The sequence below is a fragment of the Perissodus microlepis genome, chromosome 8 (genome assembly GCF_051167445.1).
Source record: "Perissodus microlepis isolate ML-2025 ecotype Zambia chromosome 8, ASM5116744v1, whole genome shotgun sequence".
NCBI lineage: Eukaryota > Metazoa > Chordata > Actinopteri > Cichliformes > Cichlidae > Perissodus > Perissodus microlepis.
Window position 1 is genome coordinate 8,800,331 of NC_140468.1, and position 61,825 is coordinate 8,862,155.

Sequence of the window (61,825 nt, forward strand, 5' to 3'; positions counted from 1 at the left end):
ATAAACTCCACACAGAAATACCCCAGTCAGGTGGTGGATTCACATCCAGAACCTTCATGCTGAGAGGTGACGAAATTTTGTGCTATTTTATCATATTAGCCCCCTGATTTCAATTTTTTTATTTGCATACTACAATAAAAAATAAAATTCTGAAAGCTGTATTAAAAAAATAGTTTAAAAGGCCAGTCCACCCAGATTTCAGGTGAACCTTTTTGCAAAGACAATCTTTTATTGAGGCACTTGACACAAGCCATGGAATGTACATATCAAATACAACAAATTTAAGGTCTTTTTCACATTCTTGCATCTGTAAACATGATAAAGATAATACATTCAGACAGTAAGTCCATGTTGTCCCTCATACAGGAGAGACTTGTGAGGGGAAAAATATCAACACCTCACTCAGAGTAGTGTACAGTACACAACAGCTACACAAAGTGTACAAAACAGCAGTGGAGTCAAATACAAAAACTACTGACCGACTCCCTTTAAAGTAACCCTTCATGCATGAAGAGCGTACGTCTCACAGGAGTGGATCAGCAAAAATAGTAGCATGTAGACAAGCTGCTCATGTGCTCTCATTTGACCTGAAACGCATCTATTTGGTCATTTCACATGTGCGTAAGAGGTAAGTAAACTAGGGTTCAGGCATCTAAGTCTATTTCGCATCACAAGAACACATCTCGACTTTAATAGATATATAGGTACATTATCAGTTAGCAGGCATGTGTGGAAGCAAAGTCTACAGATGTCTGCTTTGGATTATCACACTCTAGGATGTAAACATGTACTTCTTGAGAACTACTGGTGGTACTTATGGTCCTTGGCAATCACAAAAATACTTCAGTTTATCTCTTTTTATTCGTGCTGTTTTGTTTTCCCGTCCACTTGGCTCTAAGGAAGTATGCGTAGATGCCTGCTTAGTAAAAACTTCCAACAACAAACCAAACATAGCAAAATATCTCCAGTGTGTGGAGGCGGATAAGGCTGCTGTTGGGCTACAGTTTATCAGCAGGTACAGAATGAGGCTTGGGTATGAAAGCTACGGCTCATGTTTTGAAAGCGCTCACCCTGTTCTCCATGTGGAGCAGCCTCTGCCAAAACTACACCTCTATCCTAAATACAGGGCTCAGCTGGTGCTCACATTAGTAAGGGTTGGTGAATATAAGGCTGTAGTTAAAGGAATACTCCAGCAAAATCTAGATTTTGAGTGTTAAGACATTTTCTGCCTGTTGGCTTGGACTCGTGTTTTGTATCCACAGTGTTTTCTGTGCAAATATATAACAAATACTAAGGATTTCTTTTTACTTTTTATAGGTTTTGTTATTTTCCAGAATGTGTAATGGCTCAGTCATACTTGAGTATAAAATAGGATGACAACCTCCTTGCTGCTAAAAAAAATCTGTGATTGCACAATGAATTCTTTTCACATTTAGTAACCGATTGCACCTGGTTACCCAGAGGCTGCGCGTGTAACACTTTCAGCCTGTGGGAGACTACTGGGAATTGCAAGACAGCTGCACAAGTCACCTGATGGGAGGCAACCTGTCTCCAAACAATCACCGTCCAACTCGGACTGATTGCAATCACTCTCAGACAGATTTCTAACACACTGCAATCAATCTGAGTACGTCTGAGTCAATGAGCACAAGTTCTCTGTGGACTTGAACAAACTCATTGCCAGATCTATTCTGGTCATTTCCTCCTGAGACTCAACTCATTTATTTATGTCCTCTGTAGTGAACACGCAAATCACAAAACATATTAAACTGAAAGATTCCATTCTCAGGACAATATTCCCATACAAAAAGGAAGGTCGCCAAGCAACAGTGTTATTTTGCAGTTAAATAACCGTCCTGCTGCAACTACGGGACTTTTTGTTGAAGAATTTCAGTTTCAAATCTATGAGGTTCTGGGTGGAGTCAGAATGTATGTAGTAAATGTGAATTTCTGATTAATGTGAGTTTCTGTTTATGCAGATGGCAACAAATTTGTAACAGAGGGCAACAGTTACAATTTCTGCCAATTTATCAGAGTTAATTACCATATCATCACAAACAGCTTTTTTGCTGTCATTAAACTTATTCAGTCACAGATAGCAGATAGACAACAGTCTGACCCATCATGTTGCTGTTTAATCATTGCCTTGATGTACCAAAGTTGGTTTGAAGGTGAAACCTGACTGTAAGATGTGGTCTCGGTCTTTGAAGCAACCATTTCAGTGACAACAAGGTTGCAAGTTTTGCTTTTCTTGATGTGACGCTAGCATAAAGAAGGCTTTAAAACACTCTTCAGACCATTATTTGCTATATATGGACATAACCACGCCTGCATAAACTCTTTGTACTGAGCCATATTGTTGAAAACAAAATGTTTTGAAAGTTCTGAGCATGGACTGAAATTAGGATTGTGCTGCAACATGTGTGACAATGGGGCATTTCAAGCCAACAGGCAGGCAGGTTCAGCAAGTTAATGTTTGGTCCACTCTAGACAGCCATTTTTAGAGTATTCCAGAAAGAGTACTGTCAGTCTGTCCTCTTGTTGATTGAATTTATGTTATACATTATGGTCTGGTCCCACCATTTTATACCTGTGTAATTCCAGTGTATTAGCCTGTCCCATTCTGTGGAGTGAGGCTCTCCCAAGGGCAGATGATCTCTTTGGTTCCCACTCTTTCTCGAGAGACAGCTCTGTTCTCCTCATCCTCATCCTCAGACTCAATGGGGTAGATGCGGCACTCCGGAGGAATATCCACTTTGATCTGAAAAAAGCTGAGAAATGTTTCAGAAAAAGACGAGGTCATCAGGGGCTGATCTGATATTATTTGTCACGTTAGCAACATAAACTTTTACTTTGTGTACCTTAGTAGCCAAACTAGATACAAAGTCTGCATACACAGCCATGACTAAAATACATACATTGTATGTAATATAACAATATTTACATGTGCTGTGTCAGTTAAATAAATAACTGAATATGAGATGACAGTTTTGACTTCCAGCTTTTATGCAAAGATGTTCCCATCATATTGGTTTTGTAGGAACTGTAGCTCCAATATTGCATATGTATGAATTTTTGCAATAAAAACAAAAATAAATAATTGTATTAAAAATTGAATAATTTTTCTTTTTCCTTTCTTGCAGTTAACAAATAGTCCTAGTGTCCAAGTTACAGATAACAGCCTCTTCCTCAGGCCTGTTCTACAACTGTTTCACTTCTTGTTTCAGCGCTTCCACCTAAATTTAAAGTAAAATAAGACTCCTGGATTGGAGCGAAAATGATGGAAAACATATGACTTTCAAAGTAAAAGTCCTGCATGACTGTCACGTACTTGCCAATCCGTCTGGGCGGAGCCTGACTAGGTTCATCTGGGCTGATTGGCTGTATGCGGCTGCTTGTCCCGGCAGCTGGATTACATTTAGGTGACAAGCTAGCAAACATAGAGGAGGGAGTGCAGCCACGCTTGAGTAGACGACGCAGGGATAGAGCCATGCGAGACTTGGACACGTTCCCTCCTGCAGATGCTCGGGCCTCAGGGTTCCCTTCACTTCCCCCCTCACTGGCTTCCGCTCGCCGCTCAGAGGCAGAGGTGCTGTCTAAGGCCACGCTGATGGGGGACGGACAGGCTGGGGTGTGGGCCAAAAAGGGAAGAGAGGGCGAGGCGTTGGCAGAGGGGGGGTCAGTCATGCCAGAATAGACAGCGAGGTGGGGCACAGGAGTGGTAAAGCGGCACAGCTGTGAGGTCAAAGGGCAAGAGACACAAGTCAGAGGGCATCCAGACAGATAAATACATGTCTGTGTTTGGAAATTTTTTAGCAGATGCTGCCCTGAATACATCACTATTCTGTTTACAGACCTAACAAGAGACATAACACGCAAAAGGTTTCATAACATCAACTTCATTATAACAATATAGAGTGGGCAAGACATAGGTATGGAGAAGTATCACTTTCTGTAACCACAGGAAATTAATATTTAGCCTCCAAGACAATCTCACTGTCCACTCAAAGTAAAGAAAGGTCTGACCAGCATTCAGCTTTGCTGATTCATGATAGTAAAGCTCACATTAGAGCACCACACTTTCATCTCAGAGAGCACAGCACTTTAAAAAACATAACATCTGTAACTGAGTAGGGAAAATGGGCTTTGATAGCGTATCCTGATTTTCCAGCTGTTTTTTGTCCTCAGGCTGACATACCCCTGGGACAAATGCCTCAGTGCCTATGATGTCATAACAGTGAGTCCTGCTCCAGATGGAAAAACAATAACAACTTTTTTGTTTTAAGTGATGACGATAACAGTCATCACTTTTATCATCAACCCATGATATCAGTGTTGGTCTCAAAACCCCACAGTGCTGCGATGATTACCCGAGATCTTCATAATGTGTTATCCCATATGCCTATGATGCCGTTTCTTGTCTGTCGACTTCTAAGTATTTTAAAATATGTTCTCCCCACTCTGCACAATTGTTTGCAGGTGCCTCGGCTGAGGCACATAAATCTGCTTTTGCAATACTGATAAAAATTTTCCAGAATATTCTTACGAGCTATCACAGGGTCGGCAGTAGCCCAGGAGATTTTTGATTCTAGCTCTCACTGTTGCTTGTTGCCTGCAGCATTTTAATTTTACTTTAAATGGATATCCAACCTAAGCATCACAGGCATTGTGAATGGAGGCATGTTGCTGTTTTATTAGCTAAATCCAGAATTTTTTTTCTTGCCAAATAAATTTGTAGTACACTCCTTTTAACTTGTTTTGCCCTTAGCTTCGGTTTCCTATTGTTTAACTCTGCTTTTTAGCAAAGGTTAATGTAAGCTATAAAAATATAACGGCAATGCTCATCAGTTTTGATAGGTGGAGAACCATACCTCACTCTATGGTGGAAAAATGCTGTTTTAATAAGTTAATATGCATTTTAATATCATCTCAATGATCAAGCTGTAGAAACAAGCGTATGTTTACAACAAGTGCAAATGGTTAAGTAAATTTGCAAACTTATGTTGGTCTTAACTTTGCACTTTCGCGTCACAAAAAAGCAGGTTTTGAAAGAAAGAAACAATGGAAGGGAGGAAGGAAGGAAGGAAGGAATTGGAATGCATTGCGCTACAATCGAATTAAATGGAAAAATGAAAACGTGAATAAATGACGGCTTAAGTCCAAACACATAAGTATGAGGTGGTTTTATGAATGTTTTATTACCTTATGACTGATAACAAAGACAACTCAAAACATACTAAACAACAGTGAATGCACAGAGATGGACAGCACAGTAAATGTATCATGACAAACAAAAAAACAGACAACACTTACAGCTTACATGGACGTAAATGTCAGCGATGACAATAGATGGCTATTTGTCTTCTTCTTGTAGTAATTTATTAACATGAGTTGCAAAAAAAGGTTGGTTCAGATTTTGAAACATGCATTTCCAAAGACGTCAAACATGTGACTCACACAGAAATATAAAGTATGTTTACATAGAGCCTGATCAATATACGATTTTTAAGACCGATATGTGTTGATTTGAAGATCTAATATTTTGACACATATCCTAAAAGCTATCTATCTACGAAAGTGCTCTCTGGTGAAAAAAACTATGCAGCATCAATGCACAAACATGATTAAAGTTGTTATGAGGCACAACAACTTCAATTCTTTAAATTTCAAAGATTTTATTTATCAGTCATTACCAATATTGATACCAATAGATCAGCAAACAGCTAATTTCAGCAGATATATCAGCACGCTGATAAATTATCTGGGCTCTTGTCTATGACTCTTCACTGAAAGGTCTAATAGCAACATATTATAGATGTTTTCTAATTTATTATATAACATTATATCCTGTCTAAACATATAATGTATTACATGTATTATATGTAACTATTATACCAATTAGACAAATAAAATTAGTCATTTTTAACTGAGGTGCGACGAGGAGGCGCCTCTTTGCCCTGTTGGCTGAGTTTGCTCATGACCTGTGTGATGTCAACAGGGGCACTGGCGGCCATCTTGGCCTTTTGCTCCTGCTCCTGTTGCCGGATGATGATGGGACTGAGACTGGGCCGTCTGTTTCTTGCATTTTGCTCCAACTGGTTGTCACTGGGATGATGTATGGGGAGGGGAAAAGAAACAGGAACAAGGTAAGAGTTGAAAGTGGAAAATTCAGGATTGTCTTTAAGAGTACAGAGGAGAGAAGAGAAAATTTGAGTTTTATGTTATATATTTGTTAGGGTTGTTTAGACTGCAACATTCCTCTTTGCTGTGACTAAGACGTATTTTCTGTTAGTCAAACTAAAACCTTCAAATAAATCTTCCAACAATGTCTGAGAAAAGCTCCACAAATTCAATGCAAAAAGTGCCTCTTACCTGAACTTGTGTTCCTCGGGACATACGGCCTTCTTCGTTGTTTCCTTAAACACTGGAGATTTTAGGTATCGGCCATATGAGTCCTGCAAAATGCAAAATGCTATCAGTTGGTCCAGTGAGTTGGTCTCTTACAGGTACAGATACAACGCCACCGTTCCCTTCTGATTTAATCATAGACATCCAGGTCTGAAAAGTGAAGCCAATGCAGAAATGCCTTAAACTTCCTTTCTTTACAGTGGCCAGCAGGGGGCACCTCATCTGGTCACAAAGTTCATATTGTATAAAGGTCAATGAGAACATTATCCTGCTACTTAATCATTTATGACACCAGTTAACAATTTTTTGTGAGTTTATGGTCTCAATAAAAATCTAATCTGATACTTTGTGATGTTTAGTTTCAAATCATGCTCCCATTTAGAGCAAATTACACACGTTGCTATAGCATGGGCATGCATAGCGCCATCAGCTCCACAGTCAGCTCAAACCAAAATCCAAAAAGGTATTTTAATTTATGCAGTCTCTGCACTGATCACACCTACTGACATGTTTACTGACCTTCTTCATGAGCATGTAGATGTGAGTCTGGGCTGCATCCAGGACGTATCTGTGTGGGTGTTTCAGACCTTTCACTGTGATTTCCATCGTCTTTCCATCGATGTTGATCCATCGTGGAGCACCGCGTGCCAGGAAAGTCCTGAGATCAATGAAAGTGGGAGGAATGAAGAGGAAATGCTTTGACACTTACATGGAAAAACCTCAAAAGCCACATAAAAACTTCTTCTTCAGTAAAGATGTGAGAAAAAATATCCACTGCATTGTTTTCATCATTTAATCATCAGTTAAAGTAACACTATACTTGCAGGTAAAGTTCACTACATGCAAAGTTTAGATTTAAACTGTAATTAATCTAAGGCGTATTATTTCTGGCTGATGGCAACCAAAATTTGTATTCATTCTCAGTTTTATTTTAAGTTTTAATCTCTATTAATTAAAATAATTGAGTGAATTTAATGTTAAAAATAAAAAATAAAAACACTGAATGTCCAACATGTATTTGTGTCACTATTAAACTAATAAATATAACTATTAAAGAGTCATAAATCACTGTCAGTAAACATAGCTGGCGATTTTTAAATCAAATAATACTTTCTTCTCCACTGTCTTCAATATTTACCAGAAGACTAATATATTCTTCAAGAAGTTCTTACTTGTAGATCTGCTCTGCTTTCTCTTTCATTGTCGCAGCAGTGCCCCACTTCAGATCCTCACAACCTTCCCAGAATGCCAAGTTCTCACCTGAGTAGGTTTAGAGAAAATAACCAGATATAAACTCAGATTATTCCTAACCCCTTCTACTGAAGGAAAGCTTAACATCAGGACCAACAGTGACTTTAAATTGCACCAGACTATCATACCGCTGAACTCTTTCTTTAGGAACAGTCTGAAGTCATCTCGTCCTCGAGGGTCTGAAAGGAGCTCTCCAAAGCTGAACGTCCACCTCTCCACACGCATTTTAGTGGGTATTTCCACACTGTGCCACACAGATAACAAAAACAAGATATTCTTAATTATTGTCCAAAATCAGTGACTTCTATAAGTATAATCATCTTACGCACTTGGGCATGTTCAAAGCCCAGTATGTGACGTCATCAGTGAGCCAGGGGTTGCTGGGAAGACACTTGGACAGAAAAGGGTCGTGGCCTTTATAAGTGGCACAGTATTTCACCAACCTGCAGTGGAGGGAAAAACACGTCACCATCGACCACACTGAAGGAAAATAACGTCTTTAACCATTAATGATGCAGCCACACAGAAACAGTAAAGCAAGTGCAGCCAAGCCCACAGGAGGCATAAGTCACATTATCTAATCCCTCATCAGTCAGAGAACAGCAAATACACTTGACAATACATGTTTGTCTATGGTGAAGATTTTCATTTTCTTTTTATTTGCTGGAAAGACACGTGGGAAATATGTCACAGTAAAAGATTCAAGTGAACTTTCTACTAGCTAGCCACTGAGCTAGCTACTTATCATCTAATCAGGGCCAGTATTTTTCTTTTTTTTACTGAGAAACTGAGACTGTTGTGGAGGGCTACACCAATAAGCTTAAGCAGCCCTCCACAACGGTCCCACTTTCTCAACTGCCTATCCCTGAAATCTTTTCTAAGACTAGCTTTAACCTGTGTGACCTTTACAGATCACTCAGTGGGGTTATGCTGAAACTAATGTGCATGTGTTACTTTAAGGCATACAGCTAACGGAGCAGCCAGGGTATAGGAGGGGTACTGGTTTGCTACAGATAGTAGCGAGCTTGTTATATGAGGGACTGTCTTACGCGCCAATGGACACTGATGATTTCACTCTGGGGCGCATGATGGACTGCTGGGTGAAAATCATCTACAGGGAGAGAAATGACAGCCAGAATAACACAGAGCTGCCACTATACTTGATCAATAAAACATCCGAGTGAGAAGAAAAAAACTTACGATCCTCTCGTAGTCATCGGGTGTTTTTGCCTGAAGAAAAGGGTATTAAAAGTATGAGTACAGATAATAAGCCATATACTTTATGACTTCACAGTTAGGACACTGTGTATGTATTTCTGCACAGAAAAAAGCACTGTTTTATACATCACTTCTTTATCATTGTTGGACTCATGATGAGCACTTGTGAACACTAACCTTCAACATCATTTCACAACCTGAGCTGAGATTCAGGTACTTTTTTTTGTTAGCAAGTATTATAACAAGTGCATTCATGAGGTGATGTGAGTGTGTGCAGATGTGTTCACAACCAGCTTAAAAGTCTGGGTTTTGAAAACATAGCCGTAGGAAATGCCTGCAGAGAAGAAGAAAGGAAAAGAGAAGGCCTTAATTTTAATAAAAGAAAACAGCATACATATCATTTACTGTACCTGCATTAATGCATTAAAGCTTCTTATGGGATATAAGCTGATTGAAAGGAATTATGTTCATGCGGGTCAGGCAGAGACTCACCTGTTACCTCGTGTGCATTTGGATCTATTAGTCTTTCCAGTCCATAGTCCATGGCACTCACTGTCCCTGGCTACATACACATCAACAAAAGAGAATTACACAGTGTTTACCAAAGGACTAATTAATTAAAGCAGATGGCTGTTTTATAATGCTAATCATCAGCGGATAATGTGTCGTACTTCACATGGCCATCTCAAACAAGAAGAGGCCAATCACCAAATTCACTCTTGGTCATTACGAATACATCTTCAAGTACTTTATTTGTTTCCCACGGGGGGCTTTAAAATGCATTAACTTTAAATCACATTTAGCAGTCATTACGATCAATCTGAATCTGTAAGATGAAGTTTTAAGGACAGCATATGTTATTTACATCAAGGTGTCATTATATTTATTTTTAAACATGAAACATCTGTTTCTGCTTTTATTGAATACTGATTTTTTTTAGAAAAGGTCAAAAGTTTCTTCCTTTTTAAATTGTGCATCTTAAATCAAGAGTGTGCATATCTGATTTAGTATTTAGAAGGAATGAAATGCTTGAAGGCTGGAAGACGGAAGAAATATCTATCCTTTTTGTCTGAAAAGCTTTAAAATACACAAACCAACAAATGCAAAGCAGTTAATACTCTGATTTTGTAAGTATCAATCGGCCACAGCATTTAAACTTCCTGTCTAATACTGTGTCAGCAGACACAGGAGCCCCTTTTGTGTCTGACAGCAGGACGTTTGATCGAACTGGGATTTAGGAACTTCGGATGGGTTAGTTGTAGTTGTACCTCAAAATTCCTGGCAGAACTTGACCTATCAGCTTTTAATGTTGGTAGCTGATTAGTATATAATAAAAGCAGCTGTTTGCTTTATTTTACAGTATGCATATGGAAATCTCAACTGAAGGATTGACAACAGAGCACCCTTGCAGCAATAACTCATGTGCCATGAAACACAAATTAGTGCCAGTGCCAGTGACCCTCATTAGGTCAAAGTCTTCTGTGTATACACTATATTGCCAAAGGATTCACTCACCCATCCAAATTATTTAATTTCAGGTGTTCCAATCACGTCTGTGGCCACAGACATAAAATCAAGCACCTGGCGTGTAGACTGCTTCTGCAAACACTCACAGATCTTAGGACCTCAGTGAATTCCAGCGTGGTACTGTGATAGGATGCCACCTGTACAACAAGTCAAGGCATGAGCAGGCAGAGTGGGGTCAGCAGATACTGAGGTGCATAGTGTACAGAGGTCATGAACTTTCTGCAGAGTCGAGCACTACAGACCTCGAAACTTCACGTGTGCCTTCAGATTTGCTCAAGAACAGCATGTAGAGAGCTTCATGGAATGGATTTCCAATGCTGAGAAGCTGCATTCAAGCCTTACGTTACCAAGTACAATAGAAAAGCGTCATATGCAGTGGTGTGAAGCATGCCCAACCTAGACGTGCTCTCTGGAATGATGAATCATGCTTCTCTGTCTGGCAATACAATGGATAAGTAGTTCCAGTGAAAGGAACTGTTAATGCTTCAGCATACCAAGACAATTTTGGACAATTTCATGCTCTCAAGTTTGGCAATAGTCCCTTCCTGTTCCAACATGACTGTGCACCAGGGCACAAAACAAGATCCATAAAGACATTAAAGAGCGATTCTGGTGTGGAAGAACTTGACTGGCCTGCAGAGTCCTAATCCAATAGAACACCTTTGTAGCAGAGACCAGGAGCTAGGCCTTCTGATCCAACATCAGTGTCTGACCTCACAAATGGGATTCTGGAAGAATGGTCAAAGGTTCCCATAGACACACTCATAAACTTTATAGAAAACCTTCCAAGAAGAGTTGAAACTGTTATAGCTTCAGAGGATGGGCCGACATCATAATAAACCCTGTGGCTTAAGAATGGGATGTCACTCTAGTTCATACGCATGTGAATGCAGACAAGCAAATACTTTTGGCAATATAGTGTACCTCACTTCTGAAAGGACACAACACAAGTCACAGGCTACAATGTGCTACATTACTGAACAGGTCACCAGTAATCAACACAATATTCTTCCTAAAGGCTGAAGTCATAAACAATGAAAAGCACAACTGTTTAACATTATGCATTTAACTGTGTTTTTATTATGGTCCTACTTTATATGATGTGACCATATAGTTTATGGTGACATATATTATGCAACCAAAACTTTAGAAAGACATATTTCTGCAATATGAGAGATGTTTGTGCAGGAAAATCCCAGTAGATCAGCAGTTTCTGAAGTGAGAATATCCTCAAACATCTTTGCACTTAATCAAATGACTGCAAACCAATTAACTCATGGGAAACACATGGGTCTTTGGTTGGGAGCTGTCACTGTCTTTGGTAACTGTTCTAGCTGTAATCCAGCATCACAGCACAAGAAGCTCGATGTGCACAAGGTGCAAACCACTGTACCACTTTCTCCCATGCAGTGTGAAATATTAATCAGTTGTGCCCTTTTCCTCTGACTGGACATGCAGTGGTAATGAGACATCATGGGTAGCGATAATGAGATACCCTGGGAAGTATTGCAGTGTGGTGCAATTTACTTTCTTACTTCTCTGTTTACCTGCAATGTACCAATATCTGCTGTTTACTGTTCAGGCTTGATAACTATATCTGTGCGTATATGCTTATATTATCTCATATTGTGGGGACATAAATGTGTTTATATAATCACATAGTGAGACCCAGCTCCTTTTGGTGGCAAAAAGCCATTCTCATTCACGCAAATCATAAAGGACTTGGTTGAGTGACGGCTAGTCTAAATCTTCAAATATAAATTCACAAATGTCTTCTGTAGTGATGGAAACATGCCTGTGTGTGTTCTCACCGGAGGTCTATGAACCACCCAGTAGGCTCTCTCCTGACAGTCAAACACCACACGGTCCGGTTTCTTTCTCTCCTTCGCAGCTCTAAAGCCCAACCCAAACACAGAGAGTCGTAACACATTGTTACCCTTAACGCTTCCCGACATCACTGAGCTTCCTGCACACCCACCTATACTGCTCTTTAGCTTGCATCACTATAAAATCCCATTTATGATTCATCCACTTGTGAAGATGGTTGTACTGCTCCTGAGGACATAAAACAACACCTCAGTAAATGCCAACAGAGAAAATTAATTTCCGTGGGATTCGTGTCCAATTCTCACCTGCTCGTGCAGCTCCAGGATTCCTTTCTTACGTATGTTTCTTTTTGCCAGGTAGATTGCTTCAGTAACAAAAACATAGACGGATGTTAACGGTAAGTGATTCTTGGTAACAGGATGCATTCAGATACACTCACCATAATCTGTATCCTCAACAGGCCACTGCTGTGTGGGCCAGAAATATGGTGTCTGCAAACAGTGGAGGGCAGAGGTGATGATTAGCAGTAAGCGTTTTTGTGAGTGGGATTCATTTCTTGCAGATTTAAGGGTGTTTTTTGTTGGTTGTTTTCAATTTGGAGTCATTCAGGAAACTAAAGCCAGACTAATTTGGGGTTTCACATCATAAAATAAATACGAAGGAAATTGGTTTTACCTCGCTTTAGTGGTTTTGTGTCTTGTAATGGTAAACTCTTTTATTATCTAATCATTGCATGTTACAGCAGAGATGCTAAACCCATTACAGAAAATCTGGCACATGCCGCTTTCTGGAACCAATTTACCAATGGGAAATTACCATGGTCAGTAATGTTGATAAAATGAATCAGCTAATATATTAAAAATAATGACTGAATGCAGAATTAAATATGTATATCACACTGAAAAAAATTCTTTCAAAAAACTAAAAATATCCCCAAAATTTTCTGACAGTAATTCTAATTTTTACCAAAATGTACGGGCATTTCTATGTATTGTAAAAATGCAATGCATAGTGAAAAACATCCATAAAAAGTAATATGGAAAATTCCTTTATTTTAAAAATGGTGAATGTTTTTACAAAGATGTTTTTTTTATTTCAGTGTAGGGCCTTTCTGTCTTTTTTATGAAGAACAAAAAAAGTATTAAAAAAAAAAACAATATTCTGCACTGAAAAAAATGCAGCACTGTTTTAAACTGAAGGAATTTTACATTTAATTTTTACACATTTTTGAAAATAAAGGTTTCTCACATTTTTACATTTCTGGATGGACAAACATCCAGGAAGTGCATGATTTTACTTCACAAGGCTCGATCAACCTTTTTTTTTTAACCTTCCATGGCTCCGCATTTTATTTTGAACTTACATGATATACCGACATAATTATTCTTAGAAGTTGCTATGTGCTCAGGCTAAGAGACACAGCAACTTTCTAACCTTTACATCAAATGAATTTGATGTACTGATGTGTTTTTATCACAATCTTTTAGGCTTTGCACCTAATAAATTAGCAACTGCTCTGTCGTTTTCTGTTTTCTTGTAAATAAACAACAGTCACACTTAAATGACTTTTGCAAGCATTTCAGTTTACATTGCATTTTTGCATGAGTTGTGGAGACACTAGATAGCAGGAACAGGACTGCACACTATGTGTGTTTCTGCATGACTATGTGCATCCCTTTTTGCATGTTAACAACACGCAAAAACACTGTTCAGTGTGCAGCAATGAAAACTAAATCTTCCCATAGCCAGAAATACTGTTTTGGAAGATCGTTTGGCTTTGCTGCAGCTGAGATTTTAGCTAAGCTTTAAAATGTGGTGTGTTTACCTGGAAGCGATACAGGGATGCATCTGGTTTGACCACTAAACGCTTGTGGTCTTGTATAGGGTAGATGTATCCTAACGCCACCAGCATGGAGCCAAAACTCCTCGCCTCTGAATAAAAAAGACAGATTTGCTATAAATGAGGTTCTATCACCAATTTTCACTGTCAGCTAACATGATAACATCCTAAAACTGTCTTCTTTTTATCAAAACACACACTTTGAACTGGGATGGCATCAGCTGCCTGATCTCTCACCTTGTGCATCGATTTGGAATCTGTCTGCTAACCACACAACTATGTCTTCACCTGAGGAAAAAGGACTCAAGGTCAGAAGTAACAAAGAATCTATGGAAATAAACAACACTAGTCAAAAGGGCAGCTTGAACAGCAAACAACTTTAAATATACTGTATGTTGTTTATGTCCATCAGTGCATGCCTGTAAATGCCAGACAGCTAATGTCAAAGAGAGACATGGAAGGAGAAAAGGGAGGAGGAGAAGGATGACAAGTGAAGAAGAGAGAAAATGACAGAAAGGCAAAGGAAAGAAACAAGAGGAAGAAAGAAACTAAGAAAGGAAAGGAAAGCTTGTGAGATGAAAGAAAGGGGGAAAGGGGGAGGAAAAGGAAACAGGAAAAGCCAAGGAATCAGAGATGGAGAGAAAACAAAACAGCAAAGAAAGTGAGAGAGGGAAGTGGAGAGAGCAGCAGAGAAGCCTTTGGTATGTTTTCATTCATTCAGCTGCGGGCATTCAAAGCTTGCAGGTGACGTAGAAGTCTGGGTTCCCTCTCTTCTCCTCCTCCACCACCTACTGCCTGCATTCCTCTTGCTTCGGGCTCTACATGTTTGTTTCCTCTCGCCTGCTCAATCATCATCCTCCTCCTTCACCTCCTACTTTTTCCCTCTCTCTGTCTCTGAGACCATGGGGTTGTCATGGAGATGAAATCTGTAGCTCCAACACCGTGGTATCCTCTGGCGAGGTTGTGCAGGTACAGTCACTCAACGAGCCGCTGGATAAAAATCAAGCCACTGTAGTGTATGTGAGAGTGTTTGTGTCCACTTTACCAGTAATAGCATGTGGTATTGTGGTGATAACCAGTCTCTGAGGCTGTAGCTTCACTCCCGTTGTGGGGTCCTGCATCTCGAGGACCACCTTCTCTGCCTGCACAAAAAAAGGTTGTGAGGAGGTGTCACATCAGAGCTCACAGTGTAGGTTTTTGGGGCAGCAGATTTGATTGTAAATCCTAAATTTTGATCAGTGAAATTCACATGACGGTGATGATGATCATTAGTGTAATCTCGAGCATGCACAGCATTACCATTAACCTCTTTTCTACTTAATGAAAGGCAGAGAAAGCTGCATTAAACTGTGTCTCACGGATTAAAAAAGGACAAATTTCCCCCCCTGGGATGTTAAGGCTCGATGTGTAAGCTTGTAATTAATACTTCCTATCAGACAAATGCCGAATGATTCGGTTTCTGTGTCTCTCCAAACAACTGTTCAGCTTTTTAGTCCAATGACTGGATTACAGTTTTAATGCTGCATTAGAAAGTGGTGAGAAGCGAGATGACGGGATTGTTTCAAGCCCTGATCTCATGGCTTTTGTTTGGCTTGTGTGGGAGGTTTGTGATGACTCACTGCCCTCTAAACAGTTTTTCAGCTATCATACCATCTGATCCCAGAGCTCCCCCACAACTTAGGTGTGTACGGCAGAGGAAGAAATCCTGTAGTACATTAATTCACTTTATGTGTGTGTGTGTGTGTGTGTGTGTTTGTGAGAGAGAGAGAGAGAGAGAGAGAGAGAGAGAGAGAGAGAGAGAGAGAGAGAGAGAAAGAGAGAGAGAGTGTGTTTGTAGCTGACTCCTGGGTCTTTTTGAAGTGGCTTTGTGCTTTGAAGTCAACCTGGAGAGGCTATAAGCCCCAGACTGAGCTGGACCAAAGTGGGCTTTCATTGACCAAAACACAAAGTTCTCCAGGAAATGGATTCTGTGTGCATTCCCCTGGAGAGAGGGGGACACTGTGTGAGTGCTACATGTGAAAGCTCATGTCTTGATTTTTTCCTTCCATTTATTTATTTATTTTTTCTAATGTTAAAACATTCTCTTTGGTGACCATCCAACTGAATTTTAAATATGAGATGATGAATGAAGGACTGCTCTGGCTGGCCTCACACCCACCCACACACACACACACACACAATTCACACAGCGCCTGGATTAACTTCTTTCCAGCAGCTGGTTGGTGTAGATGGAGGTATTGATACTGATCCAGGCCTAATGCTTATTAAACAGAACGACCTTATCACAGTGAAAAGGTTGAAACAGAACACAGTCTGACAGCTATATAGAGTGTAAGGGGGAAGCTGACATGACATCTGATTTACAGTATGTTGACATCATTCTGAAACATGAGTATATGAATAACATCTCTAATAACCCTTAATAACTAAAGTCCATATTATTAAAGAAATGCATGTTTGCTATTGGGTTTCCCTAAAGCTTGTTGTAGTCCAAATGGTACCTGTGGGTTTTAATCCTTAACGGAATGACCATCCTTAATAAATCTAATCAATGAAAGCATTGGGATTTCCAGAGAATATTATAGATTATTATAGTGCAAATGCCAGCAACAGCCTGGGTTTGTGAGGTTCCTGTAAGCCAATACAGTCCAAGCATTGCGTTAGAGAATTTATACAAGTCACTAATGATGCGTCTGCAGCAGGTATAATCTATAAGCCTGTGCTCTGGTTTACATCATCTAATGTAAGCTGTGCAGCCCACCTTTTTGAGACAAGCCATCCGTGGTCGGTACCTCTGTCCATGATCCCGGAGAACGTTTCGGATGGTCATGTTGTCTGATGCTTTGCACCGCTCTCTCTCTCTCTCTCACACACACACACACACATACAACACTGCTGCCGCCTGTGAGAGCCCTGTGTGTCGTGTGGGGATGCTTGAGGGGAAGTGCAACACTGATCGATGGTGATGTTGCCTTCAAATGTCCCCCCTAAACCTCTCACTTGGAAAAACGGAAACTGTTAATGTGTCAATATTTTATCTTTTTAAAATTGAATTAGGATTAAATTACCCGTATGGCACTTCAGGCATGTAATAAAAAGTTGACAGTTCCAATAAGAGTAACAAAGAATTGTCTAAAATAGGTTTAAGTAATTGCAATGTGAACCCGTTTTAGTTAAATATAGGCAATAATTTAGTGCTCTTTATCTCATCAATGCTATAAACGCAAAGACAGAAGGTCAAATACATCCACTTTCACAAAACCAAGTTTTTTTCCGTAAAGATTTCAAATTTTATTGATCTTCAGCAGAGCGTTCAACTGCAGATAGCAATATTTCCTGCAGTCTCTGAAAGCAGCATGTCTAAAAGTGTGAAACGAATCAACCAATCGGAGCGCGTCTTTTTTTTTTCAACGTGTTTCTATACTGCACCAGTAGAGGGCGACATGCCACCACCGGTCAACTCTCCTTTTTCACTTCATATTTATTTTAATGTTAATTATGAAAACTTTATGTATTTATTTTTTACTTTAATTATAGCCGTTAACGCCTATTAATTCTTTTTATAGTGTATCATGCAATTAGACCTCTGAAACTTGAAAATGTATTCGCGTGTAAATTTCAGTATGCTGCTTATAAAGTTATTTTTGTGTGTTTCCATTCAAACGTAGCTACGGACAATATTACGTGTTTATGTGAGGCATATCCGCGTAAATAGCACAGTAGGCTGTGCCTTAAGATTGATGGTAAACAGTCAGCAGCGGTACTTCCTGAGTTTAGGGAAGGGGCTTGGTCCCGTGCCTGCGCCCGAGAACGCGCATCAAATTAGCATCGATGAAGTTTGTGCGAACATGGCGGATTTCCTGCCGACCAGGTCCGTGTTAAAAGTTTGTCTACCCGTCTGCCTGCTTAACAGCGGCGAGGTGGAACAGCTGAGAAAGTCCAAAGAGATCGACAGATGTCTCTCCAAGGAGAAAACGTATGTAAAACGGCTGGTGAAGATCCTTCTCCTCGGCGCTGGCGAGAGCGGCAAGTCGACTTTCCTCAAACAAATGCGGATCATCCACGGCCAGGACTTCGACCAGCACGCCCGAGAGGAGTTCAGAGCAACGATTTACAGCAATGTTATCAAAGGTAACCTCGCTACCGAGGGCTGGAAAGTTAAAGGGCGTGAAAATCGCCCTTTTTACTCGGTTAAAAGGCACTGGAAAGTTTCCACATCTGTTTAGCAGCGCTGGGCTGGGTGAGAGGACACATAAACAGTCTACATCTGCTCTCGGCACACCCATAGGAGCCTCGTTTGTCCTAAAAGCTGAACATTTTTAGGGGTTTAGCATAGCTATACCAAATACAGCGAATCAAGTTTTTTGTGATATCTTTAACCAACACAACCCGCGGTTTTAAATCAGCTACAGGCAAGTTTTGTTGCTCAATAACTAAGCTCGGGATGAAGCTAATGGAGGGCAACCCGCCAGTGTAGTGTGCTGTAAGGTGTTCCTCTTTGTCCACGGACTGAATGAAAGAGAAATCTTTACGTTGGTGTTGTCCACGTTAAACAAAATCGTCTGTAAATACCAACAAGGCTCAAGCGTCGCTTTTTAATAGTCACGAAATTGTATATAACCCGACAGTTATTTCGGCCATTTTCAAAGTAAGGTGTTGGTGTGACCAGCACATCCTGTACATTTTTTTTAATGAATAAACAGTTTGAAATAAACGTAAATAATAGCTGTGAATACAGGGATTTCCCCGGCTTATAATGTGGTTTTCGAAGCACATTTTCTTGTTATTTCTGGTCATTAAATCAGCAAAATGTGCTTTATTCTTGACTGAATGAAAGTTCAGTTAAAGAAAAATTGGGTAGAGTGATGGTTAGCACAAGGTGGTGATTTTTTTTTCCTTTGAGGGGAGGCTAAGACCGCTTTGGTGGAAATTTTGTGTAAGCAGGAAAAACCCTGAAATCTGTCTAGTAACAGGGTTATGTTAATCATGTGCTACCTTAAAATCAACTCCACTTTTTCTTGCCCTATCATAATTTTTTTTGTATTTTATTTATTTTTTTAGACACGGCAGGCCTCCAAAGGACACAGGTGTTGGGTTACTTTTGTTTCACCTGCCCTTCTCACTACCCTTTTCCACTATTAAGTTGCCATCTGACTTCCTTTTCCAGGTATACGTGTGCTGGTTGACGCCCGTGAGAAGCTGCACATTCCGTGGGGTGATGAAGACAACCAGCCGCATGGCGACAACCTGATGGCGTTCGACACCCGCTCAGCCAAGATGACCAGTGGGCAGCTTGAGACTTCGGTTTTCCTGGAGTACCTGCCCGCCATTAAGGCCCTGTGGGCAGACTCGGGCATACAGAACGCCTACGATAGGCGCAGGGAGTTTCAGCTGGTGGGTTAGAGCGTGCACACACACACACACACACACACACACACGCTGAAATGGCATAACTGACAGATAATGGTGGCCTAGTTTTGTCTGATAAAACGTTCTCAATCTCAGCTCTCTATCACCAGGTGCAATAAGGGTTTTCTGGTGTTTCTGAATGGGTTTTTCCAAAAAGTCATATTGATGAAAATGGCAGTGAAAACAGAAAGTGAAACTGACTTTTCAATTCATCCTCCCTTTCCTCTCTCCCTGCATCTAATTCTTTAGTCTCTGGTGCTCTCTCTGTGCCGAGTGGTCAGACATGTGATTCAATAGGCTTCCTGTTTACACCTCTCCCAGCTGCGTATATCTTTTGGCTGTCAGTGTGCACGTCTTAACTCTGTGACGTTTACCCCAGAAGAGCAGATGTGGTCGGGAGTGCGTTCACATGTCCTTTCTGGGCTGTTGATATGCTCTTATTTTATCTTTTTTTACCGTAGTTTAGGCTTCTTTTTAAAAATGACCAGCTGTCAGGGATTTTCCTGACTCAAAATAAGCCCCTTTCTCCCATGAGTGTAGCTTTACAGTTAAGGCACTGATTACTTTACCTGATTTGACAGAAATCTGTGTATTCTGGCTATTTAATAAGCCAAAGAAATGCCAATTTTATCCAAGTAAATAATCCCCAATTAAGAAAACAGTGTGTTTATCAAAAGGCTGGTGATTTTCCTGTGGCTCTTGCCAAAATGTTGTCTATGTAAGAATAACCCTGATTGCCCTGCCTTCATGTGACAAACTTAAACACTTCAGCAGTTAAGTGGCCCCCAACTGAAGACAGAATAAGGGCTGCGCTTCTCCAAGTGGCTTTCAGTAATGAAAAGCAGAAAATTACAATTTGCCAGTGGGTTGCATAAAACCAAACTTTCGTCAATGGCGTTTTGTTGCTCTGGCACACACACACTCAGCTTGTTGGTGCAAACCTTTCCAGACAGACAAGGGGAATAAGTGTGATCAGAGCAGGAATGTTGATCTGTAGTTAAACAGCTTTATGCTTACAAACAGATCCCTGGCTCTCCCACTCAGTGTTATTTGCACACAAACACTAAGAGTGTCACACACCTCGAGTTACACAAGGTCACACACACACTAACGTGCATAACCTATCTGTGTAAGAGTGTAAGTATTCATTTTGCAAATTGTCAAGTTCCTTTATTCCACCCGCCCACCCCCGAAATCTTCAAAAGCGTTAATTATCATGGAAAACATCGCACCTTTTAGACTTTTTTGAAGCTGGAGCTGTGCATTTAATAATGGAAGTGAGCTGTCACTTGGACTGATCATTCATATAAACACACAAATGTGACTCATTCGGTGACAGTAGTAAACGGAACAATGTAAGCAGCCTGCTATGGAAACAGCCTGTAACTGAAGAGCGGCAGGATCGCTAAAAGCCTGACTAGCTGTTCAGTTACTGGACGCTAGGTGTTGGTATCACAGGATCACTGTAGCCTAAGTGTGCTGCGAGGCGATCATTTGCGATACATCACAATATCTGTGAAAACGAAACAAGTAAAAACGCCCACGAAAAAGCAGGAGTCATACATTTATATTCTCCACTGTGGCATTAGGATATGTGTATCATCATTATCAGTTCACTTCAGACCATTATGTAGCTTATAATGGACCATGTGGGGATGACTAGCTATGTAAGTACATATAGATATGGCAGTGAGTCTGTGTGAACTTGCGTAAAACAGGTCATAAGCACTGCGGCAGCTGAAAGTGGTGAGGGAATCCGGGTGAAATCGCCTACGTGTGTTGATAAAGATATTGATACCACAGATGGAAGCCATACAAAATATATTGTCCCATCCTTATTTCACATGTGCACATGTTTACAGATTAAAGCTCTTTGAATTTTGGCGGATTGGTTGAACAAACTAAATAGTTGGTCACCTGTCACTTCGTCCCACTCTGGAAACTGAGGTGACATTTAATAGACTAAACAATTGATCAGAAATAGCTTTGAGCCTTTATTTGTTGTGTAATATCAGTGGAGGGTCAATGGAACACAGACACAGGGCTAAACACACACACACACACACACACACACACACACACACAATTACATATTACTGTACAGCCAAGACAGTTAGTTTATAAAACAGATAACATTTTTAATTCATATGTGACGATTAATTCATTGTTCTAGGGTACAAAGTGAAACAATATTTGACTTTAATTAGGAAAAAAAGCATTATTTTAGGGTCAAAAAAGTCTCTGTATATGTATTAAAATCAATGTATGTACAGAACAGTGTAGTTTTTGTCAAATGTCCATCTTTTATAAAACCAACCACACATTTTGAAAAGTGTTTGGGATGTTTTGGGTTCTTTTTGCCTTTTCTCTTATATTAAAATAAACTTATTATTGTTAGATGTCTTGAAATGAAACTGAATATCAATTGCAAGCTTACAGTGTACAAAACCTTAATATTAAGTTTTAATGGTGAGTACACTGTAAACCCTGAGGGCAAAAGTAATTCTGTTGGGAGCTGTTAAAATTTTTTTCCTTCTCTAAGAAGAGATTTGTGTCATTTCCAGCAGATTACCCAGAATCCCCTCATGTTGACCGTGCCCCATTTAAGCATTTGCATCACAAATCGCACGTGCCTTCAGGCTTGGTTGTAATTATCATGTTTAAAAAAGCACACACACACGTAGCGCTGTGAGTATGCACATGGCTTCTCTCACTTCCTGCAGTGCAGACGTCAGTGTTGCTCGTTACAATAGTCTTAATCTTTTCATGTGAGATTCATAGCATTAGAATTATTTAGTCATATCTTCCTTTAATGTAAGTGTCGGTTCAGATGACATATTGCTGAGTTTCAGTTTTGCTTCTGCAGGCGTTGTCATGCCTCAGCAGGGAGAACGCAGAGTGATTGCGCTTCTTGTTTCTCTTCTCCTTTTTAAAAAAAAACGGGAAAAAAAATCTGACTTGATTTTTGATTATTTCAAAACCAACCAAACCCTTCTTAGTTATGAGCTCCTTTTACTCGGGCGGAGTCGGATGTGAAATCAGAAAAGTAGCTTTTTCTTCATTTAACTCTAGTAGAGCGCCACACCATTGGGCTCCTCCCTTGGGTAATCCTAGCCGTGCACATACACACACACAGACATGCACACACAATCACAGGTTTTTCAGGTCAGGTTAGTTTTTTTTTTTTCCACTAAAGATCAAAAGGTGACCAGAAGAAGAAGCTGGGGTGGGTAATGCTGGTACATGGTGGTAAGAGAGAAATACAACCCGATCGCTGCAACTGGGAACATTTAAATGCCTATCCTGTCATTAATGCAAAATACATGCAAAAAACAAAACAAAAATCCCCTGTGCAAGTGTAGTGCGTTGCAGTAGAGGCGCTGCAGGTCACAGGAAAGACGATGGGTTAAATCTGTTTTTCTTTTTGCACACGGTGTTTTGGTTTATGTCGAGTGCAGGACCCGCACCAGCTCACAGATAAAGGAATGCATCTCAGTCCTGGCAGCCCCGTGTCTGGTCTTGCACTGCCTGCACAAAAGCAGTGTCGAAAAAGTCTTGGGAAAAAACTCAAATAAAACACTTCTAACCACACACACACACACTAACCAACACTTCTGAATACATCAAAGACACACTTAGAAACACGTGTCACAGTCTTACTAAATAATGCGCATCCTGCCTCAGTACCTCAGAACAGACTCTGCTCTGGGGCGGACACGGGAGAAAGAAAAAAAGTCAGGTTACCTCTGTCTGTGTGGCAGCTAAACACTCTCCCCACTAGTATCTCAGCGCCTTTTCCACTTGCAAACATATTGCTGCAAAATGTTTTCTGCTGATTGTGGTAAAAATGACAGAACCTAATTAATTGTGTAGAATTAACAGAAATTCCTCCTCTGTCCTGTCGCAGGGTGAGTCAGTGAAGTATTTCTTGGATAATCTGGATAAGCTCGGCGAGCCGGTAAGTTGTTTCTGCTTGTACTCTTTGTGATAATCAGACTTGTGCATGTTATAGTTAATACTGCAACATGTCCAGACAATTAAAAGTTACCTTAGAAATGACTAAGGCGGTTGTTTGCCGCAGATAATGCTGGCATTTTGTGAAAGAAGCTCCTTATATTTAATTAAGCTCAATTTTTTCAGGTGTTTAAAAGTTTAGTTAAAAAAAAAACATCAAGATGAACACAGTGAGTTCAAACAGTTTATAAACCCTTAATATTAAGTCTAAAGTCCAAAACTTGAGGGTGTTATTGAGAGTAAATCAGGGTTTTTCCTTTATTAACATGAGAGATATTTTAACCGCTCCCAACTGAGTTTTAACAATACTTCCTTTTTTCTGACATCAGCATGCTTGAAGTTGAATTGTTTTTCAGATTTCTGTGCATCATAAACACATCCTTTTTACATTGAGGACATTAAGTGTTTATACTTGTACTATTATTTATAAACACACATGCGCATGCTAGCATCTATAATCTTACTGTCTTCATGAGGTTTGTATGCGTATGTTTGTTTTGTAAATTTAATGACACTTTTATTACCAAGGTTGTGCTTACAGGTGGTGTAAGCACAAAGGCTGCTGTATTCTTTTAGATGCGTCTTTCATGTTGTGCTCTTCAATACAGCCACCTTTAGTATGAACTCGATACATAAAGTGCAGCCTTTTCTGCTCATTTCCAGCACCACCTTTTTAGACTCTACTAGAGTAGCTTTGCATGATTCATATTAAAAATAATCCTTATACTGTGCTCACTCAGATCTGTATGTCTGGGATGACAAGATTAAGGAGGTGTCACATCTTGGTGATGTCAACCAGAGCTAGGAGAAGAAAAAAATGCCATGCCATTGTCATGTTTACTGCAAGCTTCCATCATATCAGTATACATATCACAGAAAAGGGACAGAGGCTTAGCAGGTTCACCTTATATGTGTTTGAATGAATATAATGTTGCATGCACACACATCCTCATAGCTTTTGTAAATGCTATGAAGCTCAAAAGCTAGTTTTGTTTCTGTGGGTGTGTGTATGTTAACTTCACTCCTGTGGCTGACCTCAGGCTTTTTTTTGTTTATTATAGAAATACACGCACACACAGTTGCAAACCACAGTGTTCTCATTACAAATGAGCACATTTTGAATGGGCGCTACTAACATGAATGAAATCCCCCCCCTAAATGTATAATCAAACTCATAATGACTGTTTTCATAATGGCGTTGCTATGTTTTCTTTCATCACCATTTTACAAACAGCATCCATTTGTGGGTGTTTGTGTTTAGTTTATGAACATAATATTCATTTCAACTCTTTGTGCTGTCAATTGTAGCTGTGCTAGTTTCTCTCCTCCCTGTTTCACTCTGTGTATGAGTCTTTTTTATTTGGTAAGACACGTTTGAAATGCTCAAGTTATTTTTTTAACAGAACACACCTAGCCTGCATCTGGAGCCGTCCCCTCTATTAAGCAGTGAATCTGAACCTGCTAAAGCCAGTTTAACAATGATTACAAAGATGATTGGCTTGTATACAGAGCCTTTATCCAAGCTTCCTGGTGATTTTCAGTTGAAATATCCACCTTTAGATTCAGCTCCTCCACAGAGCCACAGAGGTTACAGCAGAAGCAGATGTTAAACTTATTATGTCAAACCTTTACTTTCATTTTCTACAAAATGCCGACCTTCCCATCGATTGCTTTCTGTGGGAAATCCCCATATTTGTGAATATTTACGGAACCATTTTTGTGTAGTCTTAAACTCTGCTGTGATTTCCTCAGAGCTCATAAATGTGTCATTTCCAGTCTTGCTTTTGCAGGACCCAAAGTTAGAGCTGAAGAATAAAACACATTTCTAGTATTTACAGATGAATTGGCTGCTAGTTTGAACTTTATTATGTGTCTGGTGTTTCTTCTTCAGTCTGCAAACAAATCATGGTTTGGAAAGGATTTTATATCAAACGGTTAGGTGGAAATGAGGACAAATGGTATTTTTGTCTCAATAATTAAAAGTTTGTCTTTCTGCCTCTCCTGCTAGGATTATCTTCCCACTCAACAGGACATCCTGCTGGCTCGTAAACCCACTAAGGGCATCCATGAGTATGACTTTGAGATCAAGAATGTTCCCTTCAAGATGGTGGACGTGGGAGGGCAGCGATCCGAGCGGAGACGCTGGTTTGAGTGTTTCGACTCAGTCACCTCGATCCTCTTCCTCGTCTCCTCCTCCGAATATGACCAGGTAAAAAAATGAAAGTAAACACCGCTGCTGCATCAGATGCAGAAAGAAACCATGGCATCTCATTTCCTGCCACTCACGGGCAAGCACGCTCAATACAGATAGGATGATAAGAAGCACATTAACCAGTTTGTTCTTGACAATAATGTGTGGTAACTTTTGATAACGTTTCATTGATGCTTCTGCATGTGCAGCTGCAAGACTTTCCTTAAGACGAATTAATCATTTGAGTTTCTAACTAAAGCTCTGATTTGACCACCACTTAGATGTGCAAGTGACAACTTTTGTGTACAGTTTTGAATTTCATATTTTGAGGGCACCATGGTTCATTTATTTGCTAGTCATGCTGTATTTATTTACCATGTTTCCCCTTCCATCTTCAGTATTCTAGCGACAGGCTGATGTGAATCCCCAAAATGTGACTGATATGTTTAAATGGGCACCAACAGCATGAATCGGTCTGTTCTTCATCACATTTACAAGGCTCAGTTCGGGGGGTTGTGGTTTGGTACTTTTTCAGAGCGGTGGGAAAACAGTGAGAAGACTTGCAAGACAACATTTTACAAGTACACATTAAATTGTGATGGATTGAAGTATTTACACAAACGAGAGGCTGAAATGTCCAGCAGAAACTTGATTCGAAGCTCAGAGCAGATGTAAGGATATTGCTTTGCTGCTAACTTTACACAAACTGAAATTATCTCAAGCATTAATGGAGCCAACTAACTTCTGATTGGTTGCCCCTCATATACAAAAGGCTTGAATGTCAGGCAGGTATGGCTTCTTTGACAGAACCATTTAGGAGATTTTTCACATGAAAAGACCCAAGATTAGGAAAAAACCTGTCTGAAACTGAGTGTTTACAGCAGTCTGAAGCCGGATTCCTTGACAATATTTAATATGAGTGAGTTTTATGAGTGTCCACCATTATAACAGTATATAAATGGCTGAAAATAAGAAAAAGAATGGGTCCCCTTTAAGGATTCCAATGGCATTGTTTTCTTAATGGTTGAATGTGGAATCAAGCTGCTTGAACGCAGAATTATTTGCCTCTGATTGAACCATCTCAAGTGTTTTGCCATCATAAATATGTTTTCTGGGACTTAACCAACTTCATTTTAGCTATGCTGGCCCCTAGTTTTTAATTCAAATCCCTCACTGTTTTCCTCATTTTGCTGTAACTGACTCAAAAAACAAGCTCTTGTTTGATTTGCCCTGTGCAACATACCAACTGTTGCTGTAAGAGCCATGTAATAGCAGGCTAACCCAAATAGCCTATTTTTTGGGGGGGGGGGGTTTCGTTTTGTTTTTTTTTGTTTTTTTAAACCTATTGCGCACCATAAAACTGGTTTTATGGTGCGCAATCCAAATTGACTTTGGTTAATAGGAAATGCTATTAAAAGGAAGCTTATGAATACCTGACAGGATGTAACATGTACAGGTTAAAGGATTTACACCATCCGTACTGGCAGTAGTATTTAATTCTTCCGTCATCTGTTACAGGTGCTGATGGAGGACAGGCAGACCAACCGGCTCCGTGAATCACTCGACATCTTCGAGACCATCGTCAACAACCGTGTCTTCAACAACGTTTCGATCATCCTATTCCTCAACAAGATGGATTTGCTGGAGGAGAAAGTGAAAAACGTTCCCCTCAAGGACTACTTTCCCGAGTACAACGGACCGGAGCACAGCCTGCCGGACGTCCAGGCGTTCATGGTGGACTGCTTCCGGGCCAAGAGGCGCGACTGTACTCAGAAGCCCCTGTACCACCACTTCACCACCGCCATCAACACGGAGAACATCAGGCTGGTGTTTCGGGACGTCAAGGACACCATCCTGCACGACAACCTCAAACAGCTCATGCTCCAATGACCTCTGACAACCTGTGAAAATGGAGGACCTGAACAGGGACAGACCACCCCCTCGCTCATGAAGAGGACTTGGGAGAGAGAGCAGCATCAGAAGAATCCGATGAGACGTCAGCATTCTTCTTCAGACATTTTATATTAGTTTTTACTCTCCTCTTTGAAGAGTTGGCCCTCTTGTAAGTTCAGGATTTGTTTGAGGAACGAGTAAGCCGTGCACGCCGTGGTAATATAAATGGAGAAGAAGCCTCGTTTGGATCTTGGATGACATCTGAAACCTGCTGCTTCACCTCCTCTGTCCTGAGCTCTGCATTCACAGCACGAGTTACTGGGGCTTTTTTCTCACAAGGTGTCATTGCTGGCGCCAGCAAAAGGTTTTCCAAAATGAGACGCACGGCTTCCAAACAAACGCAGGAATTAATCTAAGTAACGTTTAATTACCAATACTGTGTGTGAGAGTTGATTTGCCGAGCACTGATTCATCTACTCCAAATTTACTGTTATGTCTGTTGAAAGTTGTTGCTAAGTCATTTTAGTTCATAGGCGTGTTTGTTACACCATTCGTGTCACATTTGGCGGTCATCAGCTTTTCTTTTTTTTCCATTTCAGATCAGCAGGTTTAACGCCCGCGATCAGAAGTGAAGACGTAGTAGAATTACAGTTAAAGATTTGAGGAGTGAACTGGCTCCAGCACTGGCACCTTGTTTTGCAGAAAACTGCTTGACGAGGGCACAACCACAACAGACTGAACCTTTTATTTCCTTTGATATAATTTCTTAAGACTTAATCACTATTTAAATGTTGCTTTATTATTAAATCTTTAATCAGATAATTAAGATGCCAGTTTCCGTATAAATTGTCCCTTATTTCTGGGTGTTCAGAGGGTAAAAAGATTACCTTCTTAGGCAGGTGTGCCACTTAGTGAACATGCAGTCCACTGTTTTCTCAGGGTTGAATCAAAACCGGTGTTGATGCTGATGTAATTGTTGATGAGCTAACTGAATATTCTGATTATTATTATTTTTTTTTTTTATTTTTTAATTCTGAGTGGTGCGACTCAGCCAGGCCTCCCTGCCGTTAGCTGGGTGGTGTTTAGCACCGTATCCTCCTGGCTTTGACCACTGACATTGACCCAGAACCCCCAGCTCCTCCCTTTCTTTGTTTTCATCTGTGATTAGATGCCTTGTAAAGGGACAGTCCTCCCCTGTTTGCCTGAATCATGAATGTGTGTTAATAAATGTACAGAGATTTGCTCTAGATTGCTTGAATATACTATAACCAATATTAATGTGGTAAGATATAACCCATCATGTGAGAATATCTGTGTTGGCACTGACTCCAGGCATCTCTGAAAACCCCTTGAACATTTTTTTTCCTTGTGTTGTTTAGATTTCCCTCAAAACTACATTTTGAATTATATGTGACCAAAAAAAAAAAAAACGACAAACGAAAAGACAAAAGCTTGAATACTTTTGTTGGTGACCGTATTCTGGTCTGGGCCAATCTTTGTTAGAGCACCATTTCCAGGCACTGTTAAAATCTCTGCTTCTCTGCCAAAAAATCACCCTGTGCTTTTTCAGGACTGTGCACACTGACCGTGTCCAGTTTTACTCCAAAAATGCAGCTCGTGAGAGTTTCACTTTGCTTCCAGCCCTGGCTTTGTAAATACTGTAATCTGTTGCCATGTAAATAATATCCAGGTTTATCTCCTATATGTAAATGGTTGTAGAAATGGCTGACTTTTTTCCCATCCCGATTTTTTTGCTTTTTCAGATCACAGCTTTTCCAATGAAGATGACTTTTTGATGTAGTGTATTTGTTTTCCATCACGGCTTGTTTTTGAAATTCTTGCTTGTGTTGTCTCTCATGCCAGTCTAACCTTCTCAATAAAATCCACTTTTCTACTTATGTCTTGCTCTCTTGATATGTTTCCTTTTTTGAATAATTTGGTTCATTGTGAATCGTGAGGTGCCATTTTATGCCTGAAAAACTTGATTTTATTGTCTTTGGAAATTCACTGTGAATTTCTTTGAGGTGCAAATTTAAACCTGGGTTCTTTACCACTTAGACCAAAATCTAATGATTAACAAAACACGAGGAGCACGTGTTACGTAGATAAACCTTACTGTACCGCTAAGACGTCTTTTTTTTTTTTTTTTTTTTTTTTTCAGTCCTCTGCCAGAAAATTACGTAAGCATTTCTGCGGATACATAGTTTCCGACGCCTCAAGCGTACCTGTGAAACGTTTAGTGGGTATTTTGACTTCATCCAAAAATGCGTCGGCATGTTTGGGGACTTCAAAAGGCGGAAGTGGGGAGGAGTGAATCATAATGTCGACGCAACACACCCACCGAGCAGATCCCTGCGTGTTCGTACAAGACTTTCATCTGTCACAGCAATGTAACGGGCTGTACCGTTATAAACCACATCCAAGGGGTGTAATTTTAAACTAGGGCGTCAATATATTGATGATTTTACGATAACTTTAGATTTTACATTCAGGCTTCGAACTCGCTACCTAAAAGCGGGGTCTTTCTCTTCACCGTCGCGACTCTGAGAACTTACTTAACCGAAACTGTTTAAAAGTGACACTCCCGCGTGTAAACGTGACAATTACTGACGCTTCACCTTAGCGCTGTAACTTTGCTCTGTGTCATGCTTTCACCCGATTGGCTGTTTGACAGGCGCGTGCGAAATGAGCTGTGGTAAGTGTCACACAACTGTAATTCAGAATAGCGGAAAAAACACGTGATATAATAACGACCAATATATTAATTTGCTGAATTATAAAAATATGTTTATAGCTTCGTCTAGAAGCCGGGGTGACAAACATAAGACCCGGGGGCCAGAACTGACCCACCAAAAAGTCCAATCCGGCCCACTGGACCTCTATGTAAAATGTGAAGGAGATCATAAATTTTGGACTTTCAACTATATTTTCACAAATTACGCAGCTGATGCTATAAGCCATTTGTGCTACAAGAAAGTAATAAAGTAACAAACAAAAGACAGAAAATGTCCAGTTTCTTCACTAACTACTAGAAATTTCTGTTTTTATTTCAAATGTGTCTTCAGTAAAATAAAGGACATTTTCTGTAAATTAACAAAAACTTTCTCTTTATAATTACTGCTAGCTGGCCGATGAGTTACCAGAACTTTTCCTGTAATTTTACACATTCATATCTTGCAATTTAGGTGTGAAGAATCATGCTGACAAACATGTCCTTATCATGTATATAAACTAATGCATACTGTTGAAATTACACTTCTTTTTAATAAATCGAGATATCCCAGGAATTAAATGTGCAGTTAAACTACTTTACAACGACAGAAAAGGGATTTTCACAGTTCCAGCTAATTTCAAAGTGGCCAGTGTGTGTCTCTTGATGTAAAATTGATCTAGAGACTAGGTATCAAATATATGGCCTGTTGGCCAGACGTGGGTCCAAAAAGCTCCAATTCAGCCCACTGGATGGCTTTGGAAAATATGGACGCTTCAAATAAAGATTATAAAGTCCTTTATTTCTTGCAGCTCTTACAATTTTTTACATCAGCATTTCTTTATAATATGGAAAAGTTGAGACGTTTTGTTAAATAAAATTGCGCTTATTTTTCTGAGGGATTTTTCTTATCTCAGGGAAAACAAGGGTAACTTTCATAGTGCTGAAAGTTGAACAAAAACATTTAAGGCTTCACTGATCTAGCCTATTTAACTTGAAATTTGGTTGTATGTGCCCCATGATAAGGTCGACACCCCTGGTCTAGAGAACCTATTATTCAGGTGACATGGTCAGCCTTGCAAACTACCTTACATTTCCCATTTTCGGGTAGTCTTCAATGCAAAGCTGCATTTTATTGACACTCATTATGAGTCTGAATGTCATGGTAGTTTTGGGCTTTTAATTTCACTATTCCATTGACTTTGTGCAATATACTAGTACCACTGACAGCAAAACAGCCTTGATGCTACCACTGCCATGCTTGACAGTTGGTATAGCTTTCTAAGGTCAGAAAGTTTCATCTTTACTTCTTCAAACATTGTGGGTCAGTCTTTCTCTCATCTGACCATAAAACCTTTCTCACATTTGGTTTGTCCTTGTGGGCAGCTGCAAATTTCAGTCAAGCTTGACGGTTTTTATTTTGGAGCAGGGGCTTCTTTCTTGGTTGGCACGCTCTCAGTCCATAGCTATGTAAAACTGTAGACAGTGACACTGGTGCTGCAGTTTCAAGTTAATTGCAGGCTTGAGCCTTGTTGGTTCCCAGGTTGTTCCTGAACATCCCAATTAATTACCTCTTATCTGAGGAGGACAGTTTGGGTCCTCTTCCAGACCTTGGCAAAGTGGTGGCACATCCAACTTGTATCTATGTACAATTGTCTTAACTGATGATTTTGGGATCTGCAGCTGTTTAGAAATTGCTTCAAGAGATCTTCCCAACTTGTTTAAATCTAAAATTGCCTTTCTGAGATCTTCACCAAGTTCTTTGGACTTTCTCATTCAATGAGTGCTGTCAAAAAAATCAATTTTATGCTGGCAGACAAGTTACCAGTTGTACTGTATGCATACTTTTAACCCTGTGTGGATTAGAGAAAATGCAAAGTAAAGCCAGACCTGTGCACTTATGTATTGTTTTTTAAAGTCATTAAAGATGTATGTTGTATAACCATGCTACTTTGGAAAAAGTTAAGTTCAAAGAAATCATTAAAAGTCGAAAATTACCACGACATCAATGCCCATGATGTGTAGATGTAAACTTCAGACCACAACTGTACGTGTGACATATTTTGAATGCAAGGTGTGTTAAACATGTAGATTGGGAACCAGAAGAGGTGTCGGCCCACCAAAGGAACCAATCTTTCCAACTTGACTGCTCTGCGAGTGTAAAAATGTAGTGACATTTTAATTTTTGTTATTTTTGTTCCTAATGGCTGACCTTAACTTATTCTTCTTTACAGTAAAAGAAAGGATAGGTATTCTGTCTTGTGCAGCTGATTTTCTGGTCTACTTAACATCAAAATGGACTTTATTTAATTATTTAAAAAAAACCAACAACCTCAAAAGCAATTGGTGCAGTGGTTAACACTGTTGCCACACAGAAATAAGGTTCTTGGTTTGCACGTCCTGGTTGGGTCGGGGGTTGGGTGATCCAGTTTCCTCCTACGATTGTGCATGCATATTAGGTTAATTTGTGATTCTAAATTGTGTATGAGATCATAATCAGTATGTTTATGCACACATAGCTGGTGCTTGATATGATTTTCTTTCTTTAAAGATGAAATTGTTCATATAAAGCTAAAACTATACCTTATTTATATTCAGCCATTATGTCCTTCCAACACATCTTCACTGATCGTTCTATGTTTGCCCTGGAAGTCCCATTTTGACCTGTTCTCTGTCACCCACCCACAGAGGTGTGTCCATTCTGCGGGAAAACGTACAAAAGGTTGAAGAGCCACTTGCCACATTGCAAGGCAGCTGCTGCCTCTAAAGTGCCACCATCCAAACCAGATGTCACAGCAAACCAGACAGCATCGTCTTCTCAGCTGGACTCGGTTTTGTCCAGAGCAACAGCAACAGGAAGGAAGTCATCGTCATCAGTCATAACAGATCTACAAGGACAGACGCGTAAAAGGGACACAGCATCAGGACCATCAAATGTGACATCTTCATCACCACGAACATCATCATCCATGACATTACTTTCACCAACTACGAAGAAGAAACAAAAGCTGGTTGATCAAATAAAGACAAGCACCCTTTTGTTATCTCCATCTCCAGCTCTGCCCCCCACCACTTCTAAACCAAAAAAGAAGAGTCTCCGTGCATTGATAGAAGCTGCTAAGTATGACCAAATTACAAAGGAATCACTAAAGGTGTCTGAAACAGAACCAACTCTAAGCTCCAGAAACACAGCTCAGACAGAGCCCAAAACTATCTCAGGCAAAGACTATGCCCATCTGTCTGCAGACGCTAAACCCAAAGATGCACCTAAGAAGACGCCAAAGACAAAGATTCACGTTAATCAGATGCTTTCCACAACCAAACAGAGTGAAAGTAGCACAAAATTCCCAGAGAAAAGACACAAGTTTTGGGAGGATGGCAAGCAGGAGATTGAGGATTCATCCATGAATAATTTTGGAAATGGCCACCAGGCAAAGATCACCCTCCAGGATGTTAAAGCCACATTAGGCCGAGCTAGACCGCCTCGTCAATCCAGCAGGCCGAGCATCCTGAGCCAAATTCAAACTAATGACAACCTGTGCAGTAAAATTGGAGTCGATACAGGTGTTGGACCAGTTCCACTTTTAGAAGATAATCAAAAGTATGTTGCAACTCAGTCTGATGAGCTGCTGAGCACTAGCCCACAACATGCAGGCCTAAAATCAGATAAGAAAATAACCTCAAAGACTAAACAACTGGCTTTAGTCCCTCTGCGAGATGTGCTAGAATCAACCCTTCCTACAGCTCCCTTCCTGCGTGCGTCATCTCAGCAGTGGCAAGCTATGCCTCCTCCAGTCAACCTGAATGAGGGGCTGAAGGTGAGCCATCACATGACAGGCCTCCTCCCAAAATCGGCACCAGTGGGTCAGTTTTCCAGCCTTCTTTCCCCTCTTGTATCACAAAGTCTGCCAGTGAAGGTGGAGACAGTGGAGAAGCCTGAGGTCAAGAAGCAAAGCACTGCTGAAAATCCAAACGAAGGTAAGTATTTGGAAATAATTGTTTTCCAGCCAAAATGTATACAGACCTGATGGTCCGGATTCTTTCCCTGTCTGTCTTACAAAATAATATAATTAATGAATTATATTCAGACATTTGAACAAATCACTTTGTGGCTCACCGCACTGTGTTAGGCGTTTTTCACAGATTTTATTGATAAAGTAGTTCATAAATTAAGAAAAATTATTGCCATATATTGTCAGTTTTACTGGGCCAGTACCAGTAATAAAGACTTTGGAATAATATTCAGCTCGATTGTAGTGTTTCAGCTTCCTAATTCTCTGTCGGTGTCATGGATTACAGGAGCTCTGACACACCGGAGTCTTGGACAGGTGAGACTGAGGGAATTACCTAAATGGCTTGCCTGCAAAGCCCCAAGCCATCCAAAAGATGCTGTGGGAATGTTGCAAAGAGGTCAGTATCTCTCTCTCACACACAGAGAGACACAGTATTCGTGCTACTTACAGCACAAAAGCCACCCTCCCATTTGTTTGTCTGTCACTTCTAACTTCCTGTAACAGTGTTATCTCTCAGAAATGAGGTTTTATTGAACTTTGTAGGTGCTTGTAGTCAGATTTTGTTACCTCAGAACAAAAGCATTATAGCCAACAGCTGTTAGCAGCCGCTTAATATCTGCTATACAGATGTGAGATTGGTGTCTATTCTTTAAGATTTCTGTGCTTGTCTTTTCTCAACTCTTCTGTGCGTGATTCAGGCTGGCAGTGGTATTACAGGCGGTATATTGATGTGAGGAAAGGAGGTGTAGGTGGACTGGGCATGTTGTTAGCAGGATACTGCGTGCTCAGCTACATCTGGAGTTACCGCCACATAAGTAAGTGTGTTTTACTAAGTGTGTGCTCCATTTAACTGATGGAGTTGGAGATAAGCTGGGTTTCTTTTTTTTCCTTTTCCCAGAGCTTGATCGCTGGAGGAAGTATCACTAAGGGTCAAGGAAAGATACTTGGAGCAGCAGCATTGACAGAGAAAAGATTCAGAACTTCAGGACTCCATATGATGAATTTGCACAGCATTTATAACTGAGAAATTGGTACCGTTACTTGTCAGCATGTAAGCCCTTCCCTTCAGCCAATTTTGTGTATTCTGTCACCAGCATACATTGTGGGAGCACTATATAGTAAATGATAAATAGTGAAGTAAGTGCAAAAGTGCCTTAAACTGAATTCTTTGTAGTGACCACAAGTGTACAACTCTTCTGGTTGGAAAACAAGTACAGGTGTATAGAAGTCTATGTCAATTCTCCAGTGAGTTTAGGGTCTCAGTAGCTAGTTTCAAGCTTGATTGAACGCAACATGCTTATTTTTTGAATTAAATGGTCACTTCCATATAAGCATACAGTTCCCCCTCAATTCAACCCCAGATACACTCATGACAACAGGACAAATGCTCATCTCTAAGCTTCACATTGGGACTGCGTTGACTTCATAGTGCTTCTAGAATTCCTCTAGAAGCAAGTCTTGCCTTTGGGTTCTTGTTTGGGCAGTTTCATTTCAGTGGTCACTGGGACATAAAACTGCATGTGTGGTATCACCAGTCAGATCTGATAAAACTGGCTTAATCCTGATGACTTTTCCCCAAAATAAGCCTTTTTTGTTTCCCTGTTTGTCCTACTACCTTGTTTGCTTTTGCTGAATTCTCCCAGATATTTATATTTAGAATTGGGTGTCGTGTGTTTCTTTCAGTCTCTCTGGTTGTCCATCTTTTGTATAAAATCTAAAAGCATATGTTATGAAGACAGACTGCATGATTATGAATTTTCCTAATTAAATGAATTGCAAATGAATACAAAACTAAAACATGTAACTTTCTATCTCTAGGTGACCAGGATAACAGTAGTTTCATTCTTATCTGTATAAGGTTTCTAAAATGAAAGCTTGTCATGCTAAATTGTATTATTTTAAAATGCTTATGTTTTTGTATGTTTCTTTTATTATTCCTGTCTTATTTATTTCATGGAGAAAATGTTAAAAAAAAAAGTATTTGCTTTAAAAAAAAAAACAGCTTTTTTAAGGGTCAAAACATTTTTCCTCATCAGTGACCACTGTGTGCTCCAGACATCCACTAGCTGTCACTGTTGGGTTATGTTACTTGAACCAAAGGGGGCTGGGCAGTCTAATGTCTGCTGTGCAGTTTTCTCAGCTCTTTTGTGTAGAGGCATCGGTGCTGGAGACCATAAAAGGATTAAAGAGAACCAACAGATTTCTAACTTGATAAAATATTACTTTGGCAGCTGTGATGCAGAGAAACATGAAATCTAAATGTCATGACATCAATGAAAAGATCATATCTGTGCAGCAGAGGGTAACAAATCTGGTTTTCCTTTGCCACTGCTTCCTCTGTCACATGATGTGATTATGCATGCTTAGTCCATCAGTGCCAGTGTGTGAACCCTCACAGAATAGCAATGGAGGGAAATCGAAGGAGGTTTTCAGCCGGACTGGACCAGTTCCTTGTTGTACACAAAATGAATTTATTGTTGAATCTCCTAACTGCTGTACTGAACAAATACAAATGAAGAAACAACAGCATTTTCTTTTGTAATGACTTTACTGACACTGCTTCTTAGTCAACACAATAAAAAATAATTTTCTTAAGTTTTTTCTTTACATTCTCTTTTTCTTCGTACAAAAATTATAAATATTTTGTGTCTAACTTTTTTATACAAAACAACAAACTATACAAATCAAATGGGACAATAAACAATGAAAATGAAGGCAGAAAACGCATCTCTGCACAAAAAAAAAAAAGAAAAAAAATGATGATGATAGGGGAGAAAAAGCACAGTTTGTTCCAACCAGGCTCTCAAGACCATGATATGCATTCTGATAACACAATGGTTTACAAACACTGGGTATGTCCCTACTTTGAAAGCCTAAAGTGAACATCCTTGTAGATATAAGTGCTATAGAGGCACAAAATCTTGCAGCAGTCGCTTGGAGGAGCAAATGCAAAATCTCACTTGACCCTAACTTGTCATTTGAGATTTGCTTTCAAAGCAAACAGCCCAGTTTTTCTCGGAAAGAAGAGGTCTGCAAGAGCTGAGGCAGAGATGCAGGCAGGCTGCCATGGCCACTGGCACTTAAATTAAAAAAGGGTCTTCTATCATCCCATATGAAAGGCCTTCAGTCTGTTTGTGTGGTCTATTAGCAAGCATATTTCACATACATGCTCATAGGAGAAAGGTGGTGCTGTCCAGAATCAACCCTGAGAGCATTTAATGCATTTAATCAGGGCTTTTGTGTTGTTGCAAAAACAGAAGTAGAGGGACATTATTTAGGACTTTTAAGTCTTGGTTTAATAAAACAAAAACATAATCATTCTGAGTTCAGAGGAAACACTACAGTTTTTTTTTAATAATTAGCCACAGAGCTGGTCAGACAAATGAGGGGGATTCTGGATGAGACCACAGTCTCTCCTAATAATTTTGGTTGTGCTGCTGAGAAGGAAAAGAGCGAAAGTGTGAGAAAACTATCCCAGGGAACTAAGAAAAAGCTTGGCAATAAAGTCAAAAGTATGGCAATCACACTACCAAACTACAGGAAATCAGTGTGTATGGTTGCCAATTAACACACACACACACACACACACACACACATTGACGTGTCAGGGTAGTAAAGCATAGAGAGAAAGATATGATTCATATATAATTATATGCAAAAGGCAAACAAACATACATACAATCAATGACCCAGCTGGGTCATTTAAACTGCTGACAGTATTGTCACGTTCTCAACGCTGGGGAACACATAACAGCAAACAAAAACAGTCCTGTTTCTTTCAATGTCATTTAAAAGAAAAAAAAAGTTCAGCAAATTTAACATCTCTTCCTCAATCTGAGGACGTAGCTCCACAGACACAAACTCACTGTGAAATGATGAAGGTGGCAGAGATCTACAGATATGTCCTGTGTCTGTCTGTGTCGGGACTTGCATACCTTTAAGGTACAAAAGAAAATGAAAAAGGTGACTTAAGCACAAAAAAAAAAGCACTGTAACACTACCATATGTGTCAATGGGACTAGTTTAACTGGCTTCTAGTGTGATTAAGAGGTTGTCCTTGTTACAGGCAGCCAAAAACACAAAAGCAGGCAAAAAGATTTTGGTTCTCTTTGACGTGTCCATCCGGTTCAGCCCAGCATACACCGCATATTGACTAAAGCCTTGTGTTTATATAGTTCCTGAAATAGGCCACAGTATGTTTAGTGCAACTTGCCTGTTTGAAGGTATCTCTACTGAGCTTAGATGTGAGGAGATCTACACCTCTCAACCATGAACTACTTGTACAAAAGCAGCTGTTTGCATGCTTAGATGTAGAAAGAACAGAAATAAATGGATTTTCTGATATTTAGAGCTTCTTCATGTAAACACTTCCATATAAAAACCTACAATTAGGCACAGAGTCCCTCCTCCTCATCTCTTTTGTTCGGCATAGGTAGTGGGGTGGGGAATAAACAATAAACTGGCAAAAAGTATTAACTAGTGTGTGAAGAGAGGGACACTCTTGCATTCAGTCGCAAACCCTACCACTGTAAAATAAACAAAAGAACATTTTGCATCTGTTAGTACATTGCATTGCACACATTCCCGGGTCTTTATAGGTAACTGTAAGTGCATGTGTTCACGTAACACCTTTACAGACTAACTGACTTCAACATAAAATCCCCCTAAAATAACCCAAGGCAAACTACGTACATGCTACATGGCTGTGTATCACTAAGAACACAGACCTGAAAGAAGAGTTAGCCTCTCTTCACACAGGGGACATAAAAAAAAGAAAAAGAAATGCACATACAAAAAAGAAGTAGAAACCATACATTGGGTGTAATATGGTTTATACATCTTAACATTCCAGGATGCTGTTGACTGCCGCCTCAAGAGCAGAATCTGTGTCAGGGTGAGGGGGTGAGGTGAGCTGAGGGGTATATGAAGGCTGCACAGGGTGGTGAGACACCTGGTAGTTTGTCGGGCCTCCTGACAATGCTGGGAAAGGTGAGGGTTTATTATGGGGGCAACTATTGGCAGCAATCAGGCTGTTGTTGCTGATGCCGCTGGGTCCGTAGAGTTGCTGGGATCTCTTCATTTCCAGCACGTTCTTGTTTTCAAAGTGTGGTGGATGAAGTCTCTCTGTTGAGCCAGGTCCTACAGGCTCACTCCCTCCTGGGTCTTCATACCCAGGCTGGGAGTCTGTCCTGTATGGTGGCTCCATAGAGCCTTGTTCTGACTCATTCCATTTATAGCTGGATATAGGCTGAGGCGGGGAAGGGGCTTGGAAAAGTTTGGATTTTGTCCCACAACAGAACTCCTCCAAGAAAGTGTCTACAAACCAGACAGGGCAAAGTGTTAAATCAAAGTTAACTGAAAAGGGAATATTAGTTCACAATGGGATTCACTCCAATTCTGTTTTACCTGGGTCCACTAGTACCATGCGTTTGTCTTGTATCAAGGTGCTGCGCTCCTCTTGGTTGAAAGTCCTGTCGATCATCACCATTTCTGAGGACGGACTGAAACGCTGCACAGAAGAGTGAGGTTATGCTGTTAGCCCTGTGCGTTTCCTAACATCCCACACATCTAGTCATTAACTAGCGCGTGCACCTACCTCAGCTTCCACCATCAGTAGTCGCCTGTATTTGTTTACCATCCCCTGTGTCCTCATCAGCACCTGAGTTGCAGCTGCTTCAAATTCCTCATCCACTGGAAATTCAAAACACAACACACTACTTATATTAAAAACAACAACAACTTTAATTCCGTAAAAGACTTGGGGTGAATCTAGTATTGTCATGACTGTACCCTGGGAGAACTCGTCCGGGCTGGGTGGAGCCCCCTGGAACACGTGGTACGGGATAAGTCTCAGGAGTGCGTCATCAACTGAAGTGAATCGACGTCGATCTGGGGTCTGAACTGCAACATGATCCTTCCTCACCTGCTGTAAAATCCTTTAAAAATAACAGAGAAAGACACAAGTTTGTTAAATGACTGAAAGACAAAAGCACAACTACACAGGACAGATGGCATGTCAAAAAAAACTCACATTTCTCCTTTTGTAAGAGTAGGAAGCAGAGGCCTCTTCTGTGCACTGACCTATGATGGGGAAGTGTACAAACCAAAGATGTCATTACATTAGATTGTTCCACCTAAAAAAGACACACAAGCATGTAAAACAAACAGCTAACATACCTCAGAGTTTAGCATTGAATCCTGTGCCATGGGTTTGATTGCTACAAGAGATCACACAAACAAAGCAACTTTATCAGTCTGAAATTCTGCAGCTTATATTGAAACGTATTATACACTGAAGCCATTGGTGCCTCTTTTACCGTGGATGCTGCTGGCATGTGCTTGTTTGAGGGCAGGTGATGAAGAATTCTGAAAAATTTCAAGTAAAAGTTATGTCAGAGAGAGAACAAATAAGGAGAGAGCAAATTAATAAAAAGGCTGCCATCTGTATACCTGTCTGTAGTCTTGTTGCTGTGTCACATTACCAGGTAAAGGGGACAGAGAAGTACAGTTCTGGGATGGAGTCACTAGAAGGCGCTGCACGGGAGTAGCCGACGCTTGGCTCTGATTGCAGATCCCTGTTGTAGCCGGGCCAACCAGAGTCAGACGTCCAGGAGCGCATGGTGTCTGCACGGAGGTGGAGCTCGCACAAGAAACTCCCGTCCACATCTGAGTTACACCTCCTCCAACCTGATTCCCGCTCACTACTCCCTGATTCAAAATTAGTGGACCAGCTGTTGGTGCATTGAAGTTCTGTGCTGCAACAATCTGCACTGTGTTTTGACTGGTAATTAGGGGATTTGAGTTGGGGTTGATGGGCCCGTTGTGGATGGTGCTAGATGAAGTGAGAGCCAAGGAGCTGGGTAGCAAGAACTGTCCGGCTGATATATTTGTCAGTGTAGACGCTTGTTGCTGCTCCAGGGGTGGTTGTACTACAATGGAGCCATTAGGTGTGTACTGTCCTGCAGGAGCAGCAGTATTAGTGTTCACTACATTAGCCACGGTGGTGGGAGTGGGCTGAAGACCAAGGCTGTAGACAGTCTGAGACCCCGGTTGGAGGGGTTTAGGCTGGATTGGTCTGACAACAGTCTGGGTCCCTCCTGGACCTCTCTGTATGATGATATTTTGAAGCGGGATGTTTTTGAAAGGTAAGCCAACTTGGCCTTGGGTGGGAGCAAACACCTGCCCCCCTGTTGTTGTCCCTGCTGGAGCTACAGAAACACCTGGCCTTAGCACGATCTGTGGTGATCTTTCTAAGCTACTCAAAGTCATCACTCCGCCACCTGCACCAAAAGAACCCAACACCTGGATTGGCTGAGCAGAACCATTAGGCAGTGACGGCATGCCTTGCAAAAACTGGCCTGCAGAGAACGTAGCAGTTGCAGTCGTCACCACACCTACCCCGCCTCCATAGTTCCCCGAGACCAGCGGGGAGGAGAAGGGAACAGGAGCTTGCACTAGAGTGGGAGCAGGCTGCGAGTCCAGTAAGGCTTCCTGGGCCAGCGTTTGCTCAGTGATATCAGCTTCCAAGAGAGATTTCTGAAGGATGTCAAAGGGCTGGTCCTCTCCCCCGAGATCCACCCCTCCAGGGGAGGTTTCAGGCCCCAGTTCATCCTCAATAAATGAGAGACTGCTAGAGAGTTGGAGGCCTGCCCCGGTCGAATCCTCGCCAAATTCACCCATTGTAGAAGAACCATCTTTGAGGCCAGTGTTGGAGCCAGTCTGAAGGAAGTATTGAGAGAAGAAAATGGAGAACTATTTGCATGTGAACTGAATATCTGATTTCAAAGTCAAAGGCTTCTTTTTATGCCCAAGTTAAGATATCAGGCTAATTTTATTTCAAATATTATTAGCTTTCTGTCAAAAATTGAACATGATTATCTATTATAGAATATAAAATACTAATATAATACTGTATTTCAAAGTTAATAAAGAAGTATCTGTTAGTGTTACAGAAGAACACAAACTGAAAATTCTTTGGTTAGTTCAAATAACAGATATTAATACAAAATAAAATCTCAATAAACCAAACGGTATTCATTATTTTGTATATATTCAAACTGTTTTAAATTGTTGGGAATCAACACCACAAATAAATAGACACCCCCCCCCCCCTCCAAATAAAAAAAAAAGAATTCTATACATACCCTCAGTACAAATTCAAGAAACTATCAATTTAACAGAGCATAAACAAACCACATATCTACTCAGCTGTGGTCTGCTTATGCTACAAGGCAACAAATAAAGACATTTATAAAAGGCAATACCAGTGCAGTACACTCCAATGAAGTGGACAGTGAAGCTTATATATGGGTCAGATGCAAATCCGATGTGGCAGTGAAGTATGACACCGCTTGTTTAGCTGTCTCTCTGCACTCCTGTGCAGCTGGGAAAAGGTGTTGTTTGTCCACAGCCCAGAAACTGGTAATGAGGATCAGGTCCTTTAATCACCAGCCTAAATTTGACATTTTTAACTGTCATTGTGAGATCACTGTCCCTCTTCATTTTCTGTCATAACGCAAACAAGTGTCTAGAACTGCAAACTCCCGTACTGTGTGTGCACTGTATTTTTCAGGTAATTGCAGATAAACTGTGCATTGTGCTGGGATAGCACTGCTTCAGATCTAAAAGCGATTCATGATGTTACCTGCCTTTGTCGAAACATGCTGCTCTGTCTTTGTCGGACTTTAAACAGTAAGAATATCTCCACAATACCGAATTCCCTTTAACAGAGTCTTGGACAGTGTGCACTGGGGGCTCTTGTTTGGTAATGCTGTAGCTGACGTTTTGAACATTTTTTCTTTTATCTCACTCACACTTCTAACGTAGTGCTCTGTAGTGCTGTGCATGTGTGTGACGACCTAAATTGACATGGCTTTAACTCTGCTCCAACCACGATTGGTTCAGTGTAGAGCTATTGTCATTGTCCTTTTGTCTTGTCTGTCAAGAAAATGGACGGAATGAGTTCGATTGACTTTTTATTAATCATTACTCATATTTCTGTTGAGGAAAAGTTATCCCCGGTAGTTATCGTTATCATTTTATCATCCACTCCTAATGATGAACTGTAACAAAATGTCCTTGTGGTTTGGCTTGGATCAAGGTAATCATAGGTATACTCACGGTGTCATTACCAAAGAGGGATCCATCAGACCCATAAGCTGCGTTTGTTACATCATCCTCCTCAATCTGCAGGAACAAAAGACAAGCGAGTGAATGGACTTGGGTAATTCTGGTGTTTAAGGAACATTTCTAAGGAAGTCATTCAGACAAACTCTGAATTCTCCAAGTGTCACTCACAGACTTGCTGTTGCTGCCATGGAGATAGTCATTCAACGCATCTACATCTCTGAAAAAGATAAAGAAGCAACATCTTTAGCAGTTTCTTTTTATTTGTGTCACTATCTGTGGTTTTAAAGTTCCCTGACATTTGCTTTACTACATGTGTCTTGTGCTTATGACCATTAAAATATTCACTTCCCTTATTCAATGAAAGATTTAAAACCAAAAAAACAGATCTTGCATAGTTGTGGCACTGATTTTAAAGGCAGCTATATATTCACTAGTATAAAATTGTATGGCCCAGGGTGTGGCAAGAAGAACTTGAATCTTAGTGCAGATTTTATAATCTTATAACGTTTACCCTAAAATATCCAGAAGACGGCGATCGTCATCATCATCCATGACACCTGAAAGAGTATGGAAGGCCATCAGATGAGGACATGGGACACTCTAAGGTCTAATCACTGAACAGTGGAGTAAAAAAAACTTGTTTTTGTTTTACTCTAAAGTAGAAGTGCTTGAGCTCTAAATGGCTGGCATGTTTTTAGACATTTCACTCACAGGTTTCCAGCAGGAAGCATGGGCTCAGTCATTTAACACCCTTTCTTTCCTGCAAAAGGCTGGGCTGCAGAGTGAGAAACTTCATTTAGTAGAACTACATAACTGGACATGTATGTCAGATAAGGGGCGTGAGACAGGGCAGGCAGGTGCTAGATAAAAGAATGGTTCAAGTGTGAAACAGGGGTGTGGACAGGAAGTTGGGAGGGGTACATATTTGCTATTCAGTACATAAGGACAGAATGGCCTTCATCCCCTCCTACAAATGCTTAGCTATGACAAACTCCCACCCATAAAGCTTCTCTGCTGTCCCACATTGGTTGTCTTTCCAGTGTGCAGAGTGAAAAAGAGTATTTGAGTGTAAATAACCCCACCCTGCAACATTTATACATTATAGTTCAGGTTGATGTTCTGGGTTTCATCTCTCCATTGAAAGAGGTATTGGCTTTATGTTGTGTCAGTCAGTCAGCTTGGTGCTACTTAATAATTGGGGGTTTAGGGGTTGTTGTTTGTTTTTTTTTATGGCACTTAAATGATTCAATATCTGTAAGTAAATAGTTGTGGCTGCTTTATTTACTGTATCACAATAATAAAAACCTCATGTAATCACTAATAGAGCATGTGAATAAAATGGTTGTATCACATTCAATTTTATTTTGCTGTGTGTGTGTGTGTGTGTGTTTGCAGGTGACTGGGGAAATGTAGGTTTTGTTTTCCCATCAAAGGCGACTGCAACTCTACAAAATGGCTGTTACCATGCCATAGGCTGTCTTTACAGCAGAGCCACGTTGAGCCTCCATCTTTGGTTGAGCGAGAACAAAGACGGGACAGGGCTGCTGCACAAATTAGGCCGTTTAAACGGACCGTGTTAGGAGTTTAAAGCAAAAACAACGACCGTTTGAGCGATTTAAATAGCTGGAAAAATCACGGTTGTTTTTTGTGTGTGTCCACAGCAAATAACACGACATTTTCTCGTCGAGCAAACGAGTGTCCTTTAACCATGTCGAGGTTCCGAGACAAAAACAACGGAAACTAAGCCATAAACACTTCACAAAAAGGCATCAAATACGGGCTGTAAAAATCTATATTATCCAATTAAATCCAACGTGCAAAAAGTTAACATTTACAAGCGATCACCTCAAATTGTAGTGTTAGCTACATTAAAAATGAAATGACCGAGCTGTTTATGCTGGCCAGAATAACAACCTTTAAAAAAATGTGATCTAGCTCGATATCGCCAGATTTGCATCTTTAATGCCAGTTTTGATCAAACTGGCATATTTCTTGTTGCATTTTTTGCCTAATTTCGAGCTCAAATTCACAACCACCAGCAAATCCAGCACAGCACGTGCGCTTCGACGCAAATCCACGGCTAGTCCCCGCCGTTAAAGCCGCACAAAAACACGGCTAATGTACAGCTTGCAAGTTTTATTTCCAAAAATAGACTGAATCGACAGAGAGTGATAATCGCATTCAAGCAGCACAAAACGCCCGTCGTCGCTGACGTGCTCTTTCTTTCTCTGTTGGGGAAGGCTTTCATTTGTCCTCTATGTGGCTCGTCTGCCAGCATGAAAAACGTCACATTTTTGCCTCGATATAGCCGAATCGACGCGTTTCAACCCGGGACTTTTGTCCCCAGTCCGTGTCCTGCTCGGGTCTTTAACTCAGCGGCTCCGCCACATTTTTAACTTTAAATATCGGCCTGCGCTGGTTAGCTAGCCGCGGCGTCGATGACGACGCCTATTTTGAAAGCCAGAATCCGTCGAAAAGGGCTAAAACCGCGTCGAGCCATAAATATTTATCCCGATTAGCATAACATAAAGACGACTCAAAAAGAGGCAAACCCTTTTACTCCTGTCTCACTCCTTCTTGAAACCCAATATCTCCATTTGGCAACTTTTAATTTGCTCCCCCCCTCCTTCTCCTCCTCCTCCTTCTCCCTCTCCCACTCATATATTTTTCTCACTGTCCCTGCTCTGTCTCGGATAGATTTTTCTCTCCGCTCAAACTCTCTTCCCTCCCTGAAGGAAGGGAGGAAGGAGGTTGTGTGTGTTTTTTCCTTGAAATTTTTATCACAAAATTATAATACACTCAAAGGGAAACTCACCGTCATGAAAAAGCAGTGCCTTGTCAACGGGGTTTCCTCGCCATCACCGCACGGGTTGTTGTTGGGGTAGTGCACACAGCGAAATCAGCGGTCCTCAACGACTGCATATGGCTCCATGCATTTCAATACGAAACCTTAAAAACAACCGCAAATAATTAATAAACTATTTTTAATGCTTATGTGAATTATAATTACATGTGGCTCTGTCTTTATAAATAGCGGATAAACGTTATTACACTTAATCACTGCCAACGGTAGAGGGCGGGCCTTTGTGTGTGCCACACCTGGATGTTGCTCAGGTATGCCTAGTTACCTGCTGAGAAGCCTATTTCGTATTCAAAAAGCAGTCAGACTTTATAAGAAAGCAAAGCGTTTACATTTATTACACTTATTGTTTTTTATATGTAACTCAATCGCATTTTACACACACTTTCGAGTAAAAATAATATTTATTCCAGCTTCTAGTGTTGTATGTGATGTCTTTATTATAAAAACGTTAAAGAAAATTTTAAAAAGTTCAGTGTAAATACCTCATATTTCTATACATAAACACTTATTGTAAATGGTCTTTAAGATATTGTGTGCAGTTCATATTAATACTTTGATATTTACTTTCATATCTTTATATAACATTTTTATAGCTCTATTTACTTTTACTTTTGATTCATTCAATCTGCACAACCAGGGGGATGGGACCTTACAGTAAACGATAGATGAGTAAATGGCATGCTATTTAAATTTATTTGGTGTCTATATCTGTAATGTGTTTCACAAAAACCACACTATAAATATGGGTAAACTGTAGGGAGCAGGGTAGATAAAATCAAGGTGATATGAAAAAAAAATTAAAAGGTTCTTTGAAATATATGAATATTTCATTGAAATATATAAATATAAAACGAATGGAAATATATAAATATAAAAAGAAATTAAATAAATAATGCAAATGTTCAAGTATTTACTGTTCTTTATTTTGTTTTACTTGAAAATGATGAAAGAAATATTTTGGTCGAGCAGTATCATTAAATGCGTTTTATTAATAATACACATACATATTAATATAATACTATATTCTATTACACAGAGGCTAAAATAAGCTCACTTGCTATAATTAGCCAGGTACTGGCTTCAAATATTTTGTTTCATTTTGTTCAAAAGGCAAAGAAGTCTGTCGAAGCTTATAAAGAGACCAAATTTAGAAGAAATTATATAATTTTGTGGTTAAATTGCAGGTTTTATTTCATCTTTAAAAAAGAAAAAATATATATATACACATATATATACATATATGTATATATATATATATATATATATATAGCTCAGGTTTTAAAATTAGCTTAAATACTCCGATGCAGCAGGTGGCGGTGTGCCACAGTGTTTATGTTGGCTTTGCGAAAGTCACGAAGAAGAGCGTCATCACTTCCGACACAACTAGCAGTGCGACAATATGGCAACGGTGATGGAAGGTAACGAGGAAAATGGGTTATCTGGCGAAAGTGGGGCGGCCAGGATACAAGAGCGACTTCAGAAGCGGCACCAGGCGAGGATCGAGGATGCCGAGCGGAGGAAGGAGGCTAAAGAGAGCCATTCTGTCGCCGAGGAGAAGAGCGAGTATTTCTCCAGCGCCTTCAACAGGGAGCGGGCGTGTATAGAGGAGCTACTGTCCAGCTGTTCCGGAGCTGAGCGCGCTGTGGTGACTGAGAAACTAGAAGAGGCCACGACCAAAACTCTCCAGCTGCAAAAGTTTCTGAATGACAGTATGCAGTTTCTAACGCAGTACGAGCTCAGGCAAGCCCAGGCTGCTCTCCAGAAACTCCAAACCTCGCTGTCTGAGACCAAAGAGGAGGCTTTGCCCAGGAAGAAGTTTGCCTTTCGAACGCGCACCAAGGCAACAGATAAAGCCTCTGCACAAGATGCTCATCCCCTTCCCCGTGATGAAGGCACACCTGCAGAGACAGGTAGGACCCAGGTGGATGGAGCAGCACCCGCCGAGCAGTGCGGCTTCTCCAACATGACCAGTGAGTTTCTGACCAAGACGGCTGAAGAGATCCAAAAACGAGATGTGCTTCTCACTCACCTGACCAACTGCAAAGTCCATCTGTTCGGCTCCCCCAGCACGCTGCACCTGAAACACATCGACAGCTGTGAGATCCTGTGCGGGCCGGTGTCCAGTTCAGTTTTTGTAGATAATTGCAGAAACAGCGTGCTGGCCTTTCCCTGTCAGCAGCTGCGGACCCACAACACAACCGACACACAAGTGTATCTGCACGTCACCAGCCGAGCCATCATAGAGGACTGTCACGGAGTGAGCTTTGCCCCGTTCACATGGTCCTATCCCACCCTGGAAGAGGACTTCACTGTGTCTGGGCTGGACCGGGCCCGAAACAACTGGACTCAGGTGGATGACTTCAACTGGCTTGCTGCTGGGACACCTTCCCCAAACTGGACTGTTATTCCAGAAGCAGACAGAAAAGCCAACTGGGACTCCTAGAATGGGACTTTTAATGACCTAATGCACTAAAACAAATGACAGTAGAAATTTTACATGAACTGCTTGCGGCCAGAATGCACATTTAATGTCCATTTTATTTCATGGATATAATCTTCATTAATATATTTAAATAAAAATTCACTTAATTTGGGCTGTTACAGTGTTTCTGTTCTTTCTTTTTTTTTTTTTTCAAAAATAAGTCTAATTCTTAGGAGTCTAAGGTCAAAGTCGGATTTCAAGTAGTTTGGTATTGGGACAAGCTGAGCTTTTCAGAATCACTTGTTTTTACGTAACAGACCAAAACATGAAGATTTTCAGTTTCATGTGATTATTCCAATTCAATAGCTATCAGATTTTTACAGCTTATATGAAGTTTTGAGTCTATTCACCACATTTATAAAGAGGTGTATAAACAGAAGAAGTATTCAGAAATTCATACTGCATCGGGATTAACTCAGGACATTTTGCAAAATAAAAAATGGTACATAAGGGGAGGAAGAGTAAGATCTGGGAGTATAAAGGGGCCAAAACATACTCAATCATTATCTATGGTCTGCGTTTAGCTGTGGAATTTCATCATCCATATCACGAGGGATGTTTTCACTACTGGGCAATGCAGGAAATCAAACTGGTCTGATCCAACTTTGGATGTCTTTGAAAACCTCACCAGCCATATTTCAGAGAACTCAATAGGTATTCCCTTGTGTAGCTGTTTATGTCATAAACTCCCATGCAGAGGAAAAAAAATACTGCACTGAAGAACAGGTAATATGCAGTTAAAAAACAAGTTTGTGGACATGGGTTAGTCACTGACCCAAGAACAAAGTAGAGCACCCTGTTGAAAATACCCTTCTTGCTAAGTTACTGATAAAGTTTCAGTAAGACTTGACCAACACTGAAGGAGCTCGAGCTTTCATGTGCTCTCAAAATGTGTTTTCTGATGACCATAAAGTTCAGGTATAATTAATTCAACCATTTTTATATTGAATAATTTTTGCATTGAAGTATGTGAAAAAAAAAATGGGAGTAGTGTTTACAGTTAATGTAAAATGTGCATCTTTTGAGAGATTATATAGGTTTTCTTGCAGAGGGAACGGAAAGTAAATTGTTATTACACAAAAATATTAAGACACCAAGTCTGAGATCTTTTATTTTTAAGTCTGTTATAGTTCAGGCTCTGCTTTCTACCGACTCTGCCTTTTAAAATTCCTGCCCACAAAGGTAATGCAACTTACACAAAATAAAGGAGGAGGGGAAAAAAATAGTAAGAAAAGAAAAGATCTGTGTTTTTATTTTATTTAAAATACAGTCTAAGCCATTTAAAAATCCAAAAAATAAGAAAGAAACAAAATAGAATGCTATGGAAAAACGGAAGATAATAGAATAAATCGGCAATATAGAGTTAAATGGCTCCTAAAATTTAATAAAGCAAATAAAATAAAATGGCTTAATAAATGTAGTTAAAACAATCACAGCAAATATCTGATAATATAAAATGTAGTGGACAGTCCAGCTTTGAAATAAAGCACAATAAAGAGTATTTTCTGCTAAACACATGTCACATTATCAAGAGTTACTGCATGTGGTAGAGAAGAAAGAGCTTTTGGCAGCTGCTTCCTAAAAATATAGTCGTTCAACTCAGGTTGTAGGCAGTATAAGAAACTACTGAATAAACCAGTAGTGCTGTGAAATATTCATTTGGCAAACAGTTTAAATAAATCATTGAATACCTGGTGTTAGCATGACATTCATGTCTATGACAACTGCAAATTTATGATTATAACACATAAATATTGTTAGTGAGACAGCGCTAAACATGCACAAAGGTTTGATGAAAGATGTGAAAAGAGCATCAGGAGGTTGGGCGTTCAGTTTTCCAATTGCATTTGGTAAACATTTAGCAACACTGCAGCTCTCACATCCAGCCACAAGGAGAAAGAAGAATAGACCGTTCAGGGAAAGGCCTGGCTTTGATCAGCATAAGTATCTGGCTCGTGTATGTGCCAGACACTGTGTTGGTTCTAACTGCCAAGATTGCAAATGACAACAAGAACATCAATGAAAGCAATAGAATATTTTTTATCAGCTTGCCAGACAAAGTTTGCTGCAAACACTGAATTTTCATGTTTAATAATGTTTAAGCAAAATTTTAATTTGTCCAGTTTGTCACAGTTTGGTCTTGATTTATTAAGCAATTACTTCCAAAGTACAGTCATAGTGGGGCTTTATTAACTCAGTGTTTTTGATTCGTTGTGAAGACATCTGGTTTGTGTTGAGCTTGTGGACCCCATACCTATGACTGATTAGGCTTTATCATTAGCCCTACTGTCATGTCCATTACCTTTGTCAACCATCTGCTGAAACTTGTGCTGCTCCTGATGTGTTTGATCAAGGCAACCATGACCACATGAACACTCAAACCAATTATGGCCCCTGGCAGCAGCTTACGATCAGGCTCATCTTCTGTAAATTGGATCAGGCTGCTTACAGGGGCTTAGCATGACGTACTGCAACTTTGAGTTTAATCATGAGGATCCCCGACCATCCTCAACGTCTTTGAGAGAACGCAACATTAGCTTCTCCTGTAAAGGTTTGAAGAAATAAACCCTTTTGAACACTGAAGTTTAGGACACAATGGTGCAGAAGAACCTTTAAAATAAGGATCCAGTGCTGTTCTCCTGAGTTCTTTATAGCGGTTCTTTTGCCATAGGATGGATTACAGTCTGAGCTGACTCTTCTGTTCTTTCGGACCAGCCAGAGGACATACTGATTACAAACAAACAGGAAACTGCAGGTTGGCATATTCAAGAACTTTATCTAAACCGAAGTGGAAATCTTGGAACTCCTGCAGTGTTTTTTACAAGCAAGGACACATCACAGATTGAAGAATGGCTTTGTTGCCAGTTAAGTTTGATCTGAAAAAGCGAGTAAAGTTGGCTCAGACAGTCTGGTTCATGTACTGGTTTGCTGTGTTGGCCGGCGTGTTGGTCCTCAGCATGGGTCTGTTCTTCAAGATCGAGCTGCGAAAACGCTCTGAACTTATGGACAACAATGAAAGCCACTTTTTGCCCAATCTGCTTATTCTCATGGGTCTAATAGCCTGCAGCATCAACGTCTTTGGAGGCAAAGTGTGCTATGACTCACTGGACCCTGATAAGTTTGCAAAGTGGAAGCCCATGTTGAAGACCTACTTGGTATTCTGTGTGGGATTCAACGCCCTGCTGCTTGTCACTTCCGTGCTGTGTTTCTTGATGAGAATCCCTATGCAGTTCACCCTGGCTGAAGGGTTGAGGAACGGCATGAGGTACTACAAGGACACCGACACACCGGGACGCTGCTACATGAAGAGGACCCTGGACTTGATGCAGATTGAGTTTCGTTGCTGTGGAAATGACAACTACAGAGATTGGTTTGAGATTCAGTGGGTCAGCAACCGCTACCTGGACTTCAGCTCAAAGGAAGTCAAAGAGTAAGTGACAGAGATTTTTTTAAAAAAAAGTTAAATCCTTTATTGTTGGCTTTAAAAGTTGCAGAGATATTTAATGTATAATGTGGAAGTAAAATCAATGTGTTTGGATTGCCGTTGAACCTAAGTGCACCAAGCTGCTGAGGTGGGGTGATCTGTGAAAAGTTAGAGTTCAGTATAAGTGGATTTGAAATGAAGGTAGATCAGATCAGGCGTAATACTTACTTTCATCCACTGAGGATTACCATAGCAGAAACGTGACTGCTATAGTTCATAGCAGAGATGTGTTCTTGGGGTCAGAGAAGAGATCTGGGGGCATTTATATGTGAAGATCTGGACTTTAGTGAATGGTTGCAGAAAAAGATACAGTCAAGTCCTATGAGAAAGCTGTTTATGTCTCGGCCAACCAGCACCACTTAACTTTTTGTAAACAATTTTGTGTGCCGGGACATAATTAGTGTTTAATCTCCAGGATTACAGTGTCTTGTCCTTCATGAACCAGTGTCTTGTCCAATCAGCAGAGGACATGGCAGCACTCCAGTAACAGCACTGCCAGTCAAAAAAAGTGTAGCCAGAGATGCTCACATTAGCATAAACTAAGGACAACAGCGTTATCATGAAAACAGGAAACAGCTATGCTTTAGAGCTTTCTAATTGGGCAGCATTTGGGGTCAGTGTTGTTGTGGTGCCATTACAGGTTTTTGTTGTACTTATGCATGCAAGATATCACATTCACTGCCAACTTTCTTAGTAACAATAACTCCAGAATTATTCTACATCATAAAGTCTCTGTGCTTTTGACCAACAAGTTGTCTGGGTCATAATTCAGACAGCTCAAGTAGGTGGTGACATTTCTCGAAATAACCGATACATATCTGACACCCCCCAGTTCTTTGTGATCCAATTACACTTGTCTTTCCATTGACCTACTACTCTCAAACATAGTCAAGATCAGCTACTCAGACTGAGAAGTGATTCTAATTTCAGTGTTTGAGTGCCTGCCTTCTTGCTTCTCGCAGTTGTTCAGACCTTAATATGTACTCCTTGAGATAGTTTGAAACAGCAGTGTATAATGGAACATTTTAGCTGACGACTGAATGCCAATTCAAGTTAGCTTTGTGGAGGTTGGATAGCTGATTTAATGTTGTTTATTGTCAAGGTAAGATTGTACTGCAAAGTATAATACAACAACTTTTGACCTGGAGTAATGTATGGATTCCAGTTAAATCTGAACGAAGGGAAGTCTAACACAGGCGTGCTAATTCAAGTAACAGCCCATTCCTGGCCTTTAACATCATCTTCCCCTTCACTGTTCCTCTTCTTCCTAGCCGCATTGGCAGTAATGTTGATGGCCAGTATCTGATGGATGGAGTGCCCTTCAGCTGCTGTAACCCCAGCTCCCCCAGACCCTGCATTCAGGCACAGATGACCAACAACACTGCCCACTACAGTTATGACCACTACACAGAGGATCTCAACGTGTGGAAGCGGGGATGCCGCGATGCCCTGCTGTCCTACTATGGTGGCATGATGAACACCATCGGAGCCCTGGTGATACTGGTCACTATGCTGGAGGTCAGTGCCACAGACTTACTTAAAAATATTAACTGAAACAAAGTTCACTTCTTAGTTGGAAAATGTAGCTCTTTTCAACTTCATTTAAAAGTTAGAACAATCCCATGCACTATCCACTGCATGGAGGAATGGAGATCGTGCATAAATGTCTAATTAAGTCTTCTACTGCAACATTGTCTCTGTCTAATATTGGTTTTGCAAACAGTATGTCCTCATTAATCTATTCACATGGAAAGAAAATAAACAATAGAAGGCACTGCTTGAGAGCTGCTGAGTGTTTCAATTGTAGTGGGCGTTTTTTTAAATACCCCAATTGCAGAAGTGACCTTAATGCACAAAATATTGTTGGTGTCACACCTATTACAGAAAAGTATATATTTCCATGTCCACTGGTGGAAGGCTTGTTTGAAGATACAAACAGCTGGTCTTGGCATATCAATATCTAGAAATAGCAACAACCTTGCTGATAGCTAAATTGAAGCTATGCAGGTGTGCTAGTCATTTTAATCAGAAATACAGAGTTCTTTGGAGCACTACTCTAGCCTTGAAATCTGTTGGTGGAGCCTACAATAGAAACAACTGATAGGAAAATGGGCACCAGACAATGTTTTCCCATATTCCCAATGGGCTTAACATCCCAAGAATTCTGAACAGGGAAAAGCCTCATTTGAAATGAGAAATAGTCTGGAAAATTGTTATGTTCAGAAAAATAATACAGATAATTCAGCCTATTCGATCTGACAAATCAGAGATATTTATGTGTCTAAGTGTTTTCTAGCAGTACTTCTCATTTTTTTAATATCAACAAAGACAAATTGGTTGGTCTGGCAACTGGTTAACCTCCCCTTCTGTCCTTAACCTATGACTTCAGTCCAATTCACTTCCATGCAGTAGATTAGACAGTCTCCAACAGGCCTAGCAATACATTTCAGTTTGCAAGAGTCACTTTGGAAGAACAATTGGAACTAAATATGTTGATTTTTTCTTCAAGGAATATCAGTTCTCAGTTTATTTTTTACTGAAATTCTTGAGTTACCTCATCACATTTGCTCCAGTTGCATAGTGGGCCTAAAACAATAGACACCAACTTATAACATTCCTGCACACATTAATGTCCGCAGCTTCCCTTCTCAGCAGATAAAAGTAACAACAGCCTTCTTAAGTCACAAATATTGTACCTGTATCCGACTAGATTTTAATCATTTTTAAATTGTTCTGCATTTTTTCCTCAGATCATTTTCAGTTAAATGACTGAAATTGAGAGAAAGTCTTTAATGTCCAGCTAGTAGGAAGTCAGGTGAATAAACATGCAAAGCCTTGACCTAGTTGGCATTTCTTCCATCAGTTTCCTCCATTCCTGCTTCTTCCCTTCTTTCCACAGTCTGCCCACGCTATCAGTAATACCCACTTACTGCATCTCCTTCCCAAACACCGCTATCCTCTTTACCTAAATATATTTTCTCCTGCCCTACTATCGAGTTACCCTGTGCCACCTTTGGCACGATTTAGCTCACCTGCGGTTTCTCACCTGCTACTTTCTACCTAAATCCTGTAACAGCCATGTGTGTCCTCTTTCCTCTCTTTAACTTTCTCCTTGGCCTCCACTGCCAACATCTGTTGTTGTTTGTAAAGCCAAATTATCTGCTTATGATTACGCAGAACAAATAGACATGTACAGGTGAATCCTTGAAGCCAGTAACCACAGTGATGATATAAATTGTTTGGGTTCCTGCATCACCTTGAGGAGACAGTAAATAGAGCCATACAGATAACATCTTTGCTCCAGAAATCCAGCAGACAATTGTTTGTTGTAAAAACACAGCTAATCAGATGCACGCTCGGATGAATCCTAGATTTAAAAGAGGAGTTACGCAAGCATCTCTGTGCCGACACATATGGGTTAATCTGCAAGAGGTGACAAGGAAATACTTATTTTCAGGAGTCTGATCTCCTGATCTGATGTCTCCATTTACAGTAACTGGATCTTAACTGTCCTAATGAGATGTTAGCCCTATAGGCTGTAGATTACTTCAAGAATTTAGAAAAGCTCCTAATTTCATTTTCCTTGCTTGAATATTTGCCTTAACACAACATATTTACAGTATATTACACACTTTCTGACTCAGATACATTTATTGAAAGATGTAAAGTTGTATCATCTTTTCATGTCCTACTTATAAAAACCATGCAAACATTTCTAAGCATTTAGAAGATATTCAAAATAATAGGTGAAGATATTTTTTTTAATTATTAGTGAAACTGAAGTTCTGAATTTAATATTATTACACTGGAAAACATCAGATATTTTCCATTTTTGCTTTAAAATTTAATTAAAGGATTTATTAAATTATCTGAAAGAGCATTATTAATTACATTTCAGCTTAAGTAACCAGAATTGTTATGTTGCAGCAAATTTTTAGCATCCATGAGTGCTAAAATTCACTACGTACAACCGATGCATTACAGTGGACCTATTATACCTGGTTTGTCAAATTAAAGACAACTACATAGCAGAATTATAAGAATGAGGTCATCCCACATCTGCACTGAATGCTCCATTTTTATACTTTTGGATTTGTGTGATGTCTTAAAGAGGGGATATTCAAATGTGGGCATCCCACACAAACAGCGCAGTCTGTGAACACCGCCTATTACTCCAATCTTCTGCTTGGGCAGGGCAGCCAATCAGAAAAAATCGTGCATCATGCAGCACCAAGACCCAGTAAAAGATAAAAAATATATATTTTTAGCTGAAACAAGCAATGTTACTTAAGTATAGTCCAAGAATAAAATATGGAACTATAGATGAGTAGAACAGGCCCGTTAATTTGGAGCTGAGCAATGGTGATGCTTTTCCTTAGCTCTGATTTAAAACTTCCAGTAATGATGAGAATACAGATTTTTGTCTAGATATCCTCTGATAATTAGCTAATTGTCTTGATAATATTATGTTCTAAACCGCAAACAACATTTGTTTAACTTCAATGCAATGTCTTCCTTCATATAATATCATTTTTCCATCTTTCTGATTAAACTGGAATTTCAATCAAATTATTGTAGCACAAGTGTATAATAAATTCCCTTCTTAAACGTTTTCTTTCATGTGGCATGGCTACATTTCACATTAAGTTTATCAGATCTGTGTTCCTGTTTCTTGCAGGCTGGTGTGACTGTGGGCATGCAGTATGTCTACAGCTCCCTGTGTAACCTTGCTAATCCGGAGGATCCAGAGAGCGAGAGCGAGGGCTGGCTCCTGGAGAAGACAGTGAAGGAGACGTTCACTGACATCATGGACAAAATGAAGTCCATGGGCAAAGGCAGCAAGGTGGAGGAGGGTGAGCCAGCGGTTGAAACAGTGAGCTGAGCTAGCGCCACCTGAACAAACTGACCCCACTCCCACCTGAGGAGAAAATCAAAGACATGTGAGATTTTTCTACCAGCATTTATTTTGTAGGCCTACTCATATATTTGGTTATGAACTCATTAGAAATGGACGTGAAAAGATCATATTACATATTCATACTTTGATAAATAGCAGCTGGATGGGTTTTTAGTTTTGGTTTTCCCCAGTAAAACAACCACCAGCATGGTTTTTGGTTTTTTTGTTTGTTTTTGCACCAGCATGTTTTTAATTAGTTTTACAGTTCTGCTTTCTGACACTTTGTGCATTTTTTCTCCAAAAAAAAGTGCAAAGTTATAAATCAAGTAAATGTTATATGTATTGAAAGCATGTAATTTTCTCCTTTATTTTGCTGTCACGTAGTTTGGCAGGGATGGTGGTTGCTATGCAATCCCCCCCTCTCATGGAACCCAATGGTGCAGATTGAAGATATTTAACTCAGGTTTTGCAATGTTTTATTTTTGCTAACCCGTCTAGGCTACTTTATAGTCAAAGCAGACAAATTAACCCCTCTGACTTGCTTCCATTTATACTCCAGTTCACTGGATAAGCAGCTGAGATGGAGTATAATTTCCAATTAAATGAATCAGTCATGCATGAACAGTGCAACACATGGATCAAGACTGAGCATGGGAATCAGGAGGTTCAGAAACATGGGGTGACTCCAAACCTGTGGCCTGAAATTGGCAGCTAAATCTTGGTTCCTGACCCCTGTACTGTAATCTCAGATCCTCTTTGATATTTCCCTAGAGCATTCAGTATCTGTATATTGACATATGTGTATGTACAGTATATACCTTTGTATATGACGTAGAAAAGATGAAAAATTACTTTTTTAAAAGAATGTAATTAAGTTGAATCTTTTATTTGAATCAATGTAAAGTTGTTTTTCTTTTTTCCAAATAATTTTCTTGGCTTTGTGTGACTGTGTAGAGGAGAGATTATGCTGACTGTATACGCGAATAAAGGATATTAGAGACGACATACAGCAGTGCAATGATGGTGTTGTGTTGTCTCGACCTTGAGTCATGAGGCATGCTGTGAGTGCCACTGGGTTCCTTATTAAGCCAATAGGATAAGGCCTATTAAGGTATTACTGCTTTCACATGGCCATGGGATGACTTTTCACATGTCCAGTGTAAGGACATGTGTGTACAGTATGTGTGTGTGCTTGAGGAGGAGCTATGCACGGGATGCATTCTCAAGAAACATGCAACAAATGTTACTCTCAGTTGTTCTTTTCTTTGGTTTTATGCACTTTTTGTGACTTAAACCTACTCTAAAATGAGGTTTGACTTCAGAGGGCGCAAGTCGGAAAATCCTTTGATCTCTTTGGTTGATATATTGGTAAATAATAACCTGTAAGGTACTCTTTATCCATCCTGTTGAAACTAAATCCGCTAATAACGTGTGTATCTGAATCGAAAGCCACATGTTCTCAAAACTTTAGCCATGAGGAATTACGAGCCATGATATTAAAGCCGGTGTGGTGTTGTTAGAGCAGATGTGAGGGAGTGCTGTGAAGAGTCAGCAGGAACGGCAAAGAAGCCAACTCTGTGCTGTATTTTTGTTGGACCAAAGCACATAACCAGCGCTGAGTAGATAAGAAGCTTAATCGGCTTTAGATTAGCATGAACCCCTCGACCAGGTGAGCAGGTGATGTCCTGCTGCAGGATTCGAGACACGAAAGACAGAGATAGAGACAAACAAGGGAAAGTGAAGATCAGGGTGGTATGAAAGAAAAATAAGGCACCACTTTATTGAATTTCTTTCTTCTTCTTTTTTTAAATATGTGAAATTAAAGTAACTTCTTGAAGTATCACGTAAAAGCATTTATTATCCATCAGGTAATCACTGACATTTTAATGTTGGGGCTGTATAAAATGGAGCTAAGTAGTGAAAAAATAGTATTTCAGTTCAGTATCTAAATGCAAGTTCTTAATTTCCACTAGAGCTATAGTGTCAAGTATTTAGCTGAGTACCTAACCAAAAATAGCATTGCAACACAGAGAAAGTACTCATGTGCAAGTGAAAATACTACATTCAAAAGTCATAATTACACAGCTTTATTGTAGGTCTTCACCCAACATTATAAAGAGGTTTGAAGTGTTGGTTGTGATTGTGATTGTTGTGATTTGGCCCTATATGAATTGAATTGAACATGACTCCATAAAGGTGTTGTATTACTGAATAATTGGATCATTCTTGTCATTGTCAGTTATTAGTAGTGGAGATATTTTTATGCTCTTTAATTTCTTGGATGATTTAATCTATTAAAAAATACATACTTTATTAGAAATAGATATGTTTTGTCTGTTAAAATGCAAAGTGAAAAGTAATTGGGTGGCTAAATTATTAAATGGACAAGAAATAAAACATATTGGCCAAAATTGGAGATATTGGAAGTAAAGAACTGTGCTGACTAGATGTAGATACTTTGTTTCCACCCCTGTGTTTATGTTTCTAATGGCACACTCATATTTGTTTGCATACTGCATTAAAAAAAGCATCTTCTCCTTTTAATGGTAATACACCTGCAGAAATATAAAATATGTGACCATGCAAACAAGGTTGAGTATTGTCTTCAGACAGTGAGTACTCCCTCCCACAGAGGCAGCTTCTAAACTTTTAATCTGCTAAGAGCATCCTACACGTCGTCTGTATTCTGCTGCTCTCTGTTGGTGACTGCAGGTAACCAACTGTGACCAAATCATGCTGACCGTCATGTTGATCTATTTAATTAATTAAGTCCAGCAGTGACAGTGTGACTGTTCTGTGACAATGTAATCTGTAACAGAACAATCACGCTGCCACAGCTGTTCTCATAATTACAGCTAACTTTTATAATCTGCCTCTTTCGATTTATTTTATTTGGATTCCAAATTTCATATTTTTCGGTGGCAAACTGGGTGCTTTGTAGAGCTTTAACTGAATGATTTCATTTACATTAGAAGCCCACAAGAGGGTGTCTTTCCATCAGTGATAATGCAGCAGGCGTGGCCTTCTCATTGTGGAATGAAGAGGAACTATATTGCTTGAGTTTCGTTTAATTAATCTGTTGACAATTTCTTTAAAAATAATTTAGACTTAGAAAAGAGAAAACTGTTTAAAAAAATGACACCAACTTTTTGAAATTGTTAAGTAAATAACCTATTATTTGCTTCCTTCCTCATAAAATAGTTTGCATGTAAAACATCAGAAACCATTTTCAAAAAGTTCATTCCAGGCAGCTGCTCTTTCAAAATGTAAAATATATCATGCATACAACGATATGACACAATAACTCTTATTGCTGTAAAAGCTGAGACACACTAAACAGATCGAATCAGTTATTAAAAAACAAATAAAATGAGAAAAAATGGTCATTTCTAATTGGTGATTGAAATTCTTCAATCCCAGTGAGACATAAGAAAATATGCAGCAGTGTTGGAGTTCTTGCTTTGTAAATACTTAAAAAATACATTGATTCCCATAAACTAACCAAGCCCCCAGTCTCTCATATATGAGACTTGTTTAAAAATCAGTGCATTAACAACTGATGCTGAACATTAATTATTCATAAAGGAGTGGCACTTGTGAATACATGCAAGATTCGAGGTGTTTATTAATTATTTAACGCGATAATGAACATGCAAGGTGTGATGTGGTTGCAGAGAGGCAATGAGTGACACGAGCTCTAATATTAGCCCGTTGACCTTGACGCTTCTGTCAATGGTCAGGGACGCTAGCTGCTATCACATCTCACTTTACACTTCACTATGGGCCTGAATAAATATGGCAGACAGAAAGAAAAGCAGAGAGAGAAAGTCAGAGAGAGAGAGAGCGAGCGAGAGGCCCGTGACTGGTAGATGTGTGGCCTGCTCAGAGGGGCATTGTTAGAGCTATGAGAGGACAATGCACTGCCCCCGCCCTGAATACTCGCCATACCAGCTGACCAGCCATTACCAGCACTGCTGCACCGTTACAATTCCTGCTGCTCGGACACACACAAACACGTACACACACGGCCTCAATCATAAGTTTGGTCTTACAAGGGAAAAACACACTGTGTGTATAACACTGGAGAGAGGAGAGAAACCAGGTGGGAGGCCAGCACCGCCTGACAAAAGGCTTAAGCTGAGGCATGCATGGGCACACAGACTGTGTCGCCACTGTGTGTGTGTGTGTGTGTGTGTGTGTGTGTGTGTGTGTGTGTGTGTGTGTGTGTGTGTGTGTGTTTGAGTGGACGCAAACATGCGTGTGATTTACAACAAGTTAAGTTTAGACCCTCGCACCTATCTGTTTCTTCAGCAGTAACATTTCTCCTGCTGGAGCAGCAGCAGCAGCCGTAACCACCCACAAAGGACAAATGCAGCACTCACACGATCTTATTATTTCAGTGACAAAAGTCTTCAAAGCGAAGGGTGTGAACAGGAGAGGAGAGGAGAGGAGAGGAGAGTTTTCCACTGGAGGATGAGTACAGTACTACCAAGAAAAAGCAATTAGAATGTATACATATACTAATTAAAAGGCACCTCAATGTTAAATTTAGATCTTAGGGCTGTGTATTCTTAACTGATGAATATAATCTGTGTAAAACTGTGATCTGAAAAGAGAAAACCAGCTGTCAATTTTGAATCTATTGGCCAAAATCTCCTTTCGAATAGGA

General features: G+C 40.1%; 6 protein-coding genes across 11 annotated transcripts; 4 read left to right on the forward strand and 2 right to left on the reverse strand.

Moving 5' to 3' along the window:
- Positions 1–205: 205 nt before the first annotated feature.
- Positions 206–17,036, reverse strand: LOC146381327 (regulator of G-protein signaling 9-like). Its single transcript, XM_084937314.1, has 19 exons — positions 16,833–17,036; positions 15,117–15,213; positions 14,309–14,359; positions 14,057–14,163; positions 12,671–12,722; positions 12,537–12,595; positions 12,383–12,459; positions 12,216–12,297; positions 9,377–9,439; positions 8,860–8,889; positions 8,709–8,770; positions 7,989–8,102; positions 7,788–7,903; positions 7,581–7,668; positions 6,928–7,066; positions 6,373–6,455; positions 5,982–6,105; positions 3,332–3,735; positions 206–2,771 (listed from the first exon to the last, which is right to left on the reverse strand). Exons 1-19 carry the CDS (start codon positions 16,899–16,901, stop codon positions 2,609–2,611), a joined length of 1,980 nt encoding a protein of 659 aa, XP_084793440.1. The 5' UTR covers positions 16,902–17,036; the 3' UTR covers positions 206–2,608.
- Positions 17,037–17,861: 825 nt separating this feature from the next.
- Positions 17,862–29,476, forward strand: LOC146381328 (guanine nucleotide-binding protein subunit alpha-13). The gene is made up of 5 exons (XM_084937317.1): positions 17,862–18,202; positions 19,239–19,465; positions 23,388–23,438; positions 25,503–25,703; positions 27,204–29,476. Exons 1-5 carry the CDS (start codon positions 17,920–17,922, stop codon positions 27,573–27,575), a joined length of 1,134 nt encoding a protein of 377 aa, XP_084793443.1. The 5' UTR covers positions 17,862–17,919; the 3' UTR covers positions 27,576–29,476.
- A 285-nt stretch (positions 29,477–29,761) lies between these two features.
- LOC146381329 (uncharacterized) lies at positions 29,762–36,896 on the forward strand. Of its 2 annotated transcripts, XM_084937316.1 has the most exons (5): positions 29,764–30,273; positions 32,977–34,266; positions 34,588–34,698; positions 35,000–35,116; positions 35,200–36,896. In XM_084937316.1, the coding sequence occupies exons 1-5, from the start codon at positions 30,264–30,266 to the stop codon at positions 35,226–35,228; spliced, it is 1,557 nt and encodes a 518-aa protein (XP_084793442.1). In that variant the 5' UTR covers positions 29,764–30,263; the 3' UTR covers positions 35,229–36,896. The 2 variants fall into 2 exon arrangements, with proteins under 2 accessions (XP_084793441.1, XP_084793442.1); XM_084937315.1 differs by having other exon boundaries at positions 29,762–30,273; positions 35,000–36,896.
- On the reverse strand, positions 36,831–46,626 carry bicral (BICRA like chromatin remodeling complex associated protein). Of its 5 annotated transcripts, XM_084937312.1 has the most exons (13): positions 46,246–46,626; positions 44,142–44,205; positions 43,942–43,987; positions 43,599–43,647; positions 43,422–43,487; positions 40,752–42,020; positions 40,619–40,667; positions 40,479–40,519; positions 40,333–40,382; positions 40,092–40,237; positions 39,898–39,992; positions 39,708–39,810; positions 36,831–39,617 (listed from the first exon to the last, which is right to left on the reverse strand). In XM_084937312.1, exons 3-13 carry the CDS (start codon positions 43,980–43,982, stop codon positions 39,142–39,144), a joined length of 2,385 nt encoding a protein of 794 aa, XP_084793438.1. In that variant the 5' UTR covers positions 43,983–43,987; positions 44,142–44,205; positions 46,246–46,626; the 3' UTR covers positions 36,831–39,141. The 5 variants fall into 5 exon arrangements, with proteins under 5 accessions (XP_084793438.1, XP_084793439.1, XP_084793436.1 ...); XM_084937313.1 differs by lacking the exon at positions 44,142–44,205; XM_084937310.1 differs by having other exon boundaries at positions 43,942–44,205.
- A 982-nt stretch (positions 46,627–47,608) lies between these two features.
- On the forward strand, positions 47,609–48,887 carry tbcc (tubulin folding cofactor C). The gene has a single exon (XM_084937318.1). The coding sequence runs from the start codon at positions 47,693–47,695 to the stop codon at positions 48,734–48,736; it is 1,044 nt and encodes a 347-aa protein (XP_084793444.1). The 5' UTR covers positions 47,609–47,692; the 3' UTR covers positions 48,737–48,887.
- A 1,938-nt stretch (positions 48,888–50,825) lies between these two features.
- Positions 50,826–58,163, forward strand: prph2a (peripherin 2a (retinal degeneration, slow)). Its single transcript, XM_084937319.1, has 3 exons — positions 50,826–52,205; positions 53,531–53,777; positions 56,938–58,163. Exons 1-3 carry the CDS (start codon positions 51,625–51,627, stop codon positions 57,139–57,141), a joined length of 1,032 nt encoding a protein of 343 aa, XP_084793445.1. The 5' UTR covers positions 50,826–51,624; the 3' UTR covers positions 57,142–58,163.
- Positions 58,164–61,825: the final 3,662 nt, after the last annotated feature.

Excerpts from the sequence above, each read along its gene's own strand:
- LOC146381327 (XM_084937314.1), bottom strand. The coding sequence starts at position 16,901 with ATGACCATCCGAAACGTTCTCCGGGATCATGGACAGAGGTACCGACCA. Across the intron at positions 15,214-16,832 it reads GGATGGCTTGTCTCAAAAAG|GCAGAGAAGGTGGTCCTCGA; the intron begins GTGGGCTGCACA and ends TTTTTTGTGCAG. Across the intron at positions 8,103-8,708 it reads TCATCAGTGTCCATTGGCGC|GTTGGTGAAATACTGTGCCA; the intron begins GTAAGACAGTCC and ends CCTCCACTGCAG.
- bicral (XM_084937310.1), bottom strand. The coding sequence starts at position 44,009 with ATGGCCTTCCATACTCTTTCAGGTGTCATGGATGATGATGACGATCGC. Across the intron at positions 43,488-43,598 it reads ATGGCAGCAACAGCAAGTCT|ATTGAGGAGGATGATGTAAC; the intron begins GTGAGTGACACT and ends TTGTTCCTGCAG. Across the intron at positions 40,668-40,751 it reads AGCAACAAGACTACAGACAG|AATTCTTCATCACCTGCCCT; the intron begins GTATACAGATGG and ends GAAATTTTTCAG.
- LOC146381329 (XM_084937315.1), top strand. Across the intron at positions 34,267-34,587 it reads TGCTGAAAATCCAAACGAAG|GAGCTCTGACACACCGGAGT; the intron begins GTAAGTATTTGG and ends CATGGATTACAG. Across the intron at positions 34,699-34,999 it reads TGTGGGAATGTTGCAAAGAG|GCTGGCAGTGGTATTACAGG; the intron begins GTCAGTATCTCT and ends TGCGTGATTCAG.
- prph2a (XM_084937319.1), top strand. The coding sequence starts at position 51,625 with ATGGCTTTGTTGCCAGTTAAGTTTGATCTGAAAAAGCGAGTAAAGTTG. Across the intron at positions 52,206-53,530 it reads AGCTCAAAGGAAGTCAAAGA|CCGCATTGGCAGTAATGTTG; the intron begins GTAAGTGACAGA and ends TCTTCTTCCTAG. Across the intron at positions 53,778-56,937 it reads TACTGGTCACTATGCTGGAG|GCTGGTGTGACTGTGGGCAT; the intron begins GTCAGTGCCACA and ends TGTTTCTTGCAG.
- LOC146381328 (XM_084937317.1), top strand. The coding sequence starts at position 17,920 with ATGGCGGATTTCCTGCCGACCAGGTCCGTGTTAAAAGTTTGTCTACCC. Across the intron at positions 23,439-25,502 it reads TGGATAAGCTCGGCGAGCCG|GATTATCTTCCCACTCAACA; the intron begins GTAAGTTGTTTC and ends CTCTCCTGCTAG. Across the intron at positions 25,704-27,203 it reads CCTCCTCCGAATATGACCAG|GTGCTGATGGAGGACAGGCA; the intron begins GTAAAAAAATGA and ends CATCTGTTACAG.
- tbcc (XM_084937318.1), top strand. The coding sequence starts at position 47,693 with ATGGCAACGGTGATGGAAGGTAACGAGGAAAATGGGTTATCTGGCGAA.